The 69,791-nt window shown below is 39.5% G+C and overlaps 9 protein-coding genes across 10 annotated transcripts; 6 read left to right on the plus strand and 3 right to left on the minus strand.

Annotated features, from left to right (window-relative positions):
• Window positions 1–5,501: 5,501 nt before the first annotated feature.
• Window positions 5,502–8,041, plus strand: mAcon2 (Mitochondrial aconitase 2). Its single transcript, XM_002053396.4, has one exon. The coding sequence runs from the start codon at window positions 5,583–5,585 to the stop codon at window positions 7,944–7,946; it is 2,364 nt and encodes a 787-aa protein (XP_002053432.1). The 5' UTR covers window positions 5,502–5,582; the 3' UTR covers window positions 7,947–8,041.
• Window positions 8,042–19,846: 11,805 nt separating this feature from the next.
• LOC6630321 (UDP-glycosyltransferase UGT5) lies at window positions 19,847–21,968 on the plus strand. The gene is made up of 2 exons (XM_002053395.4): window positions 19,847–20,116; window positions 20,259–21,968. Exons 1-2 carry the CDS (start codon window positions 19,879–19,881, stop codon window positions 21,575–21,577), a joined length of 1,557 nt encoding a protein of 518 aa, XP_002053431.1. The 5' UTR covers window positions 19,847–19,878; the 3' UTR covers window positions 21,578–21,968.
• A 609-nt stretch (window positions 21,969–22,577) lies between these two features.
• Window positions 22,578–25,415, plus strand: LOC6630320 (UDP-glycosyltransferase UGT5). Its single transcript, XM_002053394.4, has 4 exons — window positions 22,578–22,964; window positions 23,771–23,842; window positions 23,915–24,102; window positions 24,163–25,415. The coding sequence occupies exons 1-4, from the start codon at window positions 22,712–22,714 to the stop codon at window positions 25,228–25,230; spliced, it is 1,581 nt and encodes a 526-aa protein (XP_002053430.1). The 5' UTR covers window positions 22,578–22,711; the 3' UTR covers window positions 25,231–25,415.
• A 1,275-nt stretch (window positions 25,416–26,690) lies between these two features.
• LOC6630319 (juvenile hormone esterase) lies at window positions 26,691–29,121 on the plus strand. The gene is made up of 4 exons (XM_002053393.4): window positions 26,691–27,740; window positions 27,793–28,116; window positions 28,173–28,305; window positions 28,365–29,121. The coding sequence occupies exons 1-4, from the start codon at window positions 26,726–26,728 to the stop codon at window positions 28,534–28,536; spliced, it is 1,644 nt and encodes a 547-aa protein (XP_002053429.1). The 5' UTR covers window positions 26,691–26,725; the 3' UTR covers window positions 28,537–29,121.
• A 4,373-nt stretch (window positions 29,122–33,494) lies between these two features.
• On the minus strand, window positions 33,495–35,221 carry LOC138910916 (UDP-glycosyltransferase UGT5-like). Its single transcript, XM_070207068.1, has 2 exons — window positions 34,937–35,221; window positions 33,495–34,878 (listed from the first exon to the last, which is right to left on the minus strand). Exons 1-2 carry the CDS (start codon window positions 35,181–35,183, stop codon window positions 33,551–33,553), a joined length of 1,575 nt encoding a protein of 524 aa, XP_070063169.1. The 5' UTR covers window positions 35,184–35,221; the 3' UTR covers window positions 33,495–33,550.
• A 755-nt stretch (window positions 35,222–35,976) lies between these two features.
• On the minus strand, window positions 35,977–37,792 carry Ugt35A1 (UDP-glycosyltransferase family 35 member A1). Its single transcript, XM_002053392.4, has 2 exons — window positions 37,460–37,792; window positions 35,977–37,397 (listed from the first exon to the last, which is right to left on the minus strand). Exons 1-2 carry the CDS (start codon window positions 37,704–37,706, stop codon window positions 36,067–36,069), a joined length of 1,578 nt encoding a protein of 525 aa, XP_002053428.3. The 5' UTR covers window positions 37,707–37,792; the 3' UTR covers window positions 35,977–36,066.
• Window positions 37,793–38,799: 1,007 nt separating this feature from the next.
• On the minus strand, window positions 38,800–41,342 carry Ugt304A1 (UDP-glycosyltransferase family 304 member A1). Its single transcript, XM_002053390.4, has 2 exons — window positions 41,047–41,342; window positions 38,800–40,706 (listed from the first exon to the last, which is right to left on the minus strand). The coding sequence occupies exons 1-2, from the start codon at window positions 41,300–41,302 to the stop codon at window positions 39,415–39,417; spliced, it is 1,548 nt and encodes a 515-aa protein (XP_002053426.2). The 5' UTR covers window positions 41,303–41,342; the 3' UTR covers window positions 38,800–39,414.
• Window positions 41,343–41,498: 156 nt separating this feature from the next.
• LOC6630266 (UDP-glycosyltransferase UGT5) lies at window positions 41,499–44,212 on the plus strand. Of its 2 annotated transcripts, none has more exons than XM_002053389.4 (2): window positions 41,499–41,770; window positions 42,858–44,212. In XM_002053389.4, exons 1-2 carry the CDS (start codon window positions 41,527–41,529, stop codon window positions 44,177–44,179), a joined length of 1,566 nt encoding a protein of 521 aa, XP_002053425.1. In that variant the 5' UTR covers window positions 41,499–41,526; the 3' UTR covers window positions 44,180–44,212. The 2 variants fall into 2 exon arrangements, with proteins under 2 accessions (XP_002053425.1, XP_070063303.1); XM_070207202.1 differs by having other exon boundaries at window positions 41,632–41,770; window positions 42,853–44,212.
• Window positions 44,213–45,311: 1,099 nt separating this feature from the next.
• On the plus strand, window positions 45,312–48,159 carry LOC6630265 (UDP-glycosyltransferase UGT5). The gene is made up of 2 exons (XM_002053388.4): window positions 45,312–45,582; window positions 46,283–48,159. The coding sequence occupies exons 1-2, from the start codon at window positions 45,339–45,341 to the stop codon at window positions 47,599–47,601; spliced, it is 1,563 nt and encodes a 520-aa protein (XP_002053424.1). The 5' UTR covers window positions 45,312–45,338; the 3' UTR covers window positions 47,602–48,159.
• The last annotated feature ends 21,632 nt before the right edge of the window (window positions 48,160–69,791 follow it).

Below are 69,791 nucleotides of genomic sequence, written 5' to 3' on the forward strand. Positions count from 1 at the left end.
AGTCGAAGGCAAATGAAAGATGAGCAATAAATTTGCGTATTTTTAAGTGCCTCTCGCTGAAAGGTTATTTACGTTGGAAAGTAAGTAACGAAATGGAAGAGCATTCGACTTGGGTAGCTGCAGCACAACAAACAGAAGTAAATCGCTAGCTAAAGTGCCAAAAGAACTCTTAAGTCCCTACTTTACGACCTACTTTAATGTGCATAGATCAGCATGGAAGAGCTCATAATTTCCATACAGCTGCAATGCCACTAAACGAAGCGATTTTACAACAAAGTTTTGCGTATTAAACTTGCATGCGGAGTCGTGTGGCTAAAAAGGAACGAAAATCTACCAATTAAATCTAATTATGTACGCCCAACTGGTCCAGTCACAACAGCGACTGACCGTATCCGGGGCATAGGTACAGGTCGAGCCTCTCAGCTGGCCTGGACTCGGTTCAGTCTCTGCTTTCTTTGTGCCCAACTGACCCGCACAAATGCGTCTATTGACGGAAACAATGCGCACAAAAGCGTCGCTGCATACAGCAGCCCAGCAGCGGGCGGCCTGCCAGGAAGATATGCTCCAGGTGCACCAGTTGACCACCAACTGGCTTTAATGCAACGTCATCGGAGCGCAGCAAGGGCAGTAAGTGAGAATAAAAAGAGCTAAGTGAATGCAATAATAAAACACAAACGAAAAAATTAAAAAAAAAAATTGTAAAACAAGCTGAATTGAGTGTGGAGCCAAGGCTTAAACTATGGCCGAGCTATGGCCCTTAGTTAGACGTACTGGTAAAAAAAATCATATTTATACACACAAAAGGTTGTGGGAGCCGGCTCAGTTTCATTATGGTGATGCAGCTGTCTGGGCGTGGCTTGGAGTTAGCTGGCTGGGCGTAGCCTGGGGGCAGCAGGCTGCTCAGTTACTTACGCCTCAATGAAGCTAGAACTCATGTGCCGCAATTGCGGTAAAATATGTTTGCACAAAAGGAAATCGCCAAAGCCACGTGTGCGGGAAATGCTGAATTTGTCTGCCGGGCGCACTAAAACAAAGCTGAACTCGTGGGTGGGTATCCTGTGTCCTGTGCCCGGGTTCTGGTCCTGGTCAACTCCGTAAGTTCCACAAATCGTAATCTATACAGTTTTTTAGTTAGAATAACTATTAAATTAGAATTTAAACTACAATTTGCGTTTTACGTTACGTTTAAAACTGAAAAAATGTGGGCAGTGACGTAAGTTAGTAATAAATTAAGCAATATTAATAGTTTGGCAAATTATGAACATTTCTTCCTATATTGTAAATAGTTCAGTTATAGTTTATATTATCATATTGTCAAATTTGTTGCCTGTTTCTAATTTAATTTATTTATAAAAACAAATCAAATGTCAACAGCAGCTCAAGGATATGATTTTTTTTCTGTTTATAACTTATTCAACTTTAAAAGTTAAATGCATGAGATGTCTACAACAAGTACGTTTATGTTTTAGTTGGCAAAACTTACTGTTTCTTAGTTATGTATTTTGAATGCAGCAGAAACGAGCACAAAATATGTAAAACCATTTTTGCCAAAACCCATTTAAAACTTATAATCTATTCTCCCTCTTAAGTTTCTTTATACTTTTTCCAGTTGTGCTCTTCTATGGATTGGCTGCTGTTCTTAATTCTATTGAGTAGAACAGAATTTAATTAGCTGTGAATTGGGCGAGAAATCGGCTTTCGGAATACATATAAATGTGAGTCCGCTCTGTTCTTTCTGGGTATTGTTGCAATATGACTGCCCGAACGCCAAAAACTATGCTATATGTCCAACTATGGCGGCACTTCCGTTGCCGTTCGTTGTCTCTTATCGCCCTGCTCAACCTTTTCGTTTTCATCGTCATCGTCGACGTCGTCGTCCACCATGTCGTCGTTGTCGTCGTCTGGGCTGGACTTTTGGGAATATTATTGAAAAGTTTTACCGCAAGCTGTGCTGAGGCTGCAGCCATGGCGCACTGGCAGCAAAAACAAACGTATTGTTCGCTGCCAGCTGCAAAAACGAGGATTAACATTTTTTTTTTAAATCCAAAGTTTCAGTTTTGTTGCAACTTTGGCCACAGACACCAACACCACACTTAACTGGGGGCAGTACATAAATTTTCTCAACAATTTTCAGGCGTTTTGCCGCTGCAGCTGCATTTACAATGCACCCAATCAGACAAGAGCCTAACGACATAGTCATGCGCTTTATAGCTAACAGAACGTTAAATGATCAGCAAATTGTTCTCAGTATTTAATAAACTATTTTAAGACATACAAATAAAATTAACATTGATTAAATTCGTATATTAGGCTATCACAATCGTTAAAACGTTTTCATGTGCTCAATGCCTCTACTGTACCGCACTTCCAAAATAATGCCCACGCATCGGTGTTTTTTAGTGCTGATATCTTTTATTTTTTTTTATTTTTCTTCAGACTTTATCGTAAGTTCAATCGCTGTCAATAAGTTTTCCATTATTTATGGTAAAAGTTCTTAAATGCAATAATTTAAGAGCTTGAGAAGCGAATAGAAACGCATGCCTGACACTTCCATTGCATTCAGATGGCAATCGACGGATGAAAAACGTTACATATATATTTAGGATAATTGTATATTTCTCATTTGGCAAATATAATTGGTTAAGGTTTTCAAGAGGTGTATGGCAGCAATTAAATAATAATTTCGAACTTAAATTTGTGCAGCCTTGACATATTGATACTCTGTAAAAGGTAGAGGAAGTCTGTGTACATAAGGTACAGCAACTTTTATTCAATTCTTTACAATTTCTTCATAATTTACTGACTTAATAGATAAAAATTGTAAGAAATAATTGTTTCTGAAATATATATATGACTTTTATCTATAAATAAGTTAATTAAGAATAATGAAGTCTTATTTCAAAGCATCTCTATACACACAACTGTTTGTCCTGACTGACTGACTGACTGATTGGTGATTTGCACAGCCTGTAGTTAAATCTATATACGGGGTTTCGGGAAATTCCACCCACAAGTGTAGAAAATAGCGAAAAACTTTTGTATGAAAGTTATATGTTTTCCATTCGAACGGCTTCAAACTCACTTTCAAAGATCTTAGTTTAAATTAATTTGAGGGGTGTTACACACTATTTTAATAAACCATTCCTCCACGGTGAAAATGGGGTCAATTATTTGGTGGGTAACGTTTCGCGCTCAAATACATTTAAGACGTGTCTTACATTCTTCTTAAAATCCAAGCTACCTCGGTGGCAAATGCTATTCAAAGATTGTTGCCTCAGTTTTAAGTTTAGTCTGAAATGCATCAAACTTATTTGCAAAGCTCTACTTAAGAACTTAAGTTATTTTTTTTAAATAGATAGTTAAATAGTGCACATCATAAGGTGTAGATTTCAACCTTACACGGGCGTGTACTTAGTGGAAAGGTAATATCTAAAATTATTTGCACAAATCGTTCCACGGCCAAGGCCGGGCAATAACCGCTGGTTTTAAATAATAGCACAGAGTATTTACCACTTCATCACACATAACATAAAGAAATTTCTGATTGCTTTTCAAGAAACTAAGCCAAATTGTTGAACAACTCAGTTGGTCAACGTCCGAATGTTCAGTTGCGAGAGTTCAGGTTTTCGGCGCAAAATGAAATCCATCAATTATAGAAAACCATAGTCAACGTTGTGCCAAGTTGGGAGCTTAGTTCATCATATGGAATAGCTTTGCGGGTGCGCTTGTGTCAAGCCAATCAATTTTTCGCATTGTTTCGGCCGCTGCCCTGTTGGCTACTTCCCCCGCCCAACTCTCCAGAGCGGACTGTTCCCACCGATCCAGTGGCCGACCTAGCCATCATCAACGGTTTTGTGGCAAACAGGCACGTCGATTTCAATTGAAAGTGGTTCTGCCAACTACCGGTCTGACTGACTATTGTCCAGTTTGTCCAGTATGCCCAGTGTCTGCAGTGTGTCCTGCTGACACTCGGCGCACTGTGGCAAACACAATCACAGGATGCAGCCACGTTGCTCGTCGTGCGCCTCACTTGCAGTTCACACTTTGGTCTCTGCAACTATCCCCTGCCCCACTCAAGTAAATGACGTGCTGTCCTTCTGTTTGCCACTTGCATTGTAGTAGCACGTCAGTTAGCCTATGGCAGAAATGACTCACGTCAGCTTTCGAGTCGCATAGTTTCATGTGAATCGCTTGACTCACTTTGTTGCAACATCAGTCCCGTTGACATGGGTGCCTCATTCACACAACAATCCTCTCTCCGACCCTGACATCACCATGCCCCTTGTGCCTTGTGTTCTTCATAGTGTTTTTTCAAATATGCACAGAATATCGCCCTGGTCAACATATAAGTATACATTTTAGGCCCATGTATTCTCAGTGGAGAGCTGTAGCAAATTTGAGTTCGATTATTGCCACATGGCCCTTAATGGCCTTTCAATGAACTTGTTTTCACCTCTTATACGACAGCTGATTTGGTAATAGTTCCTCTTTCAAGCAATATAAAATCTTATACGATCCGTGTACATTATAAATTAGCAAAATTAATATAGGTATACTAGCGGGCTTAGCCCGGCTTTGCCAATAGCACGTATCTTAAAAAATCAATGTTCTCAAAAAGCTTTGAAAATGATTTTGAAATTGAGCGGACGGTAAACAAACAACTTTCATACAAATATTTCATTTGTCATTTTACCACTGCGGAGAGGGGAATTTCCCAATTCGCTGAAATATGTATTCATTATATTCTAATGTAGAGCTCTGCAAATCGGAAAAAACTTAAAATTCACCAACAAAAACTTTCCAATGCACGTTCCATCAAATGAGTTTACATTTTGTGAAAAGTGTGAAACGAGGTCTCAAATGATTTTTTATGTAAAAAGTTTAATACAAACAATTTCATCTAATTACCCGCTGTTGTGGGTGGAACTTAGCAAATCGCTGTAACACGTATTCACTTAGTTCTTCTCACGCACTTTTTACAGAGGATGCTTTGGTTCTGCGAAAAATGTGAAATACATGTCCCAAATGATTTTTCATATACATAGATCGTTGGCAATGAATTTGATCGCGAAACGTCAACGGCCAAATTTTCGAAAAGTGCGAAACACCCCTTAAATGAATAGAACAAATTTCTTTAAAAATTAGTTTAAGGCCGATTGGTAAACAAAAAAATTTCTTATAAACGTTTTTCGTAATTTTTTCACACGTGCGTGTGGAATTTCTCGAAACCCTGTCTTAACGTGCACCTTCAACGCATGAGGTAACTACAGTAAAAATGTCAGTCTCCCAGAAGAACCGTAAGAAGGTTTGGGCTGTGCGTTGATCACCAATCAATCAGTCAGTCAGTCAGAGATAAGACATACATTTTTAGCAAAAATCTCAATCTCAGGAAAAATGTGGAGTAGATCCCTATGTAAAAGTTGTCATAAACTGGAGAGCAAATGCTTTCATACTAGACTTTTAAAAAATATTTCATTTCAATACATAAAAAAGAAGTATATATATATATATTTTATCACTGCGACAAAATTATTGTATGTTTTAGTAATACATTATATATAATTATTTTAAAAGAATTTACCATGTCCAAGAGGATGATTGCACAGACAGCAGAGAGGTTGCGCAGACTTTGCAGAAGGGCTGTCAAGCCCTTGATGAGTCAGTGGAACGTTTCCATGAGCTCAAAGTCCTCCGGCGTGGCCATGTCTAAGTTCGAAACTGGCCAACCCTTGCCTTATAAGCTGCTAAGCGACAAGTTGGACTGTGTAGCGAATCGCCTAAAAAGGCCTCTTACCTTGTCGGAGAAGGTGCTCTACTCCCATCTGGACTATCCGGGCGATCAAGATATCAAGCGCGGTGAGTCATACCTGCTGCTGCGACCGGACCGTGTGGCCATGCAGGATGCCACCGCGCAGATGGCGCTCCTACAATTTATTTCTTCTGGCCTGAGCAAGGTGGCTGTCCCGTCAACTGTGCACTGCGACCACTTGATCGAGGCACAGATTTGTGGCGAGCAGGATCTTAAGCGTGCCAAGGATCTGAACAAGGAGGTGTATGACTTTCTGGCTTCCGCCAGCAGCAAGTACGGCCTGGGATTCTGGAAGCCAGGCAGCGGCATCATTCACCAAATCATACTGGAGAATTACGCTTTTCCCGGCCTCCTCATGATCGGCACCGACTCCCACACGCCCAACGGCGGCGGGTTGGGTGGCCTCTGCATTGGTGTGGGCGGTGCCGATGCTGTCGATGTGATGGCAAACATGCCCTGGGAGCTTAAGTGCCCCAATGTAATCGGCGTCCATCTGACTGGCAAAATCAGCGGCTGGACCGCAGCCAAAGACGTCATTTTGAAGGTGGCCGAAATCCTGACCGTCAAAGGCGGCACTGGCGCCATCATCGAGTATCATGGCCCGGGAGTCGAATCTATTTCCTGTACGGGCCAGGCCACCATTTGCAATATGGGCGCCGAGATCGGTGCAACTACCTCGCTGTTTCCCCTCAACGAACGCATGATACAATATCTGTGCGCCACAGGACGGGGCAACATTGCCGCAGAGGCAGAAAAGTATAAGAAGAAGCTACTAACACCCGACAAAGGCTGCAAGTATGACAAGCTAATAGAGATAGACCTGGACAAGCTGGAGCCGCTAGTAAATGGACCATACACTCCTGATCTGGCGCACCCTATAGATAAGCTGGGTGAAAACTCGAAGAAGAACGGCTACCCCATTGAAATAAAGGTGGGTCTGATTGGCTCTTGCACAAACTCCTCGTACGAGGACATGGGCCGCTGTGCCAGCATTGCCAAAGACGCCCTAAGCCATGGTCTGACGGCCAAAATACCATTTAACGTGACGCCCGGATCGGAGCAGATCCGCGCCACCATAGAGCGTGATGGGATGATCGATACGTTCAATAAGTTTGGCGCGACGGTTCTGGCCAATGCGTGTGGGCCCTGCATCGGTCAGTGGGATCGCAAGGACGTGAAGAAGGGCGAAAAGAACACCATAGTCACCTCGTACAATCGCAACTTTACCGGCCGCAACGATGCTAATCCAGCGACTCATTGCTTTGTGACCAGTCCTGAGATTGTCACCGCGCTCTCCATTGTAGGATGCCTGGACTTCAATCCGCTGAAGGACGAGCTGACCGATTCCAAAGGAAAGAAATTTAAGCTCAAAGCACCCACTGGCGAGGAGCTACCCGCCAAGGGGTTCGATCCCGGACAGGATACTTACTCAGCTCCCCCGTCAGATGGCAGCAAAGTGAAAGTTGCTGTGGATCCAAAGTCGAAGCGCCTGCAACTTCTGGAGCCCTTCACAAAGTGGGACGGCAAAGATCTCACAGATCTCACCGTTCTTATCAAAGTCAAGGGTAAATGTACTACCGATCATATCTCAGCCGCCGGACCCTGGCTGAAATACCGCGGCCACTTGGACAACATCTCCAACAACATGTTCATAGGTGCCACCAATGCCGAGAACAACGAAATGAACAAGATCAAGAACCAGCGCAGTAACAACTGGGGCACAGTTCCCGAAGTGGCTCGTGACTATAAGGCCAACAATGTCAAGTGGGTAGCCGTCGGCGAGGACAACTACGGCGAGGGTTCCTCCCGCGAGCATGCTGCCCTCGAGCCACGCCACCTAGGTGGAGTTGCCATCATAGTCAAGTCCTTTGCCCGAATACACGAGACAAATCTTAAAAAGCAGGGTCTCCTAGCACTGACCTTTGCCAATCCCAGCGACTACGACAAGATCCAGCCTACTAGTAAATTGTCGCTGGTTAATCTTAAAGATATGGCTCCCGGCAAGCCCATTGATTGCGAGATCAAGAACGGAGGCGGCTCCGATAAAATACAGCTCAACCACACCTTCAACGCCGAGCAAATCGAGTGGTTCAAGGCAGGCAGCGCTCTAAACCGAATGAAGGAGAAGTTAAAATAGTTCAAATCGATATCAATCGCAAACAGCATTTGTATCTGATTTTTTATTGTTGTAACACCCGTAACATCCGTTTTATATGATATGGTACATGATAATCAATTTTGAGAACTGAATGGATTAAATTAGACTATAGATATAAATATGAATGTGAAAACTCGGCTTTAATTTAAATCAAGAAATATATTTTCTTTGGAATAAATTAAGGCATACCCAATATACCACTCGAATAGCTTTATGCGTATCCAAGCAACTTTGCTTTCACACAAAATTTGTTAGATCAAGTTGAATAAAGGAAAAACGATTTATTAAGCTTAGTGATGATTTGCACGGGCAATAAGAGGAGCTACCTTTAAAAAGAGAGTTGCAGGAATGTCATCTGCAGCAGGTATGACTCCACACTCTTGATCTGATCCTGTTATTTTATAATATATAATTGTATTATTTATTATATATGTGTATTATTTTATCCTTACGCTTTTTGAAAAAGTTTTTACATTTTTGGTAAACAAATTCACGCATATTTTTTAAGAACCACTTCTGTATATGTCTGTGGGGCCAAAAGAAATTAAAATGAAATATATCAAATTAATTAAAATGTAAACTGGCTGCGCCACATGTATATAATAAACAGTAGTTTCGCTGTCGGTTTGGTAAGCAACTGAATCGTATAGTGCATAACCTCGACTGGAACACCGACCTGTTAAATAGACAATAAACAATGCGACGGACCAAAGCTGTGAAACTCACATGTATACCCATTGTTACCTTGCCAAAAACTGCGAGAGAGGCAGAGAGAAATGAGAAAACAGATGGCTACTCTAAATCATATTTGCGTTTCCAAGACTGAGTATGAGTTGGCATTAAAAATTATTTGTAACTTTTAATTAGTGCCAAAATGTCAGATGAAAAACAAAATCCAAAGTACCAACAAAAATAATCACTGCTTGATAGGACCGATGTCACGGCAGAAATTCAGTAAGCAAATGTAACATGACTATGTCCATATCGTACAGTTTTTGCAGCTAGACCTCTGCAACTAATGTTGCAGTCGCTATCTGTGGTTATATTTAATAACTTTTTAATGAACAGTCAGATGTATTTTGAAAGACCATGGAATGACTTTCCTAAATCATTGCAATTAGTGCTGCCTATACCGCAAATGTTTAATTATTACCTCGATATGATGGAATAAGGTGTACGTGGAGACAGTAGCAACAGCAGCAGCCGCTTGGTAACCACATAGAATGGACGATTGTCCTGCATTAGAGCATGAAAACATGAAAACAATTAACGAAATGGAAATATCTAAAATTAAAGTATGCAGTGGACTCTCGGTTAACGAACATTTTTTTTTGGTAAAAAAGGTTTCTCTTAACGAACGGAGCTTCGCATAACGACCAACGAAAAAGGTGAGTTTATAGAATTGCAATGTGCTTTGCAGCAAGTTGTTGAACAGACTTTTTCAGACGGGGAGATAACAGAAGAACAGCAACCGTCTAGTGCAATCAGAGAAATTTCAAAGCATGCGAGTCTGTGGCATCATAAAGCATCACCCCAATCAGACAGAGGCAATACGTGCAACAGAATTATTCAACGATAATGCTTTTTCTCATTTTCGAGCGATGTCAGTAGCAAACAACTATCAATTTTCTCCACAAGAAAGGAGGAAACTCGAATATACACAATTATTGGAATAGTTGCAAAACTGACCGCTATTTCTAAATTATTTGAAAAAAATGCACTTCGAATTTGCAGCATTTCTGCAATTCTGCTGTAAACCATGATATTTTACTTAAACTTGTCCGATTAGGTTTCCCTCCGTATCTTTTGCTTTGGATTAGTTATCATTTGAAAGGTAGGACCCAAGGAGGAATGCTAAGGCTAAACAGGTTGACGTGACTTTTGGTGTTCTTGGTCTTTACCCTTTACTTTTTATATATGATCTCAGCTCGGTTTTATCACATGTCCGTGTACGAACCGTTATATATGAGGACATTGTGACACTTATTCTATCAAATACTATACTATACATCATTCTCGTCTACAAGACGATTTGAACACTATGCAACTGAAGTGAATGAAGTTTGCGTATCAGGCTGTATACAATTCTTATTTGAATAAAAAATTGTAATATAATCGACGCTCCCTACGTAAGTTGTAAATTGCAGGGCTTACTACACTTCACTAACATTATAATCGCGTTTCAAGCTTCTTAAAATCTAAGCTTCTCAAAATATAAAATATAAATTAACATAATTTCATCTGACATATTTTTAAATGAAGTTTGCACATTGATTTACATTCGGTCTTATTATTGTTTCTTATTCTTATTGGGGTACAGAAACTTGCAAAAGCCATCTGGGAATCTGCTGTTATATAAGGGCCATGTCATCGAGTATCAGCCATAATTTCGATAAGCTGACAAGCAGCGCAAATTACACACTTGGCTCCAGCGATAAGCGTAAATCACGCAAATGACAAGTGGCAATAACATTGGCGGGGCATAAAATGAAACCTGAACCCAAGCATAAAAACAAAAAACAAACAAACAGTATAAAAAAAAACAAAATCCGAATGCTCAACACTTGGCCAAGGCACATAAATTGCATTTTAGCCGCTGGCGAGGTAAACAGCCGCAAATGCCACAATATGCGAGGGGTAAAAATAAGCCAAAACTCAGCAATAATCGAAAAATTATATCCACACACACACACACACAAGCTGTGCATATAGATGTGTGTGAGGGTAAATCAAAGAAACAAATAAAATGGGCAAATACAAGCAGAAAATCCATAGCACAGGCACACATACACATACGTTCAGTGGATGCTTGGGGGTGAAAAGGAAGAGCGTTTTGAACAGCTCGAATTAAGTTAAGCACTTTTATTTATTATTAAAAAAGTTTCAAGCTGCCAGCGTGCAAAAAGCTCTGTGGGTAGAGAAATCAGAAAAATCTGCGCATAATGCAAAGAAAATCCCAAATTTATCGTATCACTTAAATGGAGTGTCATATGGATGGGTGAAATGGTACAGACCACCCTCCTTGCCACCGCCAAAGACCAAAAGGGGTTAAAATGCGCATTATGAACACATCGCAAGTGGAAGTGTGTCTGTATGCATGTGTGTGTGTTATGTTTGTGCATTCATAATATAACTGTTGATTATTGCGCCAACACGCACTCAGTGTAAGTGAAGCAGCAGCAACGGCATCATCCAAGGAACTTCTGAGTGAAGCGCACAGAGCGTATGCGCAATATTATTAGATATTGAAAGCAGCTATCGATGGCAACGACGGCAAAGTCGTGTGCCAGAAGCAATTGAAAGCAGCATCAATACCAGCATATGCATTTTTTTCAATCCCTCTGTCACAGCTTCAGCACAGGGCATGAACATTTATAACATAAATATTACAAGCGGCGAATACCCTGCAAATCTTAATGAGCTCTCAGATATTAAATACAAAATAAATCTTTTATTTTTATATTTGCGTTTATGCATGTTTGTCACGCAATTGAAAGTTCACCCACAACATTTTTCAACTGTAGTCCTTAAAGTCTCAGAGATCGCTTAGAGATCTGCTGGAAGATTAGTATTCAAACTATTATTGTGTATCGAAAATAAATATGCCATAAGGCATCTCTTGTTGAAACTAGTTGCTCGATCACAGTTTAGGTACAGGGTATATTAGCACATGGAGGCGTGGCATGGCGAGCCGGGCAGAAGAGTTGAAGCTGAAGCTTTGATGCTGGCCTCGGCATCTGCTGCTGTCGCCCAGGCGCTGTACTAAATCGATGGCAATGTGCTAAATTGTGGCGTATTATATACTAGTTTAATGGCTTTAAAATTGCAATCGCCTGCAGCAGGTCAAGTTTCGCCTTGTTCAATATATTCAATATTAAATATTCCAGCAATACAAGCAACAAGGTCAAGAGAATCTAACTAGGCTTTAAAAATATGTGTATGTATGTATAACCATGTATAACCAACTAGTGAATATTTCTCTGCATTATATGTTGTTAGTTAAAAAGTTAGCATTTGCACGAATTTTTACAAAATGGACCTTGCAGGGTGGAATGTTACTGGTCAAAACCTGTAAAAAAAACACGAAAACTTGCAGTCATGAGACTGTATGATTTCTATGATATCTAAGCATCGGCCAAAAGGCGAGAGGTCGCCGATTCCATGTTTAGTTTAAAATATTTTTGTTTGGTTTGCTTTAATAAGGAACGATAAGCAATAATAATAAATAAAATATAAATATGAGAACATGGCTAACCAAATTTGAAAGCGTCAATCAATCAAGTGCATTTATATATTGTTAATTAATAAATTGTGCTGGTGATGGGATTATGAAAGCGCTGAAGCTTGTTTTATATATTTTAGAAGCTGGCGCGAATTACACAAACAATATCTGTACCACTTGCGTCTTCCCCATTCCCAATAGATAATACCGCGAATATTAATCCGTAAAAAAAATTTCTATTTTGTTTCACGTTAAAGTTAAAGCTATGTAGCTAAATAAATTCCTAGCCCAGTCCATCTTGTGGAGATGGCTGTGGCCATAATGTCTTTGCTTATCTTATGCACTCCATCTCCTGTGGCAGCCTTTCTTTCTATTGCGCGCTTTCAGCTTAACATCTTGTCTTACCCCTTTCCCATGCGTCTCTTACCACTGACTTTTCGTCCGGCCAATTTCAAAATCAAATCTCACAAATTCACAACTGGCCGCAACCAACATGGTAAAGAAAAAGAAAAATGGCAGAAAAACATAAAAAAAATGAAGAAGAAAATGCAACGAAATTGCCAGCGCCAAGCGAAATCTAATAAAAGAATAGCTCAAAATCGGTGTGTAAAAATCAAATAAACGCTGCAACTGCAATGCCAACTGGGTTTTTCTTCTGAAAAGTTTGTTGTTTTTTTTTTGTGCTCGCCCGACGCCAACTTTTGTGCGTTTTTAAATGGCAGAGCTGTTGGCGCAAAAACCATTGGAAACACATGTCCAGCAAAAAGAGGATGAGCATTGTGCGAGGATAGGAGAAAGGAGCTGCAAGGATAGCAAGGAGCAGCACAAATGTTTGTACGCGTTGGTTTGTTGGTTCTCGGTTCTTATGGCCATTACATTAAATTTGCTATCTTGCTGTATGTGTGTCCATGTGAGCGTGAGTAGATGCCTTTCCCCTCATTGCTTTTCTCCCTCTCGCTTGCCACATTCATACATATCAGCATTAAGTGGTTGCTCTTACTCGTATCTGTGTGTCTGCATCTGTATCTGTATCCTTAACTGTGTTTGTGCTTGTTCTTGTTCTTGTCAGCTGGCAGCTTGCAGAGCCTTGGCAACGGCTGCCTCTAATGGCTAGCGATTCGTAATATTTTTAATATTTGCTCAATAAAATGTCTGACAATTTTTGTCATTGCCACTTAAACTCATTACATTCATTTGTTTGTTCGCCTCTTTGGCTTGACCAGATAATCCGATTTGGTCAGCACGAAGACCAAGCGAAACAAGTAATTTCTCTTTGCATAAATGTGAATCAAACTAGATAGATACCCCTTCAACAGCTTTATGTAGTCTGAAGCACTTCTTGTTTCTTTTAATTTTCTTTTGTTTGTCAGATATAAAGTAGCTTTTGCCCATATTTAATAGTACTAGCATGTTCCCTATATACCACATTTTGTCAATTAATCGATTTTTAATATTTATATAACACTTTCATATATTCAAAAATGTTCCAAATAACTAAAGCAAAATGTTCGTTGTTTTTCTTAGTGGCTTATATGTAAAGAATAAAAACTTAATTATATATATATAAACATTTATTATTTGTACACATATAACAATTTCAGATATTCACAAATTTTCCCAATAATTAAGGCTTGATTTTTAGCAAGTTTTTCTTTTCAAATAAAACCCTAAGAAAAAACAAAAATAATGTCAAAACTATTTGGAAAATTTTGAAAATTTGAAATATTTATTTTAATATAGAATATTACATACTATAGAACAATATAATTATTATTTTTTCCGTAAACTTCCGAGCCTTTTACATCAATTTTTTTAATATATATTTGTATATTTATAAGTGTTTTTCTATACTACAATCTTTATTTCAGATCGAATATGCTCAGCAGTGAATACTTTTCATAATAGTTGGGTACAACAATAACACGAATCCACACATTTTTCTTCATATGGCATGTGGTAATCCTTTTCGTAGTTGCCGCAAATCCTGTTGCTCTGGCTGTTTGCTTCGTGGCAAGTCATAAAGTTTAATTTAGTTTTAAGCTTTTGAACTGGAAAATTGCATGACCCAGCGACCAAGCTGAAATCTGTCGAGAGTGGAGCTCACTTACTTTTTAGCACACACATATGCACACACACACACACACACAAACACACACACAAACACACACAAACACACACACAAACACACATACATGCATTGTATTGTGTGCACTTGAGGCAAACGCGACAACAACAACAATGATGACCACAAATGTCAGTCAGGGCCGTCTCAGAATGACGTTTCATGCGCCATTTGAACAGAACGCGTTGGACGCCGTCCCGTGCAATGAAAATTGACAGCGCCTTTGCGAAAACGCACAGCAATAGCCACAGGATGGCAGCGGTATGGCAGAGTGAGAGATTGGGAGCTGAAACGGGAACGGGAGCGGGAGTGAGATGACATCATAGCTGCAGGCTGCTCTAAAATTAACACACGTTTAATATGCAAGTCGTGCATAAATTTTCGTGCTGCCATTTTGTGCGCACTGCACACAGTTTGCTTGTCCGAGTGCTTTATGCTTTTTAATTTACCGTCAGACGTCAGGCCAACAAGGACGACATGGACCACGACATTGCGGGCGACATGTCAGCGCCACAGAAGCGCCCGCGTAGTCATAGTCAACGCCAGATTCAGAGGCAATCATGGGTATTCCCTTTTTCCTCACTGTCTGTGCATCTCTCGATTATTTTTTTTTTTTTTTTGTATTTGCCATCCTCTTTCGTTGTCCCTGTGTCTGCCGCATTGTTGTTGCTGCCATACGTGCAATAGCCGACGGCGGCTCGTTATCGTCATTATCATGGCCAGCATTAATGTTGATGCACTTTAATTGGCAATTGAGTTGATGCAAGTCGCCGACCCAGGCACAAGTCAGATTGGAGATTGGACCAGCACCACAACCGGCTCAGGCCAATAGCCTGACAAGTGCTCGCTGCCGCAGCCACCAAGCGTACATTTTATAATTTCATTATAAATGGCCTTAATGGCCAGCAGGCAATCGTTGCATGCTTTTAAGCCAGCCGCAGACACAACTTAAATTCAGATATAACTCTAACACTTAAGATACCAATCCAATAAACAACCAGGCTTCAAATCCGAAGTGGAATAAATATGTGTGTAGACTGAGCTGACAAAGCAGCTTTTAGAACCAAGAAGTGCGTAATCATAACTTTTCTTAAAAGCAATTATTGCCCACTCTGCGAACGTTTATTTTGTATTTGTTCAACCACATAAACGTGCAATCGAACTCGATTTTCTACGTAACTGATTTGTTTGTCAAAACCAATCAGGCAATTCCACTTCATTTAAAATGTCCTTTACTGTCACTTGGCTAGTACAGACGTGCACGGTTTCGATTAATCCAAATAAAATCGGTAGTGCCAACTCCGAATGCCAACTAATATGCCTTTTCGGCGAACTCTTACGACAAAAAAACTTAGCTCTGCAAAGGCATTGTTAACGCTCAAAACATAATAGTACATAAGCAAGTAAGAGGTTCTAGTCGAGAGTTCCCGATTACGGGAACCCTATTTTTCCAACACCATATGCAGATCGCGCAATGCACTGTTTGTAGTAATAAAGAAAAAGGTAAACAAAAAAAGTTCTTTGGCAGGGATCCAACTTGCACACTGCACTACTTGCCGTCGTCTCTACTCAACAGACAACCGGCCGAAATAATATAATAGTTTTCTCGGTATGGCTCGATCTCGCGACAGACCACAACGGTTGCCATTACATTAAAATTAACATTAAAATGAACATTAAAATGAGCATAATAGGATCACTACTTAACTTAAAGGATCACAACTTAACTATTGATAATTAAATATAAATTATAAAAGGATCATCGATTTCGAGATTATAAACTAACTTAAAGAATATTTAAACGCTATATTTTGAATTAAAGGTCTTGTTATTAAAAAAATACTAGCCAAAAAGTTTTATTTTTGTTTATGATGTACCAAATATTATTTAATAACTCGACTTACAATTATTACAATTAGATAGATTCACAATGCAATATGAATGGAATAACTATCAACTAATTTCAAATTTTTCTTATTAGATGCCTCATTTAAAACGTTCAATTTAATTACTAACATTTATTATATTTTTGTGAAACCATTGTCAACTAATGCAGTAAACAACTGAATTTATGTGTTTTGCACAATTATGCATTTAGGCAAAAACTATTAGCCAAGACTTACAGCTAGCTGATGCTAATTTAAGCAGAAACCTAGGCACACCCATTGCACGCCCCCAGCCAACCTATTTGTCTACCCTCTCCCTGGGTGGTTGGTCTGCCAAAATTTCCTTTGGCATCCATAAACGACAACTGTTGCCAAGGCAAGTGGCATAAAGCAAATCGGCATTGGCATCATCGTCAGCATCAGTGTCTGCCTCAGACCGAGACTTCTCCAGCTCGTGGCAGCATCTAATTAGATTGTTTTGGCAGCCGTACAAGCATTCCGCTTGCCGAGTTGGCGCCAGCAGCGGCTGACAGTTCAAAATTGTTAAATAATTTAAAAATGAATTAGCTGCAATTTTTATCTATGCGTCTGTGTGTGCGAGACAATGAAACATAAAAATGCCATAAAAATCGTTACCAATTTCATGCATAACAGTTAAATAAAATTTAATTTGGCAGAAAAACGTAGTGAATGAGAGTTGAAATGGCATGAACAAAATTGAAAAAAAAGGAAAAGCTAAATACACAAATGACCAAACAATATAAAAATCTCAGTCGACGACAGAGAAAGCGATATAGTTTGAGAGCGAGAGAAATAGAGAGAGAGAAAGAGAGAGAGAGAGAGGGAAAGAGAGTGAGAGAGCTATAGAAATAAGAGGTAAGTGGCATGAATACATTAGGGTCGGTCTCCAGGGAAACAGGCAGCAGAAGCGGCATTGCTCATAATGAAGACAACACGTTTGTGTAACAGCAACAAAAACAAAAACAAACACTAAAGCAAATAAGGTCCGTCAACATTTATTATTAATTTTAATATATCAAAGTGCGCCAAAAATTATTAAAAAAGAGAACAAAATAAAAATAAAAAATTAATACAGGCCACTTGGCACGCGGTCGATCTTAACTTAGGTAGTATCGTAGTTGCTGCTGGTCAGACGCAGACGCAATTTGAAAACTTTGGCAAGACGCCCACTGGCTAATTTGATGGTTTTTTGTTGCCGCTAGTCGGGTCACTGAGAGCCTAAGCTATAAAGTACTTAATATGTCAACTGACCATCAAGCCCACTGGCCTTAATTGAAATAATTTTCGGGGCGTATCTCTGGACATCCTGTATTCAACTTCTTAACAACAATTGTGTTGCACTTTAAATATAATAATAATTAAAATAATATATATTATATATATAAATATATTTATTTTCGTACTGTTGAAATCATATTTAAAGTCTTGAATGAAAAAGATATTGATATTAAATGCATTTATTGCTGAATACTTTTGGATTATTTTATTGGAGTAATAACTTTCTAAGTCTGTAGCGAATTTATTGCGTAGTCAAAATACGGTTAAGTTAAATCGTGCACATTAAGTAGCTCCACTCGTCTGATTAAGCACACACACCGCAAATTATACTCCAAAGAGAAAACTATCTGTTATCTTAAAAATTATGCGCGTTAAAGGCATCCGCATAAAACAAACAAAATACAAAAAATAAAATAAAAATGCAATGGTAAATCGAACTTAATTTGGAGGACAAGCAAAAATAAATGGTTAAAAAAATTTAACGAGCTGCAAAAAAAAAAATAAAATTACAATGAAAACCACAAAGCTCTGTTGTTTTTTTTTTTTTTTTTTTTTTTTTTGTGAGTGTCGCATACTGTCACGGTCCTTATGTGTGTGTGGGTGTGACTGTATGTGTGCATATTTCGCCTGCCAATCAACTCAACAATCGCAATCAATTTGCACGCTACTGCTGCAGTCAATGGCCACCCCTTGGCAGGCGCTAAAGAGAGAACCGAATGGCTGAGCTTCCCAGTTCGAGAATATTTTCACTGTGCTGCTGCAACTGTCATTTCCATGTGTGAGAGTGCGTGTATGTGTGTGTGTGCGAGATATATCAGCAAAAACCAAAATATAAAGTGTTGTCCCCGCAATGCGTTTTTTTTAATTACGTTACTGCACCATTAAGGCCGCAGTGTCTGGCCATGAATCATGACAATGAATATGGAATGAGCCCAAGATTTGCGGCAAACGCTTCAAATAGGATGGGGACATAAACTCACATTCGTGAGTGCGCACAATACTTTAAAAGTTGGCTAAATTTATGGGCATTATATTGAAATCATAAGCATAATATGCATGCGCCGTTGACGCCAGACGCCTGCCAATATACAAATTGCCAAGTATTGTTATGCTAAATTTATTTGTGCTTACACATAAGCTCGGAGCGTAGCGTATGTGTGTGTATATGTATGGTGTAACTTTTGTTGCTGCTGGTAACTTCATCAGGCGCACGATTGAAACGCAGCTTCCGCTTCCGCTTCAAAATGGCTGCTGCTGTTGCTGCTGCTGCTGCTGCTGCTGCTGTTGTGACTTTGCCTGCAAACAAATCAGCTTGAACTTCCGTTTCATTTCGCATTTTTTGTCATTTCATATTCTTTTGCAAGTTACCCCAATTCCCGACACCCTCAGGAATATCTTACAATTTTTACTGTGCATTTCGGCGACTTTTGTGAAAATTTGCTTTTCACTTTCAGCGTCTGCCGTCAGAAAAGTTATATGCATAGCTTTTAGCTCACATAACGTATATTTTCATATTTTTTGCTGCTAACTGGTTTTCAATGTCAATGCACACACACACACACACACACATCCCCACCCAGACACATACTCGCTCCCACGCACGCTCATAGGTATGAGGAAACGGAAACTTTGTCTTTTTGGCATTTCATTTCCTTCATTTCGGGCTTTTGCACCTCGAAGCGTTATTTCGCGCTGAACGTGTATGTAGATTTCAATGGGACCGTGATTCTGTTTAATTTTATGCTCGGCTGCTTATTTAAATTCTTTCCCTCGTCTGCGTTTAAATTCTGTTTGTTTTCGTTGACATTCTATTTCGAAATCAATCAACGGGCACGTGTTCGGTTTTGGGTTGATAGCTTTCAGCCATAACAATGCCCATTACAATGTTTGTGGCCATTTGTAGTCTGAGTTTGCGAATAGGGCTCCACTATGACAGCCAACATTTAAATTAGCATCTATTTTTAGGCTGCCAAGCGATGCGTGGTCGAAAAAGAATTACAAGCAAATTTGTGAATGTTATCAAAGTAAATTTTAAATTACCCATTTTATGCACAACAAATTCATCAAAGAAAATAATTTTTCTAGCACTCACGGAATGAAAAATTGTTTTTCTACGTTTACAAGGCTCTTACAAAAAACTATAAGAAGTGAAGTCTTTATGTAGAGTCTCGAAATATGGCCAATTATGTGCTCTTCGCGCATTTAAAGAGAACCTTTCAATGGTTGACTCTCTCTTTTAGACCATTTGCCGCTCCAACCAAAAGCTTGTGCTTATCTGCTATCAAAAATTGTCCACACACAACTAATAAAATGCCGAACTACTGCTAAAAATGATAGTACTCAAGCAGACGTCCGCAGGCAACACACATATAAAATATCAGGATGCAGCTGCTTCATCTTTTATTACTGCTGTCGGTCAGTTTGGGCCATGTCTGGGGCTACTCCTTTCTACTGATCTCGCCCACTGCGGCAAAGTCACACTTCTATGTCGGTCAGGCCTTGGCCAAGGGTCTGGTTGCCGCAGGACACGAGGTCACGGTGGTCTCGCCGTTTCCACAGAAGAAGCCTATCAAGAACTACGTAGATGTGGCAACGCCGAACATAATAACAGCCATGGCTGGTAAGTATCAATGGGTTTAATAGTGGGAAAGTCACGTAACTGTTATCAATTAATCACCGTCTGATAATAATAGACGTGCAAAAAGTAATCGAAGTTCTTTCTTTCACAATCATTGAAATTAATGGATTGCTTCACATTCCAGTCAACAAAGCTAGAATTCTGGACGTTGCTAAGATACCTTTAGTATTCCGCCTGCCTGTTATGCATGCCATGGGTCTCAAGCTGACCCGAACTTTGATGGAGGAACCTGAGGTACACACACTATTGGCACAGAATCGCACCTTCGACGCGGTCATCTGCGAAGTATTCATGAATGAGGCGCACTTTGGCTTTGCCGAGCACTTTCAGGCACCGCTGATAGGTCTGAGCACCTTTGGAGCTTCTACTTGGACCACGCAGCTGGTTGGCACGCCTTCGCCGCCCTCCTATGTGCCCAACTTTCTGCTCCATTTCAGCGATCACATGAGCTTCTTTGAGCGTGCACACAACCTAATCTTCACGGCTTACGAGCTGATTTACCAGCACTTTTTCTATTTGCCCCAGCAACAACAACTCTATAGGAAATACTTTCCCAATAACAAGCAGGAATTCTACGAACTGCGAAAGAATACAGCGCTGGTGCTGCTCAATAATCACATCTCCCTGGGCTTTTCCCGACCCTATGCTCCGAACATGATCGAAGTGGGCGGCATGCACATAAATCGCAAGAGCCAATCGCTGCCGCAAAACATAGAAGAGTTCATCAAAGGCGCCAAGCACGGAGTCATCTACTTTTCCCTGGGCTCAAATTTAAGGAGCTCAGACTTACCGCTGGAAAAGCGTGAAGCATTTGTCGAAACATTCCGGAATCTTAAGCAGCGCGTGCTTTGGAAATTTGAGGAGCCCAATTTGCCTGGCAAGCCAGACAATGTCTTCATTTCGGACTGGTTCCCGCAAGACGACATTTTGGCGCACGAGAATGTCATCTTATTCATTACGCATGGTGGTCTCCTCAGCACAACGGAGTCCATTTTCCATGGAAAACCCGTGTTGGGCATTCCCTTCTTTGGTGATCAGTTTATGAATATGGCACGTGCAGAGCAGGCCGGCTATGGAGTTACAGTAGCATATTCCGAACTGACAAGAGAGACGTTCCAGAATGCTATAGACAAAATACTAACTAATCCCAGCTACACGGAGCAGGTGCGTGAGATGTCCTCTACATTCCGGGATCAGCACGAAACGCCGCTGGAACGCGCCGTCTATTGGGTGGAGCATGTGACTAGGCAGAAAGGCGCGAGATACTTGAGAAGTGCTGCTCAGGATCTCAGCTTTATACAATATCATAACTTGGATGTTTTAGCTATGATCATTGGAGGATTATGTTTGGCTCTGTATGCCGTTTTTTATTGCCTAGCGGCTCTTGTAAGGCTCATTGGTAAAAGACTAGGTGGAAAGTCCACAAAAGTTAAAAAAAATTAATTTTGGTTTATTGTACTATAATTGTTATGGATCCTAAGAAATTAAAATTGTTTAGTAAGGCTTACAAATGGGTAATTTAAAAAACACTGTGTAGTATTCTAAGCATTAAATTAAACATTTGTTTCCATGAAATACGATTGCAGATTACGGAAATATCATAAAAGAAATATTATAAAAAAAAGCACACCTAAATGTGTTCAACAATTCAACCTACTTATGTATGTATTTCTTTAATATATACATATGTAAATATTCTTCTTGTATTCCCAGCATAAGAGAGAAAAAGAGAACATAAGAGCGTATTCTAAGAGAAAATATGTATGTATGTATATGTGGGTTCCATATAAGAACTGTTTAGATTGAATACTCATAAATACATACATACATATATATGAGATCATTTACATAAACTTGCTATTATTTCATAAAAGTATAAACAATTTCGTTTGACTGAATAGATTCTTAAATAGTTATACATACATATTTATATGTGTATATATGTACATATGTATCAATCATTATTATCAGTCACTGACTCTCAAGAGTAATGCAAGCAAATTTGTCAATTTCATGTTTTCTTACCGGCTTGCAAAGCAACAAAGCAAAATATATACATACATACATACATATTTATATTTCTATGAGCATATAAAATATAAAACACGAATGACAGGGCAAAGCAGACTTGAAATAAAGTAAAAGAACTGAAAAAGGAAAAAACAAACTCAGGCGCCATGATAAGCCAGTACACTACAAATATGCATGTTAATACATATGGAGTATGTAGTATGTATATAATACCATATCATATCGGTGTATCTCGCTATGTGATTAAATTATAAAGCGCTTGAATAACAGTTGACCTATGTTTGACGCATGTTGTGAAATAACATGCCCATACCCAGAAATTAAAAGAGCGTAGGGTGCTCGGACAGTCGCCATGGCTAGATTATTGTTAGGCAGCCAGCCGCTATATTTACCGAATTTGTGTGAGAATTCGTTAGTTTGAAACGAGGTAGCAATACGTGTGGATCGCGCATGGAATAGATCGTATAATTGCTCAATGTTAATTACACATTGCAAAGTTACTTGCAATTATTAGTTTACTACTGTGATTAAAAAACAACAATTCAAATGTCGCATTTAAGCAACAAAACCAGTTTCATAGGCCTCGCGCTATTGTGCCTGCTGAGCAGCGTGGCGGCCTATAACTACCTGTTGGTGCTTCCCACTTCCGCACGTTCGCACTACAATGTGGGTTCGGCGCTGGCCAAGGGCCTGGCGGCAGCTGGTCATCAGGTGACCCTCGTCTCACCCTTTGCACTAAAGAAACCAATTAAGAATATTAACGATATGCCGCTGCCGAACGTCTTGAAAGCTATGGGGGGTAAGTAAACGCCAGTCGAGCCCGGTTTATGTATATTTGTTATTTCATCATCAAATAGAACAATATGTAGTCTATCCTATCGAGTTGTCAAGTAAACAATTATCATTAAATGCAGTTGCATAAGTATTGATATGAAAACGGAGCAGTGGAACAATGTAAGAGGCCCATTTTCAGCAAATAAGAATACCAATTTATTTATTTGAATTTTTCTATACTCCAATCTGATGGCATATAAAAATAAAAAAATTGTGATACGATATTAGAAATATAATTTGGCTTAAAATCGACAGCTAGAAATGGAAGACACATAAAAGATGTGAAGAACTTGTATTTCGTATAATTTGAAGCGATGTACAGTGTGTCAAGAAAGTGTTTTGACAAAGCGAAAATTTCATATTTTACAGATTAATATGAAATATTAACTACATTTTTAAATGTTTTTATGTGTATATCAAATATATTATATCAATTTCCATTGCTTTAAACAATTTCTAAAAATACAAATTCTTTGTAATAGTTTTTCTAGCGCTTACGGTTGACAAGATTATCGCTTTCCTTATGAAATTGATCTAGACCGGCGCGATTGGCTATCTATCATTTATATATAGGTACACATTAATACACTGTTGATAATTGTACATACATTTATACCCTCTTTTTTCGCTCGTATTGGGTATTGGATATGTCAAGACTCAGTTCGCAAGAATATACCATATATACATAAACTACTCCAAATATATATATTTGGCATAAAGCTCTCGATGCTATTTTCTAAACTTACTTTCGTTTCTAAACTTCTCTTCCAGGCGATATAGACAGCCTATTGAAAAAGTCAGAACAGCCAATTATACAACAAATTATTGGATTCTATGATATGGGTGAGTTCACAAAATAGAATTCTTGATCGTTACTTAGTGTTTCTATTAATGTAATTGTTGTATATATTAAAGGCCTACGCATAACTGAAGCATTACTTAAGGAGCCGCTCGTGGTTCAGCTGCGACAATCAAACCAGACTTTTGATGCTGTCATCAGTGAGGTGTTCCTGAATGAGGCCCAATTTGGCCTGGCTGAACATTTTAAAGCACCACTCATTGGACTGGGCACCTTTGGAGCCATTAGTTGGAACACAGATCTGGTAGGTGGCCTTATGCATGTGAACCTTTCGAGGCTTTACTCACACTTTACCTTCTGACAGGTTGGCTCGCCTTCACCACCGTCGTACGTGCCGCATGCGCTGCTCAAGTTCTCGGATCATATGACCTTGACCGAGCGTGTTATCAATTTGGCGTTTCTTAGCTACGAACATCTGTTCATGAAGCTGTACTATTTACCGAAGCAAGAGCACATCTATACCAAGTACTTCCCTCAAAATAAGCAGGACTTTTATGACATGCGCAAGAACACGGCACTGGTGCTGCTTAATCAGCACGTCTCACTGAGCTTCCCCCGGCCCTACTCGCCCAACATGATCGAAGTAGGCGGCATGCATATCAATCGCAAGCGTCAGCCGCTGCCGCAAGACATTGAAGAGTTCATTAAAGGTGCCACACATGGCGTCATCTACTTTTCCATGGGCTCTAACTTGAAGAGCAAGGATCTGCCGCAGGAGAAACGTCTGGCACTGATTGAAACTTTTAGCAAGCTCAAGCAGCGCGTGCTTTGGAAATTTGAGGAGCCCAATTTGCCCGGCAAACCGGAGAATGTTTTCATCTCGGACTGGTTCCCGCAGGACGATATATTGGCACATGAAAATGTAATCTTGTTCATCACACATGGCGGTCTGCTTAGCACCACAGAATCCATTTACCATGGCAAACCTTTTGTGGGCATTCCCATTTTCGGCGATCAGTTTCTGAATATGGCTCGTGCCGAGCAGAATGGCTATGGCCGGACTGTTGTCTATGAGGAGCTAACAGCCGAGCGTCTAACCAAGGCTATTCAGCAGCTCGTGCAGGATCCGCATGCCAAGCAACTAGTCGAGGGCATGTCCGCTCGTTATAAGGATCAGCCGCAACTGCCTCTGGAGCGTGCCGTCTACTGGGTGGAGCATGTGACCAGGCATAAGGGTGCGACGTACTTGCGTAGTGCATCACAGGATCTGAACTTTGTGCAATATCACAATTTGGATGCCATTTTGATTCTGTACGGCGGCATTCTGTTTGTATTCTACTGTTTGCTATTGCTCATACGCCGTGTGTGGCGCGCCCTGCAGAACATCTTTATGGGTCGCCAGCAGAAAGAGCCGAAATTGAAGCGTAATTGAGTTAAAAACTAAGCTTAAGCCCTAAGACATGTTTATATTGTATTTTGTGAACGGTATCTGTATCTATATGGGCCGTATGTTACGCCTTTGCTTCTGCTTAAGCTCATAAAAATTTCAGTGCGAGCTGCGGTTGGTTTTGCTGCCGGCGCCAAACTTGTAAAATAAAATCGAAAATATTTTGTATAGCTATCGACGATTTTTACTTCGCTGTGCGTGGGTGGCCGTTTGTTTTAAGTTTTTTTTTTTTATTGTCCTATTTTTTCGTTTTCTCTCCTTGTTATTTGTTTCTTTCTTTAGCTAGTTGCAAATAGTTAACGCTTCAGTTGTAAAAATGCCCATCAGCGCGCTCAAATTTTCAACAGTGAACCCAACAGAACTAGTGCCGTGGCCACGCCCACGCTCCTGCACAAATGTCCGCCTACACTCCGCGCCGTGTTTTTTTCTACAGTTGTTTCCGGAATGGGCATGGCTGGGGTGCTGTGCGCTCGGGAAGGGGTCCAAGAGGCGTGTAAAAGTTTTAGCGAAACTTATTGAAACTGTTTTGGGCCATGGCCGCACTGGAAAATCAGCGTCCGCGCCGGAAATGTTGGCGGCGGTAATGGTGGCGGCCGCATTAAAACTGCAAGTAAGAAATATACAAAAAAAAATATATATATACAAAAATGGAAAACAAAGGGAAAAATAACAGGCTGGTAAAAAATGCAAGCGAAAAAAGAGGCAACTGTTGTTATTATTGTTTTTGTTGTGGTAGTCGCTGTTTCAAGGCTTCCTGTTGATGCGGTTTAGCGATGAGTTTTCAAAATTATAATATTTCAAATAGTCGTCAACTGATCAGGGTAATAGCGATATGAGTAACTTTATACATATATAAAATTTAATAATAATTTGAGCCTGTTTTATGCATCTAACTAACATGGTTTCTCTTATTTAAGTTTCAATTTTTTAAATGAATCTAGCAATATCTTATTTAATAATTGTATCCTGGCTGACTGAACGGAATTTTTACTAAAACTTCGTTTTGAGTCGAGGGTGAGCACGGAGTTTAATTCTTTCTAGGAAACGCATTTAAAACAACTCAACAGTATAGTTTTGCATTACAAACGTGGAGCTATGAGACTGAGACTAGCTTTGTGTCTGAGCATCGTACAGACAAGGGTAGTGGCCGGTTCAACTCCAGAAGCGATTCAAAATTATTATATTGTTGTTTTGTCATAAAAAAGCTGTTAAATGTATTTTTTGAAAGGTCCCAACCAGACTTTTGTTTAAATAAATTAAAGCAAAAGTTTTTTTCTTTTTCTGTTGTACGCATACAACCGAGGATCAGTGTATATCAGCTGTGTGAATCTTTGCTGTTTTGTGGCTTTTTTTTAAAAGCTGGCATTAAGTAACTTCTGGGCAAAGCCCCACGCAGCGTTGCGGGAATCACATCTAAAATCTATAAATATACAACACTGCACTTGATTCAAAGCAGTATCAGTGTTCGCTGAGCCGCAAGATGTTCAGCTTCATTTTGTTCGCTTGGCTGCTGTCCTGCAGTGCGGTGCTTAGCGTTGAGGTTGACTTGAACCTGGGCCGCATACGTGGTATCAATCTGACATCGAGACTGGGTGTGCCGTTTCATGCTTTTCGCGGCATACGCTATGCAGAGCCGCCGCTGGCTGAGTTGCGTTTTAAGAATCCACAGCCAGTTAAGGCATGGGCCCCGGCTACTTTCGATGCAGAGCAGGACGGCCCCATGTGCCCGCAGCCGTGGGACAATATGACAGATGTCTCAGAAGACTGTCTGCGTTTGAATGTCTATACGAAAAATCTAAACGCAACTGCTCGTCTGCCAGTCATTGTGTTTCTGCATCCCGGTGGATTCTACGTTTTCTCCGGCCAAAGCAAATACTTTGCCGGCCCGGCGCATATGATGGATCGCGATTGTGTACTGGTCACACTTAACTATCGTTTGGGGAGCCTAGGTTTTCTGGCCACAGGCAGTGCAGATGCCCCCGGCAATGCTGGACTCAAGGATCAGGTGCTGGCACTGCGCTGGATTCAGCAGCACATCCATCGCTTTGGGGGTGATCCTCAGTCGGTGACGCTGCTGGGTTACAGTGCGGGCAGCCTGAGCATCGGCTTGCACATGTTGTCGCCGATGTCGCGGGGTCTGTTCCATCGTGGCATTTGTATGAGTGCCTCACCCTATGGCCAGTGGGGATATCAGACAGCGGATGTGCAACTGGCACAGCGCCAGGCACGTCTGCTGAACTGCCCAGAGAAGCCACTAAAGGATTTGGTCAGTTGCCTGCGTGAGAAACCTATGCAGGACTTTGTTAGCTCCTACAACGGCATGTTCGAGATTGGCTGGAATCCAGTGCTCAACTGGCTTCCAGTCATTGAGCAGGACTTTGGTCAGGAGCGTTTTCTGCTCGAGCATCCATACAGAACGGCTCAAAGTGGCCACTTTTACAAGGTGCCTCTTATCACGGGCATCACCGAGTTTGAATTTCTCTCGGGCGCATTCTGTGAGTATATGTAGTTGCAGCGTTATGCATTCTAATTCGTTCCACCTGACAGTTGATTTGCGCAATGACAGCATACGCGAAAAGCTTAATGCTAACTGGGAGCATTTTGCACCTATAGCGCTACTCTTTGAACGGGACACGCCCCACTCGCGGCAAGCCAGTGCTGTACTACGAAACAAGTATCTGGGCAGTGGTCGCATCGAGAATCCGGGATCCCTGCAAGGCCTGGGAAGGCTCTATAGTGATGCCCTCATAGGCGTCGAGTACCATCGATTTATGCGCCTGATGGCTCCCCATACACCTATATACACGTACTATTTTCGCTACAAGGGACGCTACAGCTTCCTGAAGCATCCCGATACCAATCAAACTTTCGGTAACTATTGAGAGCAAAAAATATATGAGACAAGTTCAGATAATGTATTGTTCCAGGTGCCGTACATCACGATGAGCTTTTGTACTTGTTCAACGTTCCGATCCTAACTCCCCTCCTTAAACAGAGCGACCCCGAGAATTCGCTTATTGAACGGCTTACACGAATGTGGACTGAGTTTGCCAGAAAGGGGTATATATAAATGAAAACAAATATATATCTCAATACTTATATTTATAACACTCTACTAGTGATCCTCACAATGCAACTGATGAATACTTACGCGGTCTTCAGTGGCCGTTATACAATTTCCAAGACCAAGCGTACTTAGAAATTGATATCAATTTAACAGCGAAATATGGCAATATTCATGAAGAACGTTTCAGAGTATGGGATGAACTGTTTCCGGTTCCGAGCTTCTAATTAAAATATGTCAATGTTACTCTTACACATATGATGACATGAAAGATTTGATATTGAAGGATTTGAATTAAGAACAACCTAAAAATGCTTAAAATGCGCTTCACAGCCCAATAACAGCGTACATACATCAGTTTTTTTTGCCACTCCAATGTAGTAGGCGTAGACACAATATTTTTAAATCAATCCTTAGACTTAAAAGAGATTATATACCCTTAGCTTTTGGCTTAAGGGTTTTCAGATATGTGAGGAGAATAATAAAGCTCGTAATTGCTGAGTGTCAGAAAAATATCTTGTATATGTATTCAATTCTATATTCGACAGACTCTTCCTATATAGTTAATTGATCTACTAGTTCGATGTTACTGAACTTTTTCCCTTTTAGTAGAACGCGATCCCTATATATACTCTACTTGCCATTATATAGCTAAAATTGCTATCTAATTCTTAATAAAAAAATACAAAAATATAAATGAAAATGCAAAAAAAAATTACGATCTTGTTAAGTCTTGGCTATTTGGAGAAAAAAAAAAAAAACAAATCTAATAAATGCCAGGTTTAATCAAATGTTATTGAAAAACAAAACAAGTTGTTGACAGAAGAACATAATTTTCCGATAAATAGCAACATCTCCAAGAGTACGCAAAAACGATATTTGATTTAATATGTATGTTTAATTTTATTTTTAAATGTTCACGGCTTAAAATAAAAAAGTTTTACTGGGGCAACTGTTTCCATTCCGATATCGTAATACAAAGTAGTCTCAGACTCAAATTAATGTTGCTAGCGAGACACATCATTTTCTAAATCGAAAGCTTAAAGAACTGATAAAAATGTATTACCTGAAAACTTCTCTCTATTTGCTTTCTAGTTACCGTAACAAATCAATTAGGAAAATATTTATGTAATAAAACTTAATTTCAAAGCCCGACATAAGAACTTAATGAACACGTGTTTCAAGGAATTTGCAATTTGGAATTTTGGAATTCAAAGATCTTTGTGAATTCACAACACTTGAATGGAAAACGCGGGTAAAAGGCTTGAAGAACGACAGTTTACTTTTAGGCTTCAAGCATCTTGCCACAATAAATAAAGGATGAAAAACGTTGATTCCAACTTACGCTTCTTATTCGATCGACCTTGAATATATTTTGAAATAAACGTGGAGTTAAATATGTTGATTTAAATTTTTCACAGCCGGGAATATGCCACGAGTCTGGGTATACCCGCTAGCTATATATAAATAATAAATATTAATATTAAGAAAAAAATATATATAAATATATATATCTATATATAAAACTGTTTGTTTTCACTGACTGACTTACTGATTGATGATTAACGCACAGCCCATACCATAAAAGCTTGGAAGCTGAAATTTTCACTAAAACGGTGTTTCGCGACGGGTACAATCGACTAGAACACTCTTAATATTAATAATATTAAAAATGATACTATGTATTATACAACTAAATAATATTCGTACAGCGTATTCTTTACCCTTCCTAAATTTATTTTGAGCACTGTGATTCAATCATTAAGTTTATTTCAAAATTCAGTTATCGGTCCTTATACGTGTATGTACCTCTGACAGGCGCACACACATTTTGGTGACTTGCTAATATACTTCAATAAATATACATATATCCTAGCGAGTTTTCCCCTACAGTCACAGTTTCAACCTATCGGCCAGTCAGTCAGTTGCGTCACACTGTTGTATATTTATAGATGTAGATATACAGAAACAAATAGATTAAAAGATGGAATATACTTTTATTCAATGAGCTTTATTCATATTTCTTGATAAAAGACAGCATGCGCTTAATCCTTTAAGATCGTCTGACTGCCCCAATGCCCGTTTTTACCAGGCAAAGCAACGCAGATAAGCAAAACCAATGCAACTTTAAAAGACATTTCGAATAACTGACTCCCTTTGATGAATTCTTTTCTATTTATAAGCCCAGGTCTGAAACTAATGTAATTAAACGGTAATTGGATTTGGTAGCATTTTTAAGCCGTGACCGGTAGAGTTTTTAAGCCGTGACACTATTGAAAATGTATTAAGAAAATGTATACTGGTTGTGTCCAAATGTATGTAAAAGCAGAAGGGGCAGACTTGGAATTTTTAGGAGTTATAGACTTCCTTCCATAGCATGCGCTAATCATCAATAACTTACCCTGTTTCCATGAATCGTTAATAAACGATACAAGTTACCTTGCTTATTATTGAGTTTTCAGAGATCATACCACATTAAGTATGGAGGCTCTCGTATAAACTCCAGAATGAACATTGTTCATCCATGAAGGGAGGATTTGCGAAATTCTTTCTAGCAAATACCGTTGAAAATGAGTTTGAGGGAGATCGGATAATAATCGAATGGAACTTATCTTTGTATCTCGTAATATTTATCTCTAAGGTATTTAATCTATCATCAAAGTCAACATTCTTTAACTTGCTGAAAATGAGCTTCAAGCTAACTGGATAAGGTTCAATATTAAATTTTATAATCCGTTTCGTAAAGAATTACGGTGATTGCGTGATGGTACGCTAGTATCACCATGCATTTAAAATTAGATTGTGCATATTTAATTAAATACTCTCTTATGAAGTGTACAAAAATAAAAATGCAAAATTATTTTATTGCAAAATCGTGACCAATAACATTATGTCCTGTGTCACCTGGAAGTGAGGATTGAATGTGGGTGGCTTAAGTTAAACCTCCTTGACCCTCATCCCTCTCTTATTATCTTGGTTGGCTAACTGGTAAAACTGAAATTTGTACATATCTGTGAAATTTTTGAAAATCTTCCACACTTTATAGACTTCTTTATAAGTTTATGTTTGAAATTAACCTCCAACAAATTTGCAAAAGCACAAAAAGGGAGGCACTTTTCTTGTCTATTCTTTAAATTTAATTTTTAACATTCTTATTATTTGAGTACTCTTTTATGTGGGTCAACATCTACTGTATATGACATAGAATTTGTAAAGCTCGGTTACTGTCAAGTCAACCGAGAATTTTCTCCGATTCAGCAGAGAATTTGACAAATGCATTAGGGCAACACTGGCTGACAGAGCTATCCAGCATTGGCAGCATACTTTGCAAATCTCTTATAAAAATTTCTTGCAATTTGCAATGCCAGCAAATGGAGCAACCGCCCGCCCACTTCTCACCTGGACAACATTTTTTTAAAATTGTTGTAAAAACAAGCAACGTTTGTCGACGTCCAAATGAAAATGCAAATGCCAGGCATTGGAGCTCTCCGTGCCGGCTCTATCACCAGGAAAGTAACAAGATGACTGCGAGAAAACTCATTGAATCGACTGATTTGCTGCTGGCACATATTTTTCAGAGTTAACAAACAGAATTTCTGGCATGGACACATTTTTTGACACTTCGGGACACTGGCAACTGGACGTTTACAATCTTTGCCTGACGCCATGGCAATCAGTATAACAAATGCTTTTTTCATTTAACTTTTAAGTTTTGATAATTTTGCTGGAACTACATGAATCTGGCGCTTGATGGTCTGTGTTCTTTTAATCCATAGCTAGTTTGCTCAATATTTTGTTTCGTAAATGAAGTTTGACTATTTCCATATAAAATATCAAAAAGGGGAAATATTGTAAAGTCTGCATTACCCATTGAAAATGAGTAAAAAGTGTATATTGTATTTGTGCAACAACTAAATGTATGTATTATGCAGAAGGAAGCATCTCCGACCCCATAATTATATAAATAATCTTGATCAGCATCAACAGCCGAGTCGATTTAAGTAGCTATGTTCGTCTGTCTGCCCGTCTGTCCGTCCGCCCGTATGTAGAACGCAAGGATCTCAGAAACTATGATAGCTAGAGATTTGAAATTTTAGCAGTCGGTTTCCGATAATCGATATCGAAATCATGTTTTTTGAGAAAATTGTGTAAATAATAAGAGAATCACCAAAAATGATATGTTTATTCTAGAATAGTATATATGCATATATCAAGTATTCTTCATTTTAATGCAATTTATTTTTTCAGATTACCCAAATATTCTATGGAACAATAAGATTTACTGCAATTACATGAAGATCGGTTAAGAAACACGTGTTTGCTTCACAAGCGCATATGGCTGTTGAGTAGAGACGGCAGCAAGTAGTGCGGCCAGTTGCGAGCTTGAGCCCTGCCAAGGGTACTTTTTTTTTTTTAATTTATCTTTGTAATTTATCTTAGTAGTACTAAAGCAAAGTAGCGCGTAGCGCGAGCTGAATTTAGTATAATATGGTTGGAATAAGAGTGTTAAGGGTATCCCCTAGTCGCGAGCTCCCGATTAGAACCTCTTACTTGTTTTAAATTGATAAATTGAATTTATTTTAAATGAATTATGATCTTCAATATGGATCCTTCATAACGGATTGTAATCAAGGACTCATTAAAAGTTCAGCGATCGCAAAGTAGAACATCAACAAATTTGCTCTGTAACTGTCTTGCCAGCTTTTAAAGGCATCAATCGGCACATTGAGCAGCTTTAATTCGTTAAAATCATTTACATTTTCATGCTGCCATTGCCAGCAGCAGCTTTTTATGCAAAATACCAACTACAACTACAGCAACATCAATAACAACAATAACAATAACAGCAGCCAGACAGCGAGCAACAACAACAACAAATAGATTTGTATTTACTTCATGAATTTTTGATTATGCATTTGTTGCTGCGGCCAAAAATAAAGGTGCACATACATCGAAAGTGGCGCTGCAATTTTATATTACGGATACGCCGCGTATGAAGCTGATTGGAGGCCAGTTGATGCACATTTTTTGGTTACCCACACCATAATGAGCTACATAGCAATGAGTAATATTTATGCCACATAAAGTGAACCAATATTATCCAATGTATTCAATTATTCTGGCAACTCTATAATTTGGGTAGGCAAGAGCTATTGTGCATTAATTCAAATATAATGCAAAATGATTTTAAAATTTTATGTTTTATATTTGCAAAAAATTAATAAAAAAAAATTGAATAAACTAGTGATGTTTCAATTTGTCTTTGCCCGATACCTGTTGACCTTGTAAGCTGCACAGCAGCTTCTTTAGCACAACATAAATTGTAACCAAAATTAGTATGCCCACAACCAAGAACATGCCAAACACATCGAGACTATGATAAGCCACAAAACTCAAGTCCTGCGCAGCCACTCGCATATGGGAAGCGCCTTTGTGGCGCAGCACATACTCCGTCCACCAGATGGCCGTCTCCTGTGGGCTCATGGGCTGATCGCGGTACCGAGCTGACATAAGCTGTGCTGTTGTCGAAAATTTTGGATCATTGATTAGACGTTCAATAGTCTGCTTAAATTCCGATGTTGTCATCTCTTTATGGTCGAGTCCCAGACCGAAGCCAGCGCGCTTAGCGCGCTCCACATTCAAAAACTGATCGTAGAAGAAGGGCAGCCCCAGCACGGGCTTGCCATGGTGGATGCTCTCAATGGTGCTGAGAAGGCCGCCGTGTGTGATAAAGAGTTTCACATTGGGATGCGCTAGTATGTCGGGCTGGGGGAACCATTTGCTAAGAAATACATTAGCCGGCTTGTCGGGCAACTGATCGTCTTCAAACTTCCAGAGCACACGCTGTGGTATACTGGCGAAAGCCTTAAGCAGCATCTGCTTTCGCTCCTGTGGAAGATCCTTGCTCCTTATATTTGAGCCCAGGGAAAAGTAGATAACACCCGCTGAGCCGGCGCCTTGAATAAATTCCTCTATCTCTTTGGGCAAGGGGGCTGGCGTGTGAGAAATGTGCAGTCCTCCCACTTCGATCATATTGGGCACATATGGACGCGGAAAGCTCAGCGAAAAATGCTGATTAAGCAATATCAACGAAAAGTTTTTGCTCAGCTCTGCCAAAGGTTTCTTTTGGGCGACATGTGGAAAGTATTGCTCATAGAGTTGATTTTGCACCGGTATATACATCAGTTTCCAATTAAGCCAGGCTATAGCGGTCTCAAAGAAGTTGCGCACACGCTGCCAATAGGTCATGTGATCGCTCAAGCCCGCCGTAACTAGTGGGGTATATGAGATGGGCGAAGTATTGCCCACCAACTCATCGACATTCCAATCCGTGCCGAATGTCGAGAGGCCAATGATAGGCGCATTAAAGTGCGCTGAAAACCCGTAGAGTGCATCGGTACGCAGGGCCTCCACAATGATCAAATCATATTGGGCCTTGCCGGGCTTTAACAGCTCCCGCTGTACTTCGGCATTTTCAAACACTTTCTTTGTAATGCTGATAAAAAAATCATTAATGAATGTGTTCTCCTGCCACACGTTTCTGTAGGCTTCAATATTGGAAATTATATCTGAAATAACTTTTAGATTGTAAAAACTTATGACCAAACATATCAAACTCCAACGCACCATCATAGGATTGAAATACTTCAGGTACGACAATGTCACGAAAGTTTTTTACTGGCTTCTTTTGGGGAAAAGCGTTAACCGATGTAACCTCGTGACCGCGCGATGCGAGGCCTTTCAAATAGGGCAAGACGTTTATGTACTGTGATGGACCCGGAAAGGGAAATATCGCAAGTATCCGTGCGCCATCAAGGAGACTTGGCAGCAATAAAACTAATGGTAAGAGGCAGCAGAGCCGTAGAGAGAACATTTCGTGTGTTCGTTCCCAGCTCTAAAATATAACTAAATTTCTGAAATGGGCGTTGATAAATGGAAAACATTGCTCGGTTTAGATTAGACTGATGGACGTGCATGCGATAACAAATTTAACAGAGGCGATTACATTCATTGGTATGAGAGCCACACAACATGCCCCCATGTTCGGCCTCACCTTGTCCAGCTCGTATGTGTGCTTTTAGTATGAGATTATTAAATTAAGCTCTGCCTCTGTTTAACAGCATGCGTTACTGTTTCCCTCTGCTAGTTTCAATGTTGCTAACGCTCCGCGTGTGTGTGTGTGTGATGAGAAATTGCCAGTCATGATCATCAGCGGAAATTTTTCTAAAACTCGTTAAATATCATCTTTCCTATTGCGATAGTAAATGTTAGACGAAAGAGTACACTGTATATATTACTGATAGTAAATTTGTCCAGTACTTCTCTATCTGTCGATAAAAGTAATAATTAATTTGTACACATTACATAATAAAATATATGAATATATATATTAGGAATAAATTTAATAAGTATGGAATTCTTAATATATTTTTAAAGCTAGTTAAAAGCAAAACACTTTAATACATATTATAAAATTCATATACATTTTTTTGAATGCTTGAATTATTTCTGTAAAAGTGTCTAGGCTATTTTAAAATTTTGTTGTTTGTTGCTTATTTATTTTTTCTTTATTTTGTTTGTTAATAAATAAAAAATTCTAACGGAATCTCACATAAAAAAAGTTTACCATATAATTATTAAAGATAATTATCATTAAGGAATTGGTATCTGTTAGAAATATTTAAGTACAAATAAATTGTGTAATCTCCAATATCTTTTCAAATTTAATACCTACTATATATTATTTATATTGAGATCTACTGTGTTTTTTGTTTAGCGTCTATCTTGCATCGTTTACATAGAATGTAGCGTAATATTCTCAACAGAGCCGAGAGCACAAATAAAAGCACCAAGACAATTATCGATGTGACGCCACAGAGTAGGCCCCATGTGTCCAGACCATGAAGCTGGGCTAGGCTCAGATCACGCGATGCGGAACGCAGATGCTGAGCGCCGTTGTGCCGCAGTACATACTCCGTCCACCAGATGGCGCGTTCTAGCGGCGTATCCTTCTGATCGCGAAATAGTTTTGACTTTAGCTGCGCTGCCTGTGTATAGCTGGCGTTGCTGAGAAGCTCCACAACCTGATCGTGCAACTGGGCGGCAGTCATGGTCCACAGATCCAGGGCCAGGCCAAAACCCGCCTGCTTGGCGCGCTCCACATTCAAATGCTGATCATAGAAAGCAGGCAGACCCAGCACCGGTTTGCCAAAGTAAATGCTCTCGATGGTGCTTAGCAGGCCGCCGTGTGTGATGAAGAGCTTCACATTGGGATGCGCCAGAACATCAGGCTGTGGAAACCATTTGCTAATGAGCACATTTTTGGGCTGGTCCTCCAGCTGCTCCTGCTCAAACTTCCACAGGACGCGCTGCTTGAGGCTGCCAAATGCCTGCAGCAGCACCTGACGCGTTGCCACCGGCAAATCGGCGCTCTTGATGTTTGAGCCCATGGAAAAGTATATGACACCATCCTGGGCATCCGCCACAAACTTGGCCAACTCAACCGGCAGCGGTTGGGGCTCTCTAGAGTGCTGCAAATGCAGTCCACCCACTTCAATCATGTTGGGCAGATAAGGACGCGGATAGCTGAGCGTGAAGTGCTGCCCCAGCAGCATCAGCGAGAAGTTGTCCAGCACCTGCTCCAGCGTTCGGCTGGCCTGGGGAAAGTATTGCTTATACAGCTGCTGCTGACTGGGCATATGGACCAGTCGCTTATGCAGCCAGCCAAGGCTGGCATCCCAAATGTTCCACAGGCGCTGCTCGTAGCTCATGTGCTCGGTGCGCGAGGATAAGAGCATGGGATTGTAGGACAGCGGCGAAATATTTCCCATTAACTCATCGATGTGGCGATCTGTTCCGTAGGATGAGATGCCTATGGTAATAGCCTTGAAGTGTTGTGCCAGACCAAACAAGGCCTCAGTCTGCACAGTTTCCAGCAGCACCAAATCGAAGGTTTCGGCGCCTTCGAGCAATTGCTTCACTTTTTCGTCTTCCAACACACTAGACGTTAACATGTTCAGGAATGCCGTGGTCATGGTCAGCACTGTCCACTGTCTGGCCTGCTGATTGTAGTCCGCACTGCTATAAGCTGGTAGACGGAATCTTATCTGATTTATAACGTACTTACTGATATCGAAGTAGAACCCTTACCTGCCATTAGTTCGTGTATTTTGGTTGCACCAATTACATTTAAGTTGGGCTCCGTTTGGTTACTGCCAAAGGTATTTATTACCGTCACATTGTGATCTCTTTTGGCCAGTTCTTTAAGGTATTGCTCAGCGAATATATACTGCGATTTGCCGGGAAACGGAAAAACCGCCAAAATTTTTGCACTTTGCACGCCAAACGTCAGCTGATAGAGCAGCGCTATCAAAAATCCAAGACGGAACAGCTCCATTTGCGTCCAAATGGGCTTGCAGTTCGCTCTCAACTGAACTCAGCAAACAAAACAGATTTTAATTATCGTCGATTTACCGCCAATTTTTTGTGATTGCGATTACGATTTGGGTTGTTTTAGAAGGTCAAAGCGTGAGTCTAAGCACAACAAAGTTGATGAAGCGCAACGTACTTTACTCAGTTCTTTTATGCTCTCATGCATTTGTTGATTTATTTGTTATAATTTATTTATTTTTTTTTTAAGTTTTATTTGTGTTATTTATAGAATAGCTTAAATATAAGTACGAGCGGCGTTGTCATCGGCGAGCGTTTTGTCAACGATTTTATTTGATTACGAGTTCTCAGTTGTTATGCAACGTCGCTCTCTCTCTCTCTCTCTCTCTCACTATTTATCTTTATATTTTGCGCTCTCTTTGTTAAACAAATCATTATGTGAGCTATAGAGTGTAATCTGTAGAATAGACCGGTCTACCCACAGCATTAAGTTGAGCGAAAAAACAACAGTTTTTGTGTTCATATAAGAATGTTACTCTCTGAGAAAATTTGTAAATTGCGCCACAAATAATATATTGTTGACTTGGGGCGCTTGATTTGTTGTCAAGTATATGCTAGGGGAAACATTTTTTAGCAGTACAGCTATCTGCGGCCCACCGAAGATTAAATACACTTGTAGAATTATAACTTACGGATTTGGGAAACAGGTTTCAAGTGTACAATTGTAAAGCTTAAAATTACTGAGTTTGATGAAGATGTCTTACAAAATATAACATTTTTCGCTACCTAAACTCGACCGATTCTTCCTATAGTACAGTCACTTGCTGCCAGGGAAGATCGTGTAGATCTAATAATTAATAAAAGATTATTAAATAAAATTGATTATAATTAACTTCAAAAATGAGCACAGAAACATTTAGACAGACATGGCTATATAGACTAGGAAATTGATTCTGTTATTATATTGCGTTTATTATATTATTATTTAGGCCTGATGTGACTGTGTGTGGCGCAACTCAGCTAGAAAAAATAATAACAGCAGCCTGGAAACGGGTTAAACGCCCCGCATATCATTATTATTATTATTATCATTAATGGCATTTTTTATTTTTATTTTTTGCATTAGCCGTATAAAGCAACGGATTCTTTACAAGCAGTGTGATTAATATTCCTACCTAAAATAAGTGTTTTATTTTCATACTTGGTAAACTCTTAACCTAATATAAAAATTATTATTTTTTTGAATTAATAACCTTGCCTAGGGCTAGATAAAAATATCTGCATATACATTTACGCAACATGTTTTTTTTAGGATACATTGCTTACAGGTTTTTTCTATTCGAAAATTATCTTAGGTAATAACTTAAGAAGGTAACACGAATAGTCTTATTTGTTTGTACGTATTATATATAAGTCTTTTATATAGACGACATATTAAATTCATTAGATATAAATTCACATAGCAGCATATTGCACATAGAGTTGGAACTCGGTTGCATATTCCGTGTAAATCAAATGAATAAATTGGAAATGCATCCGAGTTAATATACCAATGGCATATGCATATATAATATATTTTATACATATATAGACACTTATGGAGTACAAAATCATATAAACACTTACAATGATTAAAACGGTAATTGCCATTCAGATTAGATAAAGCAGTATTTGTCCAATATCGTAGATTGTCGAGCCATTGGCTATAGGAATATTTATTCGGAACAACTGCGACTTTTCAGGAACCACAGCGACTTGTACAACACATAAGCCACAAGGCCAACAAGAACACCGAGTCGTCCAACGATAATCAACAGATTGTCCATGCAGTAGTAGTCCATAAATTTCATATTGGAGGTGGAGATGCGCATATGGCGCGCACCTTTATGGCGCAGCACGTACTCTGTCCAGTAGACCGCTGTGTCCAGTGGGTGCAAGGGTTGATCCTGAATGCGTTCCGAGAGTTGCAAAGCGTTGTGGTGATATTGGGGTTGTTCCAGCAACTGTCTGAGTGTTGCCTCAAATTCCTGTCTGGTCATAGAATTAATGTCCAGGAGCTCTGCCACGCCCTCTGCCTGCATGCACTCCACATTCCGAAACTGATCAAAGAATAGTGGCAAGCCCAGCACGGGTTTCCCATAGTGGGCTGCTTCAATGATGCTCAGTATGCCGCCATGGCTGATAAGCAGGCGCACATTGGGATGGGCGAGGATGGCTTGAAGTGGCAGCCACTGGGCCAGATAGATTCTGCTGCTCACATTGGGCCGTGCATTGCCCTCAAATTTCCATATGATGCGCTGTGGCAAGGTCTCAAAGGTGTCTACTATCAGTCGCAGTGTCACCGCCGGCAGATCTTTGCTTTGCAGTTCCATGCCCAGGTTCATGACAATGACACCGTGTGGGGCCTCCTCAATAAACTGTGCCAGCTCTGGCGATAGCGGAGCCAACATCTTGGGCACATGCATGCCTCCCACCTCCACCAGGCCAGGCACATTGGGCCGTGCCGGGAACAGGCTAAAGTGCTGGTTTAGCAATATCACCGAGAAGCTCTGACGTATCTCCATAAAGCTCTGCTTGAGGTGACCAAAGAAATGCTCATGCACCGCTTGCAATGACGGTAAATAGATCAATTTATGCATCATCCACTCCTCGGATATGAGTATCCAGTTATAGAAACGTTCCAGCAGCGTTACGCCGGACATGAAGCCATGGGGCAGCAGCGGCTCCAGCGTCAAGGATGCTACATTGCCCACTAATGTGTCCATGTTCCAATCTGCACCACATGTGGCCAGACCAATTAAATTCGCATTGAAATGTGCGGCCAGTCCGAAGAGCGCATCTGTATATGAGGGTTCCAATATCATCAGATCATAGCTCACATTGGATCGCATGAGCTGCTGTACCTCTTCATTTTGCAGCACATTGATACAAATCTTGACAAAATAGTTACGTGTGGAATTCACTTCCACCCATTTGGACATGGACATCACTTCTTCGGCATTAAATTCTAAAGGGGCAATAAACACAATGTTGTTAAATAGTTCAAGCAAAGCTTAGGATACACGAGGGGCGTTATCATAAAGACGCTTTAAAAGTTAGCTAAGGTGATAAAAGTAAATATAAAAGATTAACGGCGATCATAAATAAATAAAAATGTATTTTAAGAAAAGCTTCAAATGTCCGGAGACTTAATGCTCGTACTAATAGGCATATACCAAATTTACAATTATTTGGCAAAGCGCTGTCGTCAAAATAAATACACATTCCGAAATATTTGCTTTATGTTAAATTAAATTCATATTTACCCAGCCTTTAACCCAGAGGTCTTATTGCGCTTTTAAACTCACCGAACACTGTGTCATAACGATCTTTAATGTGTATCGAGTGTAGCTGCTTCACAATTTCGCAATCCGTGAAGGCGTGTATTAGGGTCAGATGATGACCCCGCTGCAGCAGCGCATGCAGATAGGGCGTCAATAGCATGCACTGCGAATGCATATCGTAGGGAAACACAGCCAATATCCTGGCAGCCCAAGTGGGGCACAGTTGCAGCAGCAGTGTGCTGAGGGCGAGACACCCAATCAGCAGCTGCTGCATTCGCATTATAAGAGACTCCCGCTAACAGTTCCACCGAAAAGCACTTGCAGTATTTGACTGAAAGCGAAGTGGCGCTCGCCTTGCCCACACAGCCAAGAGCCAACTACCTATGGAAATGCCAGTGATAAGATTAGCAGCACTCTACGCAACCAGGCCCACTACCATTCGATATTTTCAATAATGCTCAGTACTAGAGAGAGCATTGAAATGTACGGACGTGGAGCCGCAACATGGTAGGGCACACGAGCGGTGCTTTGCTGGTATTTGGCTTGTGCTTGCAGCTAACACATGCCGCCAATATTTTAGCCGTATTCTCGTACAGTTTTCCCTCACCCTTCCTGCTCGTGGGGCCATACATGAAAGCGCTTGTGCACAAAGGCCACCAGGTAACCATTATTTCTGCTAAAAATCACTTGGCGGACATCGATGGGGCTCGTCATATTCGAGTGGAAATGCTTGATCAGCTAATGGAGGGTAAGTAAAAGGTCAAGAAGTTGCGATAATTAAAACGAAATACGTTATACTAGCTGTAAATATTTTATAGTTTGTGTATATTAATAAGTCGACATATTTAATATTATACAAAGGCAAACGATGTTGCCATTTAACTTTTAATATGCTACAATTTGAAAAAAAAAATTAAGACGATCTAGTCAGGAGCTCCCGATGTGTGTGACAGGGGGATACCCGGAACCCTTTTATTCTAGCCCACATATACCAAATACAGCTCTCGGTACACGCTCTATTGCTTTCGTGGTAACAAAGATAAATTTAACAAAAAAAGTTCTCTTGGCAGGGTTCGAACTCGCCACTTACCGGACTACTAGCTACAATAGCCAACAAAAAAAATAGTTGCCACCGCCTCTACTCAACAGCTACACCAAATATTGAGCCTTAGTGAGAAAAAACGAATGAAATTAATAGCACAGAAAACAATACAATCGCAATTGCAATGTTGTTGATGAATTCAAATCAGACGCGCTTGAATGTATGTGTAAATGTACACAGATATTCTTCGAATTTTCGCTGGTGGCGCAAACTCGTGTTTATCGGTTCGTGTATCTTGTCGTACCATATTTGTGTATTCTCAAAAAGTAAATTGCATTGAAATTGTAACTAAAATTTGTGGGCAATACAAGTGCTAACTTGATTTATGGCTGTGGGCTAGTAGCGAGGTGGTGGCGATAGGTATAAATTGAAAGAGTCTTGGTTTATGCATATGTACTATTCTAGAGTAAACATATCACTTTTGGTGACCCCAGCTCTAATTATTTACCCAATTTGTGCAATTTGCAAAAAACTGGATTTCAAAATCGATTTTTATCGAAAGCTTCAAAACGGAGTACGTTATCGAATATCGGAAACAAACTTGATCTGCGCATGGACTAAGAGCACCTACAGCTAATTTCAGGCTAAAAGTCAATGAAAAACTCTAAAATTGTATTACGCAGTTAATTTTACAAAACATTTTCCCAACAAAATAAACATTTTTTCAGATTAAAATATAAGTTAGACATAACGTTTTCTAAAGCAAAATCAATTTGTTTATTACAAAGTCTAGATTTTTTGAACTATGATTTTGAAAAGGATTTTCCCATGAGCAAATGGCAGCAAGCTTTGATAATGGCAGAGTTTTTCTACAACTCCTCAAGATACATTCTGAGTGATGCCGGCGTCCAGTCACTGATCCAGGATAAGAGTGCTCACTTTGACATGGTCATAGTGCAAGCATCCCACACAGATGCACTCTATGGATTTGCCCCGTTCTATAACGCCTCCCTGGTGGGTCTTTCTGTCTATGGAACCGCTTGGAATATCGACTATCTGGCGGGAAATAAGGCGCCCAGCGTGTACGAGCCCATGTCGCCGGACGGGTACTCCACTGGTCTCGGATTGATGCAGAAACTGAAGAATTGGATATACATCACAGAGGAGTGGCTTCTGGAGCAACTGGTGTACCTGCCCACTCAGATGCAGCTCTACAAGCGCTTCTTTAACAAATCAGCGGAAAGTCTATATAATATTCGGCGAAACTTCTCCCTGATGCTGATTAATCAGCATTTCAGCCTGGGACGCGCTAGATCTAATGTTCCCAATGTCATAGAGGTGGCGGGCATCCACTTAGAAAATCCGAGCGACCAACTGGATGACGATCTGCAGCGCTTTGTGGACGAGGCCGATCATGGTTTCATCATCTTCTCAATGGGTATGGAAATCACTGGAAAGTGGCTGCCACCGGACTGGCTTCTAATTATGCAGGAAATCTTTGCCCAGCTTCCACAGCGCGTCGTCTGGAAATATGAGCAGGCGCCGCCCAATAAATCGGAGAATATTTACATAAGCCCCATGCTGCCACAGCGCGAATTATTGGCCCATCCCAAGGTCAAGCTTTTCATCACCCATGGGGGTGCTATGAGCATTATTGAGGGGGCTTATTATGGTGTTCCCATGCTCTGTTTGCCGATGTACTACGATCACTTTGGTAACGCAGACCGCATGAAACATGCAGGCGTAGCTCAAATTCAGGGCATTCTCACGATGACTGTTGAAACCATGACGAATGCCATCAAGGAGCTAATCAAAAACCCGGTTTATGCTCAAAATGCTCAGCAGATGTCCGAGCGGCTACGGGACCAGCCCATGAGCTCCCTGGACACGGCAGTCTGGTGGACAGAGTATGTGCTACGACACAAGGGCGCACCACATATGCGGATCTCGGAAGACGACATGTCCTTCATGCAGTACTATAGTCTGGACTTCATATTGGTGTTCTTTGTCCGCTTTGGAGTGGCCATATTGATAATAACCTGTGTGGGTCTCAAGTTGCTCAGTTTCTTGTTGAAGCCCTCTCACATACTCTCCTCTGTGCCGCTCCTCAAGTAAACTCTGCCAACAACAAAAATTAAAAAAAAAATATATATATATATATATATATATATGTCTATATAAATATTGAATAAAAATTATATTTATTTATTTTTTTATATAAATACAGATATAATAAAATATCATCTCCGTAAAAATATATAATATAATATATATATATATATATTTATATATAGAGAGAGAAAAATAGAGAGAGAGATTAAGCGAAGGGGACATGTGTCCGCTTTGTTTTGATTTGTAATCAATTGATATCTTTCATTGGCGACGCTTGACTAGAAAATAAAAGTATAATTTTGAACATATTTTAATTTAGATAAAGCCTTGATAAGCGAGGCAACGGCGCAGTTATTATTGTTGAGTGTGAAATTGTTCAAATATGTTGTTAGTTATATTAATATGTATAACGTCCTATTAAGAACATAAAATAATAAGGTTTTACTAAAATTATATAATAATTAGCTATTATTTTCCAGCCTTCACGTAGCATATATTTCCTTTAATTTAAGACATGAACTTTCTCGTAAAATCTGTCGAGCGTTCAACATTTACTTGTGCATTGTTCACACACGATTGTTAGATTTTGCGAAAAGTGTGAAGCGATTCTCGCATACATTGTACCGTTGGACAACATTTGCTTTAAGGAGGGAAGGATTTTCCGACCCTTCAATTTAATGATATATTTACTACATTTATTTATAACTACAGTGAAAACTGCAGATTTATAATCAGGGCAAACTGTTTATGTATTTGGGATATTTATTCTTTGACACTCATCGTCGTTAATGATTACAATGAATATATGTATCGAAAGGTGCGCATCTAATTAAATGCTTACATAGCTGACAAAGCGGTTTTTGTTCGGAGTTTTTCTAATTTTGAACGGGCCAGGACGTTAATGTTAATTCCTTAAACTGTATCCTGACTTTTTACGATTGTGACATCAACTTTTCCATTTGCACATAACAAGGGCGTGTAGTGATGGTACTGATGGCTGGCCCTGTCTGGAATTTGATTGAAATTGAAGTGGCGCTCACCCTGCCCACCTAATGATAAGATTAGTGTATGCTTCGTAATCAAACGCACAACCAAAACCGATATTTTCAATAATGCTCAGTTCTTGAGAGAGCAGTGAAATGAACGGACGTGGAGCCGCAACATGGTAGGGCACACGAGCGGTGCTTTGCTGGTATTTGGCTTGTGCTTGCAGCTAACACATGCCGCCAATATTTTAGCCGTATTCTCGTACAGTTTTCCCTCACCCTTCCTGCTCGTGGCGCCATACATGAAAGCGCTTGTGAACAAAGGCCACCAGGTTACCATCATTTCTGCTAAAAATCACTTGGCGGACATCGATGGGGCTCGTCATATTCGAGTGGAAATGCTTGATCAGCTAATGGAGGGTAAGTAAAAGGTCAGGGAGTTGCGATAATTAAAGCAAATACCTTATAATATTTATAGTGATATGTTTTAACCAGATATCTTTTAAAGTATATTTATATTATATACGACGAACGGGGTTGCCATTTCATTGTATGCTAAAACGTTAACATGTTATTGATAGGCATATTTGTAAGTCATGTTTCTATTATCAGCTTTAACCTTTTAGCATTTGGCGATCGAAGTTTAATCATTATCGCTTTGTATCAAAAAGATTAGATAAATGAAAAGGCTAATGGTTTTTTTATACCTTCCTTCTTTAATTTAACTACTCATCAATTAAAAAAATTAGAATTCCGTCTTCAAGAATAGATCGCACAGTTTCTTGCAGTAATGCAAAAAATGATCCCAAATCATAACAATCTAACAAAATGAACTTATACCCTGAGCCCATTGAAAATGGGTAAATGGGTATAATGGTTTTATGTTTTGTGCAAATGAAAATGTTGAAACAGGTAAAAGTTCCAACACTGCCAAGGGAAAATTTTTATAATTTATCTTTATTACTTCAAACGAGTGCGATGCGCGAACTGCATTTGGTGTCGGAAGCTCCCGACTAGAACCTCTTGTTAAGATCATAATAAAATTAAGACTTCAAATTCAAAGGGGCAATATTTTTCTAAAACAAAATCTTAAATGTTTGGTAATTCTCACAAAGTGTAGATCTGTCAAACTATGATTTTGAAGACTTTCCGATGAACAAATGGCAGGAATCTCTGTTGACGGCCGAGTTTTTCTACAACTCCTCGAGATACATTCTGAGTGATGCTGGCGTCCAGTCACTGATCCAGGATAAGAGTGCTCACTTTGACATGGTCATAGTGCAAGCATCCCTCACAGATGCACTCTATGGATTTGCCCCGTTCTATAACGCCTCCCTGGTGGGTCTTTCTGTCTATGGAACCGCTTGGAATATCGACTATCTGGCGGGAAATAAGGCGCCCAGCGTGTACGAGCCCATGTCGCCGGACGGGTACTCCACTGGTCTCGGATTGATGCAGAAACTGAAGAATTGGATATACATCACAGAGGAGTGGCTTCTGGAGCAACTGGTGTACCTGCCCACTCAGATGCAGCTCTACAAGCGCTTCTTTAACAAATCAGCGGAAAGTCTATATAATATTCGGCGAAACTTCTCCCTGATGCTGATTAATCAGCATTTCAGCCTGGGACGCGCTAGATCTAATGTTCCCAATGTCATAGAGGTGGCGGGCATCCACTTAGAAAATCCGAGCGACCAACTGGATGACGATCTGCAGCGCTTTGTGGACGAGGCCGATCATGGTTTCATCATCTTCTCAATGGGTATGGAAATCACTGGAAAGTGGCTGCCACCGGACTGGCTTCTAATTATGCAGGAAATCTTTGCCCAGCTTCCACAGCGCGTCGTCTGGAAATATGAGCAGGCGCCGCCCAATAAATCGGAGAATATTTACATAAGCCCCATGCTGCCACAGCGTGAATTATTGGCCCATCCCAAGGTCAAGCTTTTCATCACCCATGGGGGTGTTTTGAGCATAATTGAGGGGGCTTATTATGGTGTTCCCATGCTCTGTTTGCCGATGTACTACGATCAATTTGGCAACGCGGAGCGCATGAAACATGCAGGCCTAGCTCAAATCCAGGGCATTCTCACGATGACTGTTGAAACCATGACGAATGCCATCAATGAGCTAATCAAAAACCCGGTTTATGCTCAAAATGCTCAGCAGATGTCCGAGCGGCTACGGGACCAGCCCATGAGCCCCCTGGACACGGCAGTCTGGTGGACAGAGTATGTGCTACGACACAAGGGCGCACCACATATGCGGATCTCGGAAGACGACATGTCCTTCATGCAGTACTATAGTCTGGACTTCATATTGGTGTTCTTTGTCCGCTTTGGAGTGGCCATATTGATAATAACCTGTGTGGGTCTCAAGTTGCTCAGTTTCTTGTTGAAGTCCTCTCACATGCGCCTCACTGTGCCCCTCCTTAGCTGAAGTAAGCTTATCAAAAAGAGGGCAACATATAGATAGAGATGCAGAAATATATATATGAATATATATCTTTATATATGTATATATATATATATATATAGAGAGAGAGAGAGAGAGAGAGAGAGAGAGAGAGAGAGAGAGAGAGAGAGAATGATAGAGAGGGGGGAAGAGGAATAGAAAAAGAGAACGGGAATAGACTGTGATAGAGAGGTAAACGGAAAAGGGGAACAGGTGTCTGCTTTGTTATGATGAGTAATCAAGTAATCTGTTTATAAATTGCCCAGCGACGGCAATTCAAAACGTAATTTTATAGTAAATTTTGATTATAAGAGGTTTCCAATTTAGACACAGCTCTAATAAGCGGAGCGACTGGGCTGTTCCATAACTTATGAGACCGTAAGAAAGATCGTAAGAAAGATATGTTAATACAAAAAAAAAAATACTAAAGCTTAAAACTAAAAATATAAACATTTATGATCTAAAAATATAACAACATTAAAAAATAATGCACAGCCTAAGCCATTAAAGCTTTGAAGCATAAACCGCATGTTTATCATCTGATTGGCCTCAAACTCATTGTCACAGATTTTTGTTCAAATTAATTTGGGGAGTGTTTCTTCTGGCCGCAAAATCAATGCCTCTTGGAGAAATTGGCTGTCAAAGATTTCGTGTGTGAAGCTTCAGGCTGATAATTATTTCAAAGAATATTTATTAATATTCATTTCAGACATTTGCTACACTTTTCACAGAGTTTAAGCTTTTAACTTTTGCCCGAATGGCTTCAAACTTATTTTCAAAGCATATATACATAAGATCGTAATAAATACGTGGCGGAACGATTTTGTAATTTCTAGAAGAAAAAGATGGCTATGCAGAAGACGATGGCTTTAATATTGAAAGAGACAAGTTCAAGAAACGTTTTTGTTTAATACTTGAGGAGACGGTGGCTATGACCTTGCGGTGCTAAATAATTCAAGCCAGGTTTAGCAGGCAGGCTGCGCTATTGCAAAAAAATGTATCTCTATATATAAAACTGTCTGTCCCGACTGATTGAAAGACTGATTGGCTGATAGAAGTGTTGGTCTGTATGATTCTCATAAAAAAACAATAAAAATACAGATTTTTCTGGTGTCTTAAATTCATATTCAAATAAAAGCGCATAACGATTTGGTGTTTTGTAAGGAAATGTGGCAGTCTACCTAATTTAATAGCTCTTAATTGGCTCATTGAAGTAGTCGACAGAAAAGGGTCAACATTCAAAGTATACTTCGCAACTGCCACGTATATTCTAATTAGAAAACTTTTCTTCATAGCGCGGTCATTATCTATCTACACCTTCAGCCCCACCCCAAAACCCCTGTCACAAGTATAACCGCGCTCATTACGCATTTTACATCAATCAGCACGTGCCCAGCATTTTTTAAAATCTTCCTCAACCATTTTTTTCCAAAGGGTTTCTAGCAGCATAAAGAAAAAGAAAACGCTGGAAAAACATTAATATGCGCAGTCAACGCCGGAAAAAAAGTGCGCACAATTGCGCTCACAATTGCTGGGTAAAATGTCCAGAAACGTGGCTGGCAACAAGATAGGGGCTCGCCAGGTCCCCACGAAGGTAGAACGTTTTTGGTCATTGAAGCGTTATGTGACTGTCTCTGCCCTTAACCGAAACCGCTCAAAGCAACGAGACGAGCATAAGAAGCAAATACAGTAAATACTGCTTAGCAGGGTTGCAATAAATTAATTACATGCTTGAGTGCCAGAAGTCAAATAAATATAAAAAATAATTTCTATTCTATATGATTTTTATTTTTAAGATATTATCTATTCGATTTTGAACTTTAAGATTTATTAAAAGCACTTTTTACTGTAGCACAAAAGACACATTCACTTTGAAGTTTCGCAGTGATTTAAAAGAATATTGTTAAAAGTTGAACATGAATTAAAAAAAGAAATTAAATTCTTTGCTTTAAGACTAAGAAAATGAATTCGAACCAAACCTGAATATTGAAAGAGGAGCAGAGCGGCCCACACCAAAGTCCAAAAAGTGTCCTGAACGTGTTGTCAATTTGATGTTTATTGCAGAATTTTATTTGATTCTATGTTGCACCATTTGAATTTATGTACAGGCCATAAACTCGCGAGTGTCTAATCCGAAAAATTCTTGTGAAATTGCCAAATCCCTGTTGGCTTGTGTATCAAGCTAAGCCATTTTTATTGGCCATTTGGCAGGCCAGCGAAAAGTTTTTGGTCAATGCTCAAGTGGGCGGCATTCATTGGCGCTTAACTAACTGAAATTAAGTAAACTTTCTTTTGACTTTCATAAGCCTTTTAATAAGCCATAATCCCGCAGGCCTGATCTGGATTGTGCGCGCACACACAAAGGATACTCAGCCACACGAACACACAAACGCACACGCACACACACGCATGCACATCATAAAAACTAATTAACATTCTAGGGGCCATGAAAAACGCATGCAATAAATATCATCAATGGTAGCAAAGAACTTTATTAAAAGTAGTTTTAATCAAATTCCAATGGGGCTGCTGCGCCAGCGTCGGCTGCTGTTGCCTCAGCTTTAGCTTTTCACCGGGGATAGCATTTGAGGCCTGATTAACTTTATAGCTCGCATGAAAAGCGTGTTGGCAGTTGCTTTGTAACTATAATAGCTGCCAATATTAGCTACCTTTTGATATTCCTAATGGGTGTATTAGCTATGTGCAGTAAAGTTTTCAGATATAGGTTGGATATACACTCTTCAATATCATTTATTTCCATAAGTTATTTTCAGGAATGAATTTCTATATGCAAATATTCCAAAAAACATTTTTTTGTTAGTCTTTTAACCATTATGCTGATATTTTTAAAGTCCGTTCCTTAAAATAAACATACAATAAATTTTGAATTTGTTTTAAATTACCTAAAGAAGTCTCAAATCAATGAATGATATTAATTGTATAGAAATGTAATATACATATTAAGTCGAATGGACTTAAAATATATTTCACGATATTCTGAAAGCATGCTTTGCAAACATATCACCGTTATCTGTAAGTGCATTAAATGTTCGGCAATCGGTGTTGGTGATACATTTCATATCTTGTTTGTTAGAAAAGTTTTGCTGCAGGCTTTTAATTAGCGTCTGCCGTCTAAATCCCAACGCGCATTACGAATACGTCGCGTTGGCTGACGCTGCCACAGCGGTTGCCTTTGAGGTGTTGGTCGCGATGCCGGGGGTGCCTCTGAGCTGTGCGGGCACGATTTTAATTAATTAGACTTTTATGAGGCGTGCATGCAGCTAGGCGACGGGTTAAAGCCCAGTTATTGTTTTTGGTTTTATAAGCCCCTTTGTCGTGGCCGCGTTTGCAGGCTTAACACCAGCCATAGATGTAACGCGCACACACCCATCCACTCAGCCTCGCACACACATACATGGGCTAATATAAAAATTTAGCATTATTTTTGTTGCTGGAGCGATATTTGGCTGGACATGTCCAAAAGGCCACTGTGTGTGGTAATGAAAATTGTGGTCGCATTATGCTCAGCATTCGGCATAATTGCAGCCTGGATATGCGTTTATGCTCAGAGATTACTTTTTGTGGCCGTCCGTTGACCAAAAGCAGCAGCAATCACAACAGCAGCAACATCACCAGCAACAACAACAACAATAAAGGGCACATAATGTAATGCCAGTGAGCTGAATACCCATAATAAAAGGCAGACGATGTCGCATTTGTATAAAGAAATAAAAATAATACCCCAGTTCTTTGTGCAAGTGGACGCGTGTGTGTGTGTGGGGGGAAGGGTTTGTTGTTGCTCCAGTTCGTTTTTCTCTTCATGTTGCTAGGCAAATTAATTTTCACTTCTTCTTTTTATACCCTGAACCCATTGAAAATGCGTAAAAAGGGTATAATGGTTTTGCAAATATATATAACATGCCAAAGAAAGCGTCCCTGACTCCATAAAGCATTAATATTCTTGGCCGTTTACCACTCTGTCGTTGCTTATCGTATAGTATCTATAATCTGTATTAACTTTACTTTTTTTGGATCCAGCCGAAACTTCCACTTGGAAACAAATAACAATTTTCGCAATAATCTTAGGAGTTGTTTTCTTTTTGCGAATTTGCGAATATGAAGTTATTCAATAAAACGTGTTTGGTATATATGTGCACACTCACATACATATACGAGTTTTCTTAAAAACGGTAGATCGAGCTGCGAAGAAGGAACAGGGCATCTGCCAGTCGAACGCGCCCGACTAGTGCACTGTTACTTGTTTATATATTGCTTTTTATTTAAGTGTGGTTGGGCCAACAATTTGCCAGCTCTGTTCACTTAACTAAGGGATTGTGGTAGATAGTTGGGCCACAGGTTTCTACAAATGATATACGATGCGCATAAAGGAGATAAAGACAGAATGTTATAGAAAAATGAACGAACCAAGTTAAAGACAGATTTAAGCTTAAGCATTTAAATGTATAAAAAATTATATTTAATATAATATGTTTAATTTAATAAAGTTAAGCTTATAAAACTTGTTTGTCAAAACCAGCCTTTTTAATTATTATATTTATTCATTAATATTATTTATATATAATCCTTGACACGTATCCTTTAAGTGTATGTAATGAATTTACAGCTTCTTCCTAAATTCATTGTTGAAAGCAAATTAAAAAAAAAAACTAAACACGAGCTTAAAAAATATAGAAGCAAATGCAAAAATGTATAAAAATGCTTTTAAAATAATAATTAAAATGCACATAAGAATTATGCGTGGAAAAAATAAAAACTTTGCTCAACTTATAAAAAAAAAAAAGATGAATAAATAGTAATAAAAAAAGAAATTATTGTTATGATTATTATACATTATGCTGACAGCAACAAAAGAATTCAAAACGCGACCCAAGCTTCGGCTTTAAGCTATTGCATAGAGACGGAGTTATAAAAGCAACAACAACAACAATTGCCAACAACAACGTGGCAAAGACGTAATCCGCTTGTTAAAAATAAACGAAAATAAAACGTAGGACAACAAGGAGTCGACAGGCGGGCAGCGTGAGCAGAATGGGTGGTGGGGTGGCGAGCCAGGCGGGTGCTGGCGCGCAAAACATAATCATCATAAACCGGAAATATCCCGACGGCGAAACATCCGCACATAAATTTCTTAAATAGTCTACAATTTTTCGTTGCCGTTCGGCATTTGCCGTTTGCTGCTTTGTTGCTTATTGTTTGTTATTGTTGCTGTTTGCTGCTGCTGTTGTTGTTGTTGTTGTTGTTGTTGTAGTTGTTGTTGTATTGCGTGTAAATACGTTTAAGTATCTGCTGCCCACCCATGGCGACCAAATACAAACACAAACGTAAACTTGGTCAACTGCAATAAACACACAAATTAACCCCTAATGCCAACAGAGCAAAAGCCGCCCCCGCCAGTAGCAGCCCGAATGACAGTATGCCAGGACGAATGTCCTGCCTCAGCATTTATTGTGGCGCAACAACAACAGCAGCAGCAGCAACAGCACAACATAAATAAAATATTACAATTTTAATTTGTCTCTAATCCCAAAGGGCACGGAGTTGAGGTCGTAGTTCATGGCCCTTGCTCCGTGGCGGCGTTTTGTGGTTTGGGTTTGGGTTACCAAAACCCGTCCCCCAAGCACTGACCTTCATAAATTGCCAGAGTGCCCCAACTTGCTCATATACGATACTTGGTTTATTTCGTACATATAAAGAGGCAAGCCAAGCATAAATCATAAAAATATATAAACAATTCCGAGCCCACTGACAGCGCACGGCGCAAAAGGTAACTAAGGTCAGAACTTTACAAATTCAGGTATGGCTTTATCTTTTGATTGAAGAGTTGCTCAATCAGGCTATATTGTGTTCTACTCATATGTGTGTTCAACAATAAAGTTTGTTAAGTAAAAGAGAAGCTGTCAAGTTTCAGCTTGTTAACTATTCTTGACTACTTAGTCGAAGTAGCTTTGCGGAACAAATAGTAAAGTTTTGCAGCTTGTTTTTTTTTTTTTGAATATTTGAGTCTCTTGCGAATTTGAAAATCATTTTGTATAGTGACAGCACGACAAAAATATTTAATATCTGATATTGAGACCGAAAATGTCCTCAATTTAATGTAAGAGCTGCGGTAATAAATCCCTGAATTCAACCAGTTTGTGATTATTTACATTTATTAAAACAAAAAAAAAAAATATTTGAATAGAAGAAAACGAAAATATAGACAGACAGGTGTATGCAAATATATTTAGTCTTTCCTAATCGCTACATTTATTGATAAATAGCGAAAAAACAACGCAACAGTTGTGCAGCAAATTAACTTTTTCGCTGTCCGAACTCAGGCACCTCCAATTAAACACATTTCATCCAATCAATCATACAAACTTTTTAGACCATTCTGGCACAACAGTGTTCTGCATCTGTGACCCACTGAACTCGCCTTAACTGTTTCCTGCCATTGCCAATTCACTTACCCACTATCGTTAGGCACTGCGTATACGCAATATAGGCAGTCAGTTAATGCACTATGCAAAAATAGTGAGAGGCGGCACTAAAAATCGCGATTTCGCTTAGCACCCACTCGACTCGAGTCGGCCACGTAGCCTGCAGCCGGACTATAGCAATACCAAATGCCAGCAACAACAACCAACAATGGCAATATCTGCTTGAAAACTGAACTGAGCCTTTGGGCTGTGTTGCTGTTGCCATTGCGATGCCCGTTGCCGTTGCGATTGCGATTGCCTGGTCGCTATTGCTTTCACGTCGCTTTTATTATTTCACGCCATTTCAACAGCCGTGAGGCAACAAGATTATTTATGCGCTTCTGACAGCAGACGATGCTGCGAGACGCAGTCCCAAGCACGCTTTAAAATTCTCCAGACTCGTTCCCGGACCCTGATACGGTTTGTAGTGAGTGAGTCGTGAGTGTGGCCAACGCGTTTTGTAGACGCGCGTGTTTGGACACAAGTTAGCGTATTGCCAGTATTCATGACTGTGGGAGGAATTTGGTAGATGCCACTTTATGTTGCCTACTTCGCGTCGCTGTTACAATGAGCAAAGCGTCCCCATCCACGGTTTGTAGAGCAGTTATTGTGATTTTTGGCAATGAATACGAAATACGCACTGCTCCTCGCTGGGTTCTCTTTTTGGTTTGTTGCTGCTTTTGACAAATGGCTTCGATGATGTTTTTTATTGCCCAACTTGGTGTGTGTGTCTTTAACTTGTGACAGCACAAACACGCATATAAACACTCAGAGAAAATATCAGTGCCCTTATATGCCAGGACACAAGACAAGCTGCAAAGCTATCTTTGATGAAAACTTATATTTATTAATTTCTTAACAAATTTTTCAAGTACGAATACAAAATGCCTGAGATGTTTAATTTGATGTTGTCAAGCGAAGTATTAAGTAAAATATTCAATAGTATCAAGGTTTGCAATTATCTAATAGGTGTTTTGATAAAATAAGGCATTTGTAAATATTGGTGTCCTATTTTATTTTTGATGGTATCGATTGATTTGATTGATTTTGATTTGTCGCACACAAAAAATTAGAGGCGAATAACCCATTGTTCTATTTAAGACTTCATGGGAGTGCTATGTACATGATTATCTAAGACTTTATCTGGATCTAATATATTCTTCCCAGTGTAAATACACGTTATATACACATACCTACGCACATATATAACATTGTTGATTTATGTATGTATACTTATATGTTGTATGTAGGACGCGTTGTGCATGCATAAATTGTTGGACTGTTCATCATTTGCGTCTTGTCTGACCAAATATTTGCTTTTTGTTTTGGAGTCAGACAAACAGTCTGTCTGTTGCATTGTTATTGTTTTGCTTTTCCTTTTGGTTTTCTCTGTTTGTTTTTATTGTTGTCGTGTTGCTTTGGTCCGTAATGGCAGCTCGTAAAAATGTTTCATTTATGCTAAATTCCAGCGAAATCTGTTGCCGCGCCAAAGTAATAAAATGATTCCCTCTATTCTTGCTTTTCCATTTTTTCTTTTCCTGGTTCTATTTTGGTCGCTCCGCTTCGCATTTTTTGCTATCTAGCTGCGAATTTTTCACCCCTGTTTTGTGGCTTCCGCTCTCTTGGGCTCCGCTTGTTTGTTAAGGCCATATTACAAAAGCAGCGGGTAGGAGCCACGGGTAGGTGGCTATAGGGCTATACGACTGAATATAGCAAATTTATTGGGCTACAAATTATATTTGCTTTCTTCGCAGTTAATGAGTCTGTTAATGTTATGTGTTTGCATTTTGAGTGTTCATAAAAATGGCCGATGCCCTTCTACATGGGCAACTAGACAGCCATAATACAAAGTTGGCACTGCCTGATGAATGGCTTACCTTCTTATGCCGCATAATTACTCCATAATGTGCTGCAAAATCGTTAAAGCCTAGAAATGAAAAGGTGGAAAATGCGGCTCCGACTGTCACTGCGACGTTGCACTCCGGCAGGCTCTTATATTAAAATCAGGTGACTTTTATGAGCGAGTGAGTTAAGCACCATAAGCTGCTTATGACGACTTAAGGTTGAGTGAGATATGATGTAAAGCTTCAAAAAAGAGAAATTCCTCAAAAATTATAGGACTTAAAGAATTTAGAGTCTATTTAATTCTCTACTGAAAAGTTGTACTCAAGTTGATGCACGCACAATCATTGTATTAATTAACGATTAATAAACGAAAAAGAAATGCCGAATTGGTGGTCCGGAAGTCAGCTTTAGTAAAGTGCGCTAAAAGATTTCCCTTAGTGTAGACCGCAGTCTTAAAGAGTAATGCGATTCCAACGGTGTCATCGGGCTCCCAGGCTTGGCGATTGTTATGATTTCATTGTTTCATAAATATTCTGTGCGATCCTTACCGTCCACCATTTGCCGCATTTCCATTAGTTTTATCTCATCGTGAAAATTACAATTTGCCTTGGAGTCTTGGTTAAGCTAACTTTTAACGCTAATTAGCTGCAGTTATTCAAGCCCAACCAATGGTAAATCCAGTATGAGTGCCAAGCAAAATATTAAGAGCGTGCTTTTATGCATCGATTTTCCGATTTTACAATCTCAGTTTTGCTCTTGCCACACCTCCCCACACCTCTACTGAAGAGAAGTACGCACTTCGCACTTCGCATTTCACACACAAATCACAAACCCAACAAGCTGTGCAGCAATTTACACCCCCAGTTTCCAGCTAAGAAGTGGGGCCATGGACTTGATAATCTTCAGCGAAGCGTTGACTGAGTGTGAGTGGGAAGGAGGCATTAAAACAGAGCACCGAAAGCGACATTGGTGCGGAGCAGCAACAGGAGCTGTAGTGGCAGCAGACAGCATGTCATTAAATGCGGGAATCCATTAAAAGCCGAAAATCAAACCAACTTTATTGAATATCAAATTAACATGTTCATAAAAATGCGCACATTAAATTAAAAGCCAGCAGCCAGGCCAAGAAGAGAGTGAAAAAGACTGGACAATGTCAATTTCATTGGCTGTGCCGAGAAGAGGAAATAATAAAAATTAACTATCTGACCAAAGCGCACAGGAAAACAAGTAAAAGCAACGTTTATGCGAAAAGTTATATCGTGAAAAGTGTTTCTGTTTAAAGCACCAATGATAACCGGAAAACGCCGAATGTCAAATTTTAAACATAAAATGCGTTTAAAAGGTGGTAATACAAAGATGAGCAGCTCTCTAGAGGTAGGTTATATAGCATTTAAGGACTTAAATGTGTACCAACAACAGGAAAAATAAAATAACCTAATTGAAGTGAATTTTATTAGAAAATATTTTTTTCTAAACTGGGCTATTATGGACACATTTCCCTTTGGTATTGCTTTTTTTTTAACTTTGTGAGCTGGTTTTTTTTAACGAGCTTCAAGCCATTGTATCTAATTTAAAGTATTTGGTGGAACATATAATCGCGGTGATCATCAAGTAATTTACGCATAAGCCACGTCAGAAACTGAGTGTCGAAAGCTCAGGGCGACTTCCCGTCAACATTTTACTTATTAATTTCGTTTGGGTGACAAGGACACCAAGGATATTGCCACTTTATCACAGTTGCACGGCGAGAAAGATCAACTTTCGCGAATGCTGTATTTGTGGGTGTGTTTGTGTATGTATGTGTGTAATTAAGTGAGGCATAAATAAAACGCCTTTTTAGTATTCATCACAATTTATGCTAAGCTCTCAAACCGTCAAGTCATATAGTCCTGGGTGTTGCGGCTGTTTCTTGTTACTGTTGCATAACTAAGTGCGCCTGGCGACAGCAACAACAACAACAACAGCAACAGTCTCAGCGAGGATTACAACAACGCAAAGGACTTTGGTGGTGCGCCTAGCCATCCATTTGGTCGCTGCCTCGCAGCTCATCAAATATGCAATTAAATCAGTTTCCGTTTAATTAAACCGGAAGTGCGTTGGTTTGAGCGCACACGCACACGCACACGCAGCCATATTGGCTATGGATTGGTGGTACACACAAAAACACACTCACACACAAGCACACGCAGCACACACACATACACACAGACACACACACACACACACACACGCATTGTGGCTTGCTTTTTAAGTGCTTCGACGGGCGAAAAATTTTTACATTTTTATGAGCTGCTTCACAGTTTTCTTCTCGCATTTCCTATTTTTTCCACACAATATTTTTGCATTTTATTGAATTGAATTTGGCGCTATTTGTGAGTGTTTCTATGTACGTGTGTGTCTGTAGGTGCACTTTTAAAAAATTCAGTAGGCAAAATATAAAAGTATTCTAGAAAACTGGCAATTAAATTGCCAGGGACATTTTCATAAAACGGAAAAGTAGCTGTTTTAAGCCAAGCTAATTAAAACACGTGAATTGAGCGCCTTAAGTAATGCCACACTCAGCAGCTACAGCAACAACTATAACAATAAAACTGTCGGCACTGCTGCCGGTTGTCATGCTTATTTCTTAATTATTAATTAAGAATGAAAACAAGCAAAAGTAAGCTGCATGCGCGCACTTTCGCTGCACAAAAGTCTAGCGAAATTGCCACAATTTCCTGAGACGCCCTTAGGCATAAGACGATTTTATACCCTACACTCAGTTATTATGCGCCGGTATTTAAGGAACTAATAGAAATTCCTATAAAGCTTTTCTTTTAGTATTCAATTTTTAAATAGTAGACATTTCGAATATATTATTTAATATATATATATTTATTTATTATTATATATTGTATTATATTATAGGTTATTGAATTACTACTCAGCTATTAATAAGAAAGGGCATTTCGAGTTTGCAAATTTCTCGGTGTCTTCCTTATTGTTAGCAATTCCACTACTTGGCTGCGTTGTCAAGGCATTTGGATAATAACTGTGTCACTCGTTATATAGCCACAGCCACATAGAGCCTGCACATATGTAGGTGTATGTGCACACATTTTAGCTACATAGTATACCTAGCTATTATCCAGCGTCGTCAACGACAGCCAACGACAACAATGAAGACGACGAGCTTGATGAGGATGATGAAGTTGTTGATGATGTGGGCAACGCCTGCGAGTCGCATTGTTGCCATAAGTTAATTTGCGTCTCATATATGCATATGTGTCAGGATGCATGTATGTGTGTGTGTGTGTGTGTGTGGTTTTTGCATTAAAACTTGAAAATTTAAATGCCCCAAGTGATACATCTTCAACTGTCGCACAAGTACTCGCAGCTGACTGTCTAGATGTTGTAATTAGCATGCAAATAACTTTGAACATTTTTACATACACACACACACACACACACACATACTCGTACATACACTGAGTTATGAGGTAATTGAAATAAATGCATATTTAATGGAATACCATAACTATTAATATGCCGGTTGTCAATAATTGAAATGCCGCATGGCCTAATAATTGATTTAGCGTATTTATCACACAAATTAATATCAGAGCTTGCTCTGTCAAACCGTTGACAAACACCGATGTCATACTCATATCAAATTTCATAGGTAGCTATAAGATAAAGTATTCAGTTACAATGAGCTCTGTTCTTCTAATTGGTCAAGCAATTATGCTGCCCATGATAAATGCGGTAATTAGAAACACCAATTTCTAAATAAAGCTGCCATTTGCACTCTTGGCATGTCTGACACGCCACAGCAGCTTGGCATCTGGCATATGTTATAGAAAGTGTTCCCCATGCCAATCGCTGCTATTATTAACAAATAACGTTGAAAAGCTTCAATCATGCGGCAGTGGTCAATGGGAAGTCTGCACTGTGAACACTGTTCCCAACAGCAGTTTGTCTTTAAAAACGCCAAGCAACCTACTTAAATAAAGTCCGTAACTAAAATCATTTGGCGGAACTTTGGGAATTTACTTTTTAAAACCTTCACGCTCCATTCATTCTCATTTTCCAATTTCAAAGAGTCTTCCGCAAATCAATATCTCTGCTATTTCGTTTAATTTACTACCATAATTGAGCCGCTAACTAATTTATTTTACTTTAAGTACTTGAGCTATTTTAGTTTTTTTCATGTATTTCAAAAAGTTAAGCACTTCCCTCCAAAGCGTCAACAAAAATACTTGTATCTAAGTATTATGTTCTAACATTCAATTTTTTATGGCTACTTCGATTACTCAAATGTCTACTGTGGAATCTTCTTTATGTAGAAACACAAAATTGGGCATAATTTCGGAAATTTGATTTTGGGAATGCTGACTGATTATCTGCGCACACTGTGAGTGCAAGAAAGCATGCGCCACTCATTTTCTTTTTCCAATTTTAATTATAAAACTTTTCATTTTGCCGCGCTGCGAATCAGTTTGGTTTGTTGGGTAGTTGGCGTTGGGCTTGGATGGGGTCCTAGCCAGGGGTCTATGCTTGATTACAGGGCGTGCTTATGCGCTGATTGCTTGGCTATGAGTTCCACTTCTTCTCCCTTTGTCTCTCTCTCTTTCTGACTCTCTCTACTTCCAGACACACATAGACTGCTATTGCTGCTGACTTTGGCATCATTATTGAGCAATAGCTCTTTACTTTTTGTTTGATTTCGCATTGTTTTGCTTTGTTTTACTTAACAGTGCTCGCATAGTTGTCCTTTTTGTTGTTATTAATTTCGTTTTGGCCAGAACTTTTCTCGCTCGAACCTTTATCATTTGAGCTGAAAACATTTTTGGCAATGTTTTTATTACTTTTTAAATACTTAACGGTAAGGCCACGATTATTTGCGCAATGCCACAAGAAATACTTTTAAACAATCATCATAATGGATTTCATGACTGATTGCGCCAAAGGGTAGCGTTACCTTTTTACCTTTTCAACTTGAGTTTATCCCCCAGATCTCTTATCTGTCCCTGGGATGACTGGCATTCTAGCTGCTTATTGATGCGTACTCTCTTATCCGCTCGCTCTTTTTATTTGGACTTCAATTTGCCAAATTAATTTGAAAAGAGTAATGGCCAGTTTCTCACTCGCACTCTCTCCATATATAAATTTCCCTTTCTGTCCTCGGTATGCCTAAAAGTATGCAGATAAAACTTTTATATATAAAAATTCTAAATTTCTAAAATAAAGGCAACCTGACAAAATTTGCATATGTTACTGCAAAATATGCTGAATTTTGTAGTGCGACTGTTTTTCTTTTATTATTATTATTTTTTTTTTTTTTGACAGCAGACGGACAGGCAGACGGTCCGCTGTGAGCAAGACAGCTGCTTGTGCCAGAAAGAGACAGATGGCTGCAGCCGTAGCCGACTACGAATTACAATTATGATGACACAAATTGGTTATGTTTTGCGTGTGTGTTTTTGTCTTTCGGTTTTACTGTGTGCCCCCTCCTCAAAACCATATTCCGACCCTGTTTTTTTTTTTTTTTGGGCGGATACTTGGTTTATTTTGGTTTTCTTGAATTTCACCAAGCTACAACCAAAAATGTCAGGCTACCTAGAGACAGGATACAGGACACATGGCATGTCAGGCTTGTCGTCGTTCTCGTTACTTTTTGGCCATGTTATTTTTTATTTTCCTTGCTTCGAAAAGTTGTATGCAGCCAGAGTCTGCGTCTGCCTGTGCAAGTGTGTATATGTTTATACTTCGCTCCCACATTGAAAAGGGGTGTATTGGCTTGTATTTCCACATCAATGCAATTATAGTCGTCTCTATTGAGTAAAGTTTGCGAATAACTGTTTAAGAGTTAAAGTACGAATATAACTACACCTATATAGAAAGACTAAAGTTCAGTAGATACAAAGTAACAGAAAATTAGCAAAAATAAAGGTAACTTACAAAAAAATCAGTAGATACAGTTTCTAACTAATAATGTCAAGAAAAGCCATTTCCCCATACTTCAAGCGCTATTTTGAAAAAAGCGTATTATGTCGTCGAAATGTTTCGTTTGCACAGTTCCTATTTCGCTTGCTTTTAGGGCTGGTCAAAGTAAATAAAAAACAAAATCGTAAAAAATCATAAAGTATAATGCTAAAATATTTATGCAAAATTGCTAGCGAACCTGGCTAGCTGGCTGGATGCCGGACCAGCTACAATAAGACCTTCAAAATGTACCCAAAAAGCATAAAACATTAAATTACATACGATATATGTAATAAAAAACAATCCAAGTCATAAAGTTGCTGACATTTCATAACGCGATTGTGTTGGAGGCTCCCTCAAGGGTTATGTAGCATGGAGGGAATGATTTAATAATATAACTTAGAACAAATTGAAACTGATTTGTCGCAAATTTAAAGCTCAAGGTGACAAGGACACACAGCAAATAATTTGCAAAACAAGCTAAATATATGTATATATATTAAGCTTATCATTCACTTAGCCTGATTCTCGGTAGTAGCTAATAGCTACTGGCTATGGCAACAATCCAGTAACTGTCTTGCGGCCCCGCTGGGAAAAACAATTTAAGCAGCAGCAACAGCAGCAGCAGGCATACAAACGACTATTACCGCAGTTTCTCCTACCCCGAAAATCTTTCTTTCTGCGCCACGCCCCGCAAACTTTGCACCTGCTGGCCGCAAAACAACAAGAGGAGCAACAACAACAAGCTATATACATAAATAACATTGTTGCCACTGCAAGAAAACTGTTGGTTGCCCTCACATACGCGAAGGGGGCTTGGGGGTTGTGGTAACAAATGAAAATTGTTTACGCTGCCAACGCGTGGCTTTTGCCTTTGGCAAGAAAAGTACAAAGAGCGGGCGGCAGCAAAAAAAAAGAAGACATTAACTTATTAAATTATTGTTTCGACCATAATTTCAACGACACTAAAATTAAAAAACCATTACCCAGCCAAAAGCATTATACGAGTATTTGCTAAAAGAACCAAATGGAGCGAGGCAGCAGGAGCAGCAACAGCCACAACAACAACAACAATGGCCCCCGGCAATGGCTGGGAAAATATATTTCCGCTTAATTTATTAACGATTTTTGTTAGCTATGAGCTTTGCATGTATCTGTGTGGGTGGGTGTGTGTGTGTGTACTTCTGTGTGTGTCTGGCACGAAGACTAAGTGATTTTTATCTAAGGCGCAGAAGGTGGCGTATTTTTTTTTACGATTTGCACATAATTATAATTGAAATTGCGACGCGTCGTAGCTGCCGCCAGCCGACATCCGACTTCCTCGACTCTGCATCCTCCAGCCACCCTCTATTCGAGTGCCAATAAATAATAGAATCAAGTCATAAACTGATAAATGATGTGCCAGGACGAGTCGCGTCCTTGCAACTTCCCTGCCACCGCCCAGCAGCAGCAGCGTAATAAACAAAGTTAATCATTTAGGATAATTGAAATTTTTACGAGACACTCAAAAGTTATGTATAAAAAGGAAATGCGCTTGCCTTTTCTTTTCCCGGCCTTGCTCGGCAGGTATCCCTCATTAGCGGCCAAGTCGCGTTGCGTTTAGGGTTTGTTGGCCCTGCTAATGTTATTTATTGATACAAACTGTTGATTGAAATTATGTAAAGCAACAAATAAATGATTCCAAACAATGCCGCCAGACGGGGCAATAAACACGACGTGCACACGTGCCACATCAAAGAGGCACAAAAGTGTACTACAAACTGCCTGTCAGCTAAAATGGGGCAAGGCGGTTGCGAAGCTACACTGTACAAAATCAATAATGAGATTATAAGAAAAATGATGTTTTAAACACCAAATTTGATATTGGGAAATTTTGAAATTTCGAAACCTTTTGAATTCATAAAATTAAATTAAATGTAACTTTGTTGTGAGCTACAATCAATTATTAAAGCATGATTTTTTCCAATTTAATTTAAAATAATGTATCTTAAATTATTTATTATTATTTTTTTATTTTTATTTACATTTTATTTATATTTAGATCTGGTATTCTGTTGCTCTATGTTAGCAACTTTTATCAGACTGACGAAAATCTTGCATCTAAAATTTGCAGTATCACATACAAGATTTGAATTCCATAACTTATTTTAATTTGAATAAAATAAGTTTACGTTCTGATTGTCCATGCTTACTTTCTTACTGCAGTTGCTGTCAAGATACATTAAAATTAAATATTAAATTTAAGTGCATCGTAAACACAAGACAATGAACCTCAACTCACCTCAGCCAGGCTGACAGACGGCTGGGAAGGCGAGCATCTAAGGAAGGTTACCTTCAAAAAGTGTTGATGGCTTGGAAAAAAAAAGAAAAACGAGCTATAGCCATCTGGCAATATGTAAAATTAAATGGCGGCGTCAAGCAAAAATAAAAACTGCAGCGCGACACAAAAAATGTGTGGCACATTGTTTGGTGGGGGGAGGACAGCAGCTTTGGGTGCACTGGCGCTGGCGCTGGCGACGACATCTCGTAATGCCGCACTCGCACTTGTCAGCCTAAAAGATGACAGTGATGGCAATGTTTTACTCTGGCCTTGTCTGACTGACGGTTGGGGGGCTTAGGGTTGTGCATATAGGCTTTGGGAAGCTACCATACATATAACAACCCTTAGGTATTGGTGTCGATCAAACCAATTTGAGAGCGTGTGTGTTCGTTTGAGTATGTGTGTCTACCCAATGCAATTGAGGTCATGTCCATGCGGCATTCATGGTCCCTCGTATTGGTGACAACGTCGTCGCTGGCTACGTCAGACGAAGCATTAACTCGACATTTGTTTCAAGCTGCTGCGGCGCCGGAGCGAGGCTGGGGAAAGTGAGATAACCCCTTCCCTGGCAGATAGCTGGGTACGAGAGTTGGGACATATTGAAAATCATTGGCAGCGCACTTGCAGACAAACACGCCAAAATAAGTGGGGTGGGGCCAGGGGCAGAAGCAGGAGCTGGAGCAGGAACAAGGGCAACGGATATGTATTTAAAGACAAACGGCGCTGGCATCAATTTTTATTTGCCAATGTGTGTGTGTGTATGTGTGGACACGAACAAATTTTTATTACATTGAAAATTTGCATAAAATATTTAAGCCAAATGGTCGGTCGATTCTGTGGGTTGGCATGTGAAAAACGGTTGAATGGCTTTCTTATAGAGGTTCGGGCCTAGCCTAGTGACTGGGCACGATGTGATCGGCTTGGCAGAACTGACAGCCTTAGGCTAGGCGAAATCGACAGCTCTAAGTATGCCTGGAATGGGTTTCGATTTAGAAACATGGAAATGGAGAGCACTTTTCCAAGTGTGTTTTCTTTGCATCTGATATTCAAAATATATTGAGGCTAACACGCGAGCAAAATATATGCGTGGGTGACGTCAAATACAAATGAAACAACTTTAAAGCATAGGCTAGATTGCTCTGTTTATTTTTGGGGCAGTCAACGAAAGGTAAGCTTAACTTTATACTGGCTACTTTCATTTACATATATGCCGCCTCAACTCAAAGCCCGGGCTGAGTTCTTGAATTGTTGTTTCATTTGTATTAATGTCCGCCCTATTGTTTGCAAATAGGCGTTCGTCAAATGGTCCAAGCTTGTTTTACTTGATTGTCAGCTTTGAAACAAGTTATAAAAGGATCAACTTTTTAGTGGAATCTTATAAAACACATATGAGCGATATCTCTATGGAACAATTACAGTGTTTTTAAATGTGTTTCCTTAAGTAAATTAATTTAAAGTTTTAAAAGAACAACTTTCACGTCATCAAATAAATTAAAGCCATTTTAAGTTCAAACGTAATTTTAACAAGTAAAAGGTTCTGTCGGGAGCTCCTGACCAGAGGATACCTTGAACCCTCTTCTTCGAACATCAAATGCGTATATATATTCTATTTCAGAAGCTATATGTCAAGTTTCGTGACTCTAGATCTTATTGTTTACCAAAATTGCCCAAACAGGATATCGATATCGATGTTTATGGCTTGCTTGGAAACGGAGTAAATAATCGACGGACGGACGGACATGGCTGGATCGACTCGGCTATTGATGGTGATGGCTCATTGCAAATGTATGTAACAGTCAGAAGGAAGCAGCTCCGACCCTACAAAGTATATATATTCTTGCTGAGCAACTGTCGATCTAGACATGCCCGACTGTTTGTCAGTCTATCCGTCTGCCTGCCCGTGATGACTGATAACCGATGACTTTCCCCGTTTGCAATAAATCGATAAGAATCGATATTGTAATCCTGTTTTTGGCGAATCTTATGGATTTAAAGAGCTAGAGTCACCAAATTTAAAATGTAGCTTCTACAATATTATTTACAGATCAACAACGGTTGGTAGGAGACCAGAGCATTCTTACTAGTTTTTATATGTTTCTTTATTTTCTTTCATATGCTCTAAGTCTCTCGCTATCTTGCTCTTTCTCGCTCGCTCTAGCATTTATGATTCTTCTTTGCATCGCATTCATGAGCGTTTTATTGACTGCAAACTAACAGCAAAAGGAGTTCAGTTCTCTTTTAAACAATATAAAGAACAATACTTCACTACTTCTCCGCTCAGTTTTCTATTGTATATGTCTCATCCGAAAACGTTTCTCGAGCCCAAGCTCGGACTCTTGAGCAGACTTGGCTTTAAACACAGTCGACTAAACAGCGAATTGCACCACAGGCCCCATGAACAGCTCACTACGGTTGTTGTAGCGGCATGTTTTTAGCGAAAAAGAGGATGGACCAGCTGCCTGCTTTGATATCCTTGCCGCATTAGCCAACAACTGGCGGCCTACTTTGGCGAGCGCAGCCGACACAGTCACCGAGATAAATGTACGCCCAATGCTGATGTGCATGCAAATGTACATTTTTGGGCGATTTTCAAGCGCTCGACTTTGGGGCTTGGGCCTGGCAGACAGATGTCAAGACAGCAGACGACTTCTTGTGTACTCGTTTTTGTAAGGGTGTGCTTGTGTGTCTGTGTGGGTGTGCTTGTGTATAGTTGTTGGTAGCCATAGCATATGTGGCTACCCATTCAAATGCGAGCAACAACATGGGAGCATTACAGGCACTACAGCAGCAAAGATGTGGCAGAAGACGAGCGAAAATAAATGAAAGTTTATGTTATAAAATGCCAAAGTGTGGCACACAATCTATTGGCAAAAAGGCGAGCAAAACAGCAGCCACAGCAACAACTTCAACGGCAAAACTGTTAAGAGAAGGAAGAACAAAAAAAGAAAGTAGACTAACGTCGGATTGCCGAGAACTAAATACCCTTGCAGGCATTTAGCTGTTACGATACACTTGATCATTCCTATGGGTGATATACGATGAAGATGACTAATGTAAAAAAGTTGTGGCCTTCTAGTTATAAATTTAATTAATTTCTTGCTGAATTTGTCTAGGATATCTGCAAGGACAAAAGGTTGTTCTTATAAAAACTACATTTTTGAACAATCGTTCCTATGGAAACTGAATAATAAATTGGTCTGTTGGAGATAAGTTTTAGTCAAACATTTAGGGGCATTCAGTTCTTGAATACAAAGTTGTAGTTTGCAGTAGAAAATATATTAAAATTAAATTAATAGAGCGATATAAATATATATAATTTATCATATATGAATTAAGCTGCTTATACAGGTCGAACTTAAAGAAGTTTATGGAGTGTATGAAGGACTATGCACCTTTAAATGGGTTACACAATTTGTAACAAGGAGGTAATATCCACGCAAAGGGTATCAAAAGTGAATGGAAGAAAGACTAGGCCAACGGCAGGCGTTATCGTTGTTGTAGTTGTTGCCAACAGGCATAAAATAGCGCATATAAGATAAAGGAAATATGCAGGCCTGTGTGTGCGTGTGTTAGCAGAAGTCAACATATGGCGTTAAAGATGAGAACGTGCAGCGAATCCTTGAAGTTTCCTTTATATATATTTGCAGCTTTTTTCACACCCTCAGCATTTTGTCTAATTTAACAGATAGCGGTGCACATTGACATTAGCTTGGCAACAGGCTGGCGCATTTAATTTTCCAGTCAACTGTTACATTACCTCCCTGCTACCCGCTACCCAACCACTTTACCCCACGAAAACTTATTTTGCAGTTGCCACAAATTTTTGCCTGGCATTGCAAATAGCACTGAGATTCGATTACAAGCCGTAGTGAAGTCGACTAATAACAAATTAATTGATGTGTTCAGAAGATACAAATATTTTACGGCACTTTATTGCACAGCGGTAAATAACAATATTTTTATATCTGCCTCTCACACACTGCACCTGGCCGGAAAATATGCAAAGCAGAAAAGGAGTCGAGAAGCTGGCCAAACAAATTTTAAGTAAAATCCAAAAAGGCGTATGACGCATAAATTTCTGTAGTGTCAACAGCCTAACAAATCCGAAACTATCAAAAGTTAAAATTCGAATACGAATAATATTAAAAATTAAATGAAATGCAACCAAGAAAGTTTCACAGAAATAGGAGTAAGTGAATTAGTATGCTATTTACTTTTTTTACATATTGGTTGACTATCAAGGCAACAGTCAATGGATGTTATTGAGGGCGTAGCTGTATAACCTGTATCCTGTACCCTGTATACCCTGCATATAGCATATTTTGTAAAAATTCCGGGTCAGCATCAATTGCCAAGCCTCTAGAGACAAAGTATTGGTAAATGGCTGAGAATTGAAAAATAGCATGAGTGGATTGCTTTTAAGGAGATACACAAGAATTCATCTGTTTGCAGGGTAGCCTTTAGTCTTAATCACGCAAGCAGCTCATTCTTACTGCTTCACAAAAGATTTTCATTTCGTTATTGCTATTTGGTATTTAAATGGAATTTTAAATGCATTTCTCTGCAGCTAACGATAGCTTTCTCTCTTTGTGTATGTCGGTGTGTGTGTGTGTGTGTGTGTGTGTTGCGCGTGCACGTGTGTATACGATTGTTTGCCACCTTGCCCCTTGCAGTCTGATGTCACCTTCATATTAAAAACGTAGCTAGGAGCCAACAGATTTCAGCAGACAGCAAAAACAATCAATTGACTTTATAAGATACGAGTGGGTGGATGGGGTGTCAAGTCAGGCGAATAATTTTGTCATTTGCAGAGATTCACATACATATTTACCGTTGCAAGTGCCTCTCTATGCGATTCTCAAGGCGAGAGTTGTTACATATTTAATATTAATTATATACAATAAAAAATAAATAAAAAAAACACTTTTAATACTGTATAATAAGCAGTACATTCCATTTATATAAAACTCTATTTACAACGAACTGATGGTCTACAATGGAAATCCAAATCTGACATCAGTGCTGTCTATTCATTATAATATTTTATATTTCCATACAAATATTTAAGCCCCTTAACAAATGTAAGCTTATTCGATTTGTAAAATACGTTGATTCTAACATAAAGAAAACTTCGGCTGAGATACTGAAAATTGATGTGAGAAAATTTGATGACACTAAGTCACAGTTCTCTGTTTGACCAGAAAGTCTTTACAGAGAAATTTGATTAATTATGTAAGTTAACCGCAACATGACTTCTAAATGTTGTAACAAACACTTTTTCTCGACAGAATGAATTCGTAGATTCCCTTGTCGATGTTCTAAGAGTGAGTAATAATGTCATTTCGTTTGATAAAACAATACTAGAGTTTGATTATGTCACATATCGTGATCTTGAATATTGTGTATCTTTATATTAAATTAAATTGTGTATTTGCGGCTTGCCAGTCAATCCTTTGAACTTGATTTCAGAGTATTTGCGTGATTGAACCCAAAAGGTTATTTTCAGAAATTCGTTTTCTAAACGTACTCTGGTGACTTCCGGTGTTCCTTACGGTAGTCATCTGGGT

The sequence above is a fragment of the Drosophila virilis genome, chromosome 2 (genome assembly GCF_030788295.1).
Source record: "Drosophila virilis strain 15010-1051.87 chromosome 2, Dvir_AGI_RSII-ME, whole genome shotgun sequence".
Lineage (NCBI taxonomy): Eukaryota > Metazoa > Arthropoda > Insecta > Diptera > Drosophilidae > Drosophila > Drosophila virilis.

Coding starts and splice junctions, on each gene's coding strand:
- LOC6630320 (XM_002053394.4), top strand. CDS start 22,712: ATGTCGCATTTAAGCAACAAAACCAGTTTCATAGGCCTCGCGCTATTG. Junction 22,965..23,770: donor CGTCTTGAAAGCTATGGGGG/GTAAGTAAACGC, acceptor CTTCTCTTCCAG/GCGATATAGACAGCCTATTG. Junction 23,843..23,914: donor TATTGGATTCTATGATATGG/GTGAGTTCACAA, acceptor TATATATTAAAG/GCCTACGCATAACTGAAGCA.
- LOC6630319 (XM_002053393.4), top strand. CDS start 26,726: ATGTTCAGCTTCATTTTGTTCGCTTGGCTGCTGTCCTGCAGTGCGGTG. Junction 27,741..27,792: donor ATTTCTCTCGGGCGCATTCT/GTGAGTATATGT, acceptor TCCACCTGACAG/TTGATTTGCGCAATGACAGC. Junction 28,117..28,172: donor CGATACCAATCAAACTTTCG/GTAACTATTGAG, acceptor GTATTGTTCCAG/GTGCCGTACATCACGATGAG.
- mAcon2 (XM_002053396.4), top strand. CDS start 5,583: ATGTCCAAGAGGATGATTGCACAGACAGCAGAGAGGTTGCGCAGACTT.
- Ugt35A1 (XM_002053392.4), bottom strand. CDS start 37,706: ATGGAGCTGTTCCGTCTTGGATTTTTGATAGCGCTGCTCTATCAGCTG. Junction 37,398..37,459: donor AATACACGAACTAATGGCAG/GTAAGGGTTCTA, acceptor TCCGTCTACCAG/CTTATAGCAGTGCGGACTAC.
- LOC6630266 (XM_002053389.4), top strand. CDS start 41,527: ATGGTAGGGCACACGAGCGGTGCTTTGCTGGTATTTGGCTTGTGCTTG. Junction 41,771..42,857: donor GCTTGATCAGCTAATGGAGG/GTAAGTAAAAGG, acceptor TACAAAGTCTAG/ATTTTTTGAACTATGATTTT.
- LOC6630265 (XM_002053388.4), top strand. CDS start 45,339: ATGGTAGGGCACACGAGCGGTGCTTTGCTGGTATTTGGCTTGTGCTTG. Junction 45,583..46,282: donor GCTTGATCAGCTAATGGAGG/GTAAGTAAAAGG, acceptor CACAAAGTGTAG/ATCTGTCAAACTATGATTTT.
- LOC138910916 (XM_070207068.1), bottom strand. CDS start 35,183: ATGTTCTCTCTACGGCTCTGCTGCCTCTTACCATTAGTTTTATTGCTG. Junction 34,879..34,936: donor AGTATTTCAATCCTATGATG/GTGCGTTGGAGT, acceptor AAGTTATTTCAG/ATATAATTTCCAATATTGAA.
- LOC6630321 (XM_002053395.4), top strand. CDS start 19,879: ATGCAGCTGCTTCATCTTTTATTACTGCTGTCGGTCAGTTTGGGCCAT. Junction 20,117..20,258: donor CATAATAACAGCCATGGCTG/GTAAGTATCAAT, acceptor TTCACATTCCAG/TCAACAAAGCTAGAATTCTG.
- Ugt304A1 (XM_002053390.4), bottom strand. CDS start 41,302: ATGCGAATGCAGCAGCTGCTGATTGGGTGTCTCGCCCTCAGCACACTG. Junction 40,707..41,046: donor TCGTTATGACACAGTGTTCG/GTGAGTTTAAAA, acceptor TTGCCCCTTTAG/AATTTAATGCCGAAGAAGTG.